At 39.6% G+C, this 72,089-nt stretch overlaps 2 protein-coding genes across 2 annotated transcripts; both read left to right on the top strand.

The window, feature by feature from the left end:
• The first annotated feature begins 32,737 nt into the window (after positions 1-32,737).
• LOC118487552 (hapless 2-like) lies at positions 32,738-33,882 on the top strand. Its single transcript, XM_035984494.1, has 4 exons — positions 32,738-32,840; positions 32,960-33,072; positions 33,136-33,210; positions 33,631-33,882. Exons 1-4 carry the CDS (start codon positions 32,738-32,740, stop codon positions 33,880-33,882), a joined length of 543 nt encoding a protein of 180 aa, XP_035840387.1.
• Positions 33,883-35,894: 2,012 nt separating this feature from the next.
• LOC110914438 lies at positions 35,895-52,083 on the top strand. Its single transcript, XM_022159230.1, has 3 exons — positions 35,895-37,010; positions 37,465-38,846; positions 50,796-52,083. Exons 1-3 carry the CDS (start codon positions 35,895-35,897, stop codon positions 52,081-52,083), a joined length of 3,786 nt encoding a protein of 1,261 aa, XP_022014922.1.
• Positions 52,084-72,089: the final 20,006 nt, after the last annotated feature.

Consider the following 72,089-nt stretch of genomic DNA (forward strand, 5'->3'; position numbering starts at 1 on the left):
TGATGAAAACTTCCTGTGGTTCCTGTGCACTGAATTCCATAATTATGTAGGCCTCCATAATTACGTAATTCCTTGCACAGTCCGCACAGTCCATTTCATAATCCGTAGGAAAAATTTCTTGAATAAATATGAAGCGATTTGACTAGACCACCAAAGGATCCTTTTAATTCGATCAACGAACGATCTTTTTAACTAGATCAACACATGATCTTCTTAACTAGACCGTCGTACGATCTCTTTAAATAGACCGCTTAAGGGATCATTTTTATATCATCACATGATATTTCTAATCAGATTTTCGAAATCAATCTGTTTAAGCAGACCTTTCAAGAGGTCCAATTTTAGAACAATACTTTATAACCCGAGTGACTTAACTACACTGTTGAAATCCATTGAGGGTTTAAGATAGTATCTTTGGATATCCCATTATGAATCTCTCGTATGAAGATATGAAAGATTCTATGAGGATTTGGATGGATCACATACAACCACAAAACATGTAAGAAAATACATAAGCACAAATTTAGTTAACTTGATTCTTTATTTTGTTATCCTTAGGTATGGATATTAAGGCACACTAGGAATCCAACCTATGGATTTCATTTGGCACTTTAACGATTTATGAAGATCTATCTATAAAGATAGAGGGATTCTCAATAAGTGTTTGACTTTGTTTCTTAAAAGAAACGAGAGTTTAAGGTTCTTGGGGAGATCACAAGTGATCATAATATGACAGAACCATACGAGTAGTTTGTTTTTGGGTTGACATCATAAAGTTGCATCAAGCATTCACACAAACGCATAAATTTTGCATAAATAAAAACAACAAATCTTTATTTATGTAGCAACGGATTTGTCTTGAAGTGTCAAAAGATAGCAACTAAGGAAATACAAAACACTAATTGTTCACTGCTGCCTCATTGTTCATGTTTGCCTCATTGATGTTGAACACTCGTCCACGCGCTGGAGGTATGTTAACAAGCCTTGGGCAATTGTTCCTGTAGTGGGTAAGGTCACCACAGTTATAACATGACCCTGGAGGGAACCGTGCTTGAACAGCAGCGGGGTTTGCAGCAGCTTGATTTGCATAACGACAAACATTGATCAAATGTCCCAACCGCCCACAGTGGGTACATTTGTGACACTGCTCTTGCTCTAGATGATGACGGTTGCATTTGTTGCACAACGGTGCAGTACCAACATAGTTTTGTCTTTTACGAGGTTGTGTTGGCTGGTTTGGTGCAACTTGTTTGTCTTGAGCAGTTACAGCGTAGCTTTGAGAGGCTTTGCGCTTTTCCTTCTTGGACACCTCAGCACTTTCTTCCTTTGGTTCCACATGAGCAGTCTTGTCAGATGGTCTTAAGTCGCCCTTCCGAAACAGCTTGCGCTTCCTGATTTGGGATTCAGTTAGAGTGGCAGCCAATTCAATGGCTTGTCTGACAGTAGTAGGGTTGCTGCCAGTAACGATGTCCTGAACTACGTCAGGAAGCCCATCAATGTATTTCTCAATCGCCTTATCCAGAGGCGTAACCATAGTAGGGCATAACAAGCTCAATTCCTCATAGCGATCAGTATAGGCTCGATGTTCCCCACTGTCTTGCTTTAAATCATCAAATTCCCTTTCTAGAGCCCTAAGCTCATGACGAGGACAGAACTCCTTCATCATAAGAGCCCTAAGCTCGGCCCAAGTCTGTGCTAATGCAACCTCTGCACCGCGGTCTCTCATAACCCCGTTCCACCATGTAAGAGCCCTCTTCTGAAACACACTCGAAGAAAACTCGACCTTGCGATTTTCAGGACACTGAACGTGACGGAAAGTATTCTCAATGCTCTCGAACCATTGAAGAAGACCAGTTGCTCCCTCAGAACCATTAAACTTGAGCGGTTTAGCCGAGTTAAAAATCTTGAAATTGCATGGGGCATTGTTGTTGTTGATGGCTTGAGTTATTTGAGCATAAAGAATTGGGAAGGCAGCAGCCATTTGTTGCGCGATGATTTCCGCCAGTTCGGCATTCGCCATCTGATTGTCGCGTCGAGGAGGCATTCTAAAAGAGGAAACATGAGAGGAAACGAGTGAGAGAATTAGACGAAAAGAATGAGATGAAGCAAATCTGATGAAAGCAAGGATAGTGGCCGTCTGTCTGTTACTACAAAGCAACAAACGACTTGGTGACTAATCAAAGCAAATAGGTCAAAAATAATGTATCGCGAAGACATGCTCGCCTATAAGTGGACACTCACCCCAAGAGTTCCCAGGTAAGAGTGATTGGTCCGATTATGTGGATTTGTACGAACACTCTAGCCTTAGACAGAAAACTCAGGGTACAGGCACCCACCCTTCCAGCTTGCATGTGTTCACAATATTTAGACCAACTTTTACGAGAGTTTTGAAAATTCAAAGGGGTTCAAAACCTTATAACAGAGGGTTCAAAACCTAGAAATCAATCATCCTAGAACAGATGATTAGTTTTCAAAGCGGTTTTGAAATTTATGTTCTTGTTGCGGTCGTCGCCTAAGGATAGGTGACGGTGTTGTTTTATGACTAAACGCAAGTAAACTCGCGTTAGGGTCCTAGGAAGGTTATAGACTAGGTCAAAGCATTACTAATAACCTAATTCCCTATAACCATGAGCTCTGATACCAACTTTTCTGTCACACCCCGACCACGTAGAACATACAAAACGTGGCGGAAACGTCGGGGAGTGTTGGGACAGAATCATTGTTTCATAACACATGGAAATTTAAATATTGTTTTATTGATTAAATGAACTCGTTGTTCTATTACAATCACATAAGTACAACTACGATCTTCCAAGTTTTAAAGTTGCTAAGGCACGAGTCCATCCTAAATGTAGCATGTATCAACAATCATCTCAAGACAGCACCTGAAACATGTGTAAAAATAGGTACGTCAGCATAAAAATGCCTGTGAGATACATAGGTTTTGTGAAAACGGAGTTCATGACTTGAGTTTGAGAAAATGTTTAGTCATGAACCTCGTATTTTTGCTTTGTCTTGTAAATCATTTGAAAAACGATAGGATCAGATGATATGTATAAATAAGAGAATAATGTATGGTTAACTGAATAACCATGTAAAATGAGTTTGTATAAGTTAAGTTTGTTTGAAAAACAATGTTTTAATAAAACGTTTATGGTATATATAAAATATACCTTGGTTTTAAGAAAGTTGAATAAGTAATATATTAAAATATATTTCAGTTCCAATATTGTTAACCCAAGTGTACTAAATAACGCCACGGTATGTAATGCAATGAAAACACTTATATATAAGAAGTACCAGCGGCGTATCTACCATGTTTTCATCACATTACACTCGTTTCGTTATCTAAACACTAACCAAAACCAAATCGTTTGATAGATAGTATATTAAATATACTTTAGTTGTTCAAAATAATAGTTTTCAATAGTATATTACAAGTATACCTTGGATTTATAGATAACACATTAAGCTATGTTTTAGTTTTGTAAGTAACATATCAGAATATGTTTTGGTTGTGATAAATAACATATTAAACTATGTTTTAGTTATGTAAGTAACATATCACAATATGCTTTGGATGATTACAAAATATATGTTGGTTCTGTACAATACCACACATGAGAGTATATCAAACTATACTTTTTGGGAGTATATCAAAATATACTTTAAAGGTGCGATTTAAGAATTCATTCAGACCTGGTGCATCAAACTACACCTTTGAGACTATAAGGATACCACAAAGGAAATCCCTATTTGGATGGAGAAACAAATTGGTTTCAGACATTCCATGACAACAGGAATGGGGTGTCTAGTCCTATAGCGCTATATCATACTACCAATCGGTCTGGTGAACAAAATAGGTACTATTCCAACAATTACTTTTGTAGTCCTTGAGAAATCAGTGTTTAAATCATAGATAGTCATTTAGTTTGTCAAAAGATAAATACTAACATGTATAATCAATTATACTTTGAAATCATGAAAATAACAGATAGGTACACATGCTTCACCCCAAAACAGTTTGGAAAACAGTAAAAGAGGGGTTCAATGTACTCACCTGAGATTGCTTTGGATTCCTTGTATAATAACCGGATAATGCTAAAGATCACGGAATATCAACGGCACCTAATAGGTAGCTTATGTTAATATACCGGACCAAATCGGAAGGATCAGACAGTACGCGGGTTCGTAAACCAAACGAGTATGGAGACTCGTGTAATATGGCTTAGCAAAGCCTACATACTAAAATGAAACCTAATCTAAGTGCTTACGGTCCATCACGACCCGTTTAGGTAGCTTATGCTACCCTAACGCGTCGTTCGCGTAGAACGCGTTCGGAACGCCTAACATTGCGACCACACGGTATAACCTCGGAAGGTTATAGCTATGGTCACCTAATGTGTTTGGTCGGGTCCTAATGACCGACCAAATGGGTCGGGTTCGAAAGTATAAGCGATGGTTTAAATCGCTTACCTTACGACCCTATATAAGCACTAAACTAAAAGTGACGAGCTAAGCATGTTAGAACATGCTTAACTAAGTTTAGAAACAGGTTTGGCATCAAAACAAACGGCTTTGATGCCCACGAGTAGTTTGGTTACAAAATACGCAAGAATGCGCATTTTGGCCGAAACTACGACTCGTCACTGAGCCTAGATAACGTGGTAATCAGTAGGTATGGTCACTATAGACCATAACCATCGTGATCACGCTCACGTTATGAAGTTCCATGAACTTCACATTGACCAAAAGCTGGTCAATGCAGAAAGTCAACAAAACGTTGACTTTCGGACTCGAAAAGCGAATAAAAGAGCGAAAGAAGACTTACGGAGGGTCCCCGAGTGCTAATCAAGACCAAATAGCTCAGGTATGAAACAATGGTTTCAACTTAGAGCTCTAAGATCTGATTTTGTGAATTTTACACTAAAGGGGGGGGGGTATTTATAGGAAAAGTGGAACCGTTAGGATCGTTTTATCGAATATCGTGCCTTGATCCCGTGCGTACATGTGTCCAAGTGGATAAGTTCAGTGAACTTGACCCTTGGCTCTTCGTTGGGTGAAAAGGCATCGCCCCTTGATCGAACGAAAGGCCAGATTCTGCATTAAATGCAAAATCTTCTGTCAGACATGTTCACGCGGCCCGCCTAAGGATTTGGCAAATCCTTACGCGCCCCGCCTAAGGTTCCCAGACCAGAATTTTCAATTCTGGTCCCTGCACTTCAGAAACACGTATTTTGGCCCATTTTTGGCACGTTTAAGCCCCGTTAACCTCATTTCAAGGCTCTAAGATGAAGTTAAAGTGTAGGGGACTTGAAATATGCTCAAAAATATTCCGGATGTCGGTTCATTTGGCCGTACGATCGCGATGTTCGCTTAATTACGACGGAATGCGCATAAGCGTGAAAGATGATCCAAATGACGCGACAAATGGATTTTTCTCATGCCAAACACTAAGGCATAATATAAGGATGCTTACATAAATTTTTGGATGTCCGGATGTATTCAGAACGTGACTTATGCGCGAAAGTGCAAACTTATGCACTTTTTGACACTTTTAGTCTCTGAATGATCCAAAAGTTTGTTTTAGCATACCAAACCCCTCAAAGCCTATTTCTAAGCTATGTAAAGGATATATATGGTATGTTTAACTTATGGACATGTTCCGGAATGTTCGTTACAGTTCAAATTGGCATACTTTCGCAGTTTGTCAAGTTTAGTCCCTGTAAGCGAATTAACTTGTTTTTGACATACCAAAGCCTTCAAAACTTATTTCTAAGTTATGTAAAGGTTATTTAAGGTATGTTAAGTGTATGATGGTCTCCCGGAGTATTTGTCGCATTAAACTGAGTACGTTTATGCACCAGTTTGCGTATAATTCTCCAGAAAGCGTTGTAGAGTATGAAATTGAACAAGAATTGATATGTGCAAAGCATACACATATTTATACAAATCCCAAGTATGAAATACAATATTTCCTTGTTTTCGCATTTGTTTGATGGTTGGAGTGACACAGGTGTCACACTTTACTTGTGTGTGTGCTTTATATGTGTTGGTTACATCGCTCAAAACGCTTAAAAGCTACTTGCACAACTCGATTTATCATGCTAAAACGCAACACGATGCCTGTCACACCCCCAAAAATACCCCAAGCGGGAACCCCCGCGGGGTGTGTGACGTACCAGGATCTAGCCACCAATCACATTGAACTCATACAAATTAAAAACTTTCATTCATTAAGATAAAGTGTTACATTACATAAAATATAACTCAACGTTTTCAGCGGAAGCATAAATCATTAGTTATGTGTTTCATAAACCAAGTGTATGAAAGTTGTTAGACATGTCTCGTGTTTCCATGTGTCTCGACCCATAACCACTCCAGATTCCCACACAACAAGTTCCACATCCACACATATCTATAACCTGCGAGCATGCAAACAAGTGTATCAGCATAACGCTGGCGAGTTCACGGTTTTTGTAAAAACGTTTGGTTGCCAAGTGATTAATCCAGTTTAATAACAATTCCGAAAACAATGTTGATAATAACTCGATACCGTACAAGACGGCTTCAGATTGTTTTGCCCGTCCCCAATGCCCCCTATCAAAGCATTGTTCATGATTAAGGTCATTAGTTCATGCCCGTCCTCTCAGGTACGGTGTAAGGTGGCCAAGCCTAATAGCGCTATCAACTAATACCCCGTTACCTCTCAGGTAACTATTCGGTAGAAGATGGGACTTAAGGTGATAGGAAATGAGTGTATCCAACATCCCAGTTTTTACCCAAAAGACTTATTCCTCTTAGGAATACCTACTTGATTGTCCCACCCACCAGGACGCATGCTCAAGAGAAGTGAACTCACCTTAGATTGCTCGGTATGTTATGTTACCCGTTCCCAGTAGGTCAACCATTCCCTACCGTGGTTACCAAAGACAGTCAGTTTCGTAAACACATAGATCACATACTCGTTGCACACATTACATTAGTAGCATACTAGCAATACACATAACATAATACTAGTCATAACAGTTAATCTTGCACCTATCAGTTCATAGTCATCACATAGCAAGTACTCGGTTCACATACAAGTTCACATCATACATGCACAGTTCACGTTTACATTTAGCAGATAGTTCATCATTCATATGAGTGTGCGATTAGTTCTGTTTGTGCGGTTCACAAGTTACCTCGGCCAAGACTTAGCGCACGGCCCAATACAATGTGTGACTCTAAAATAATCATGCGACCCATGAACGTAATCCAGCCCAGTAAAGTGTGCGGCTGGACTTCTATTGTGCGACTAGGTCTCTGGTGTGTGACCTGGTTTCAATTGTGCGACCCAATATACTGGGCGGCCCACTAATCTCACCCGGCCCACTGACATGTGCGATCCAACACTACCTTGTGCGATCCAGACCTCCTTGTGCGATCTGGACCTCCTTGTGTGATCCGGGTTAAATTGTGCGATCACCATGAAGGTGTGTGAGTGATGTCTAGTTAATGCCATAAATCATGGGTAATTCAGTTACAAGTTTCTATCCTTTACTCATTAATTTTCGCAAACACCATTCATCAACAGTTTCACTTTCCATTCGAATCAAACAATTATTTCCATTAACATATAACAATCATTTTCAAACCACGGATCAAATAATGTGATAGATCTCTAAACTTGAGTAGCCAGTTGACCGATTAACACTAAACCATGAACATTGAATTCGATCAAAATCATAATCATTTGATCGGGTCATTCAATCACACCCTAATACCCAATCATGAACATTAATTATTAGATCAACATTACTTGTTATTACCAACATGCACTAATAGTTTTTCTATATTTTCATATGAACATCAATAGATTTTATACTTGTTAAGATCCAACTAACAACCTTATGCACATACAATCTTGAATCGTCAATTAGCATTATGGGTTATTTCAGATTTACGTTATCAGTTTAATCATCACAAGTAAGCCATCAAATCCTATTCTATCATGCAATCCTAATTACCTAGCATCCTTCAAACGAATTCATGTTCATCATTGCAACACGACAACATGTTATATATAACTTAGAAGCAATCAAAAAGGAATCGGACCAAGAGTGGCTACACTAACCGAGAGACTTAGGGTTGTGAGGCCAATGTGCTAGCTTCGAGGGGAAAGAAGGGCTTCGAGCCAAAGTGTTGCCGTCGACGCCAAGGAGAGAAGGATAGAACACTAGGGTTGCAATTTCTTGGGGAATAACTGATGCCTATCAATATGCATACCCGTGAACTTAAGGGGCTAGGTTGGGCTTGGTTTGGGTTCGACTGGGGTTTGGGCCAAGAGCAAGTAAACATAGGAGGGGGTTCGTCCCTTTGTTCAAGTGTGCGACTATCATCATGTGTCACAAACACTTGACGTCTAACAACCTTCGATAATTAAAAATATACAATAACATGCTCAATGGTTCCCATAACAATCACCAGTTCACAACGTACAACAGAACATGAATAGAAATAATACGTGCATAGAGAGCCTGAGAATTCTGAGTTGTCACATCATCCTCAACTTGAAAGAAATTTCGTCCCGAAATTTGATAAACAGTATAAGCAGTCTCAAAGAAAAAGAAGTGGTAGCTCTGGATGACTGTGGATACTGTGGGTTTTCCTCGGGTGTCACATCATCCCCAACTTGAAAGGGAATTTCATCCCGAAATTCACCAGTTGCATCAGAATTCGATTTGGAAGATTTGAACAATGGAGGATACTTGAGCCTCATCTGATCCTCGCGTTCCGTTGTGAACTCCGATCCATGTCTTGAGTTCCAACGAACTCTCATGATTGGAATTTAACTGTGCTCATGAACGTTAGTTTCCCAGTCCATGATTTCCAATGGGTCCCTCGACAAACCATAACTTGTTGTCAATCTGAGGCTCTAGCAAAGGTACCACAAGTGTGTCATCGGACTGATACTTCTTAGATTTGAGACATAAATGACATCGTGAACGTTACATTACCCAATTCGTCAGATAACTCAGGTTTGTAGGCCATATTACCAATTCCTCCTAGAATTTTGAATGGTCCAACGCAACGTGAATTAAGCTTACCACGCTTCCCAAAGTGTACCTCACCCCTCTAGGGTGAAACTTTCAACACACACGATTACCTACTGCAAATTCTAAGGATTTCTTACGCTTACCAGCTTTTCTGATGGTTACGCGCCGCCGCCATACGATTTCCGATCTAAACAATCTTTTCAAAAGCTCCGAATACGATTCCTGAACTCGTGATTAGGCTGGCACCCACCTCAGCCTAACAAAGAGGTCGACATTGTCGCCCATACAATGCCTCGAACGGAGATGCCTGAACACTAGAATGGGTCACCATTGCAGTAAAACTCCGCCAAAGGTAAATGTCTTTCCAACCTTTATCAAAGTCAATCTCACGTGAGCCAAGAGATTTGTGCATTGCCTGTCACAGATCGGGTACAAACGCAGGTCAAAAACAGAGGTAATAGGAGTTGGCACTCTGTGCCTAAAAACCGCCTCTCTCTCAGGATTCACAGGATGCGAAGACTTGTCAATTTCCCTGATTTCAAGAAAGTGGGCTGGCTACGTGAGACAATCTACGATCAGCCAAGTGATATCATTTCCGTTTCGAGTTTTAGGTAGACCAGTGACAAAATCCATGGCAGTTTGTTCCCATTTCCATATGGGTCTTTTGTTTGCTGACACAAACCAAAAGGTTTCCGATATTCCACCTTGACTTTCACACAAGTCAAACATCATTCACGCACGTTGCTATGTGAGCCTTCATGCCCGGTTACCAGTACAAGATCCCTAGATCCTAATACATCCTAACAAAACCTAGACGAGTAAACTGTCGAGACTTGTGTGCTTCGCCAAACACAAGTTCCCTAAGGTCGTCGTAAAGTGGGACCCGTATTCGCTCCATAAAGTAGCGAACAACTACAAGTTGTTCTTCCATGCCCCGCATGGATTCAGCTTGAAAATTCCATTCCTACAGTGCTTCGGTTTGGGCAGAACGAATCTGATCGGTATGTTAGAGTTGATAGTGAGCTGCAAAGCTCGCGCACGTTTAGGTTTCGCCATCGTAATCGTTCAAGAATTCCATCCAATGTTGCCATTGCATGTTTAACTCCTTCTGATCAAGGATATGCTGAAGGCTCTTGCGATCGGTATAACTTGCGTATTTGGTATCGTCCAAGTAATACCTCCAAACTTAAATCCAAAGACCATGGCTTTCACCCCAAGTTGTGAGTTGGGAAATTCTTCTTGTAAATCTACAACTGCTGAGAAACGTAAGCTATCACTTCCTCATGTTGCACTCGCACGCAACCGAGACCCTGAATCGAGACAACATGGTATACTACCAGATCACCTGTACCATCGGGTAAGGACATTATTCAGTGCTTTGTAGAGTTTAGTTTTCAAGCTGAAAAGACGTTCTCCTGTCTTGCCCTCTACGAATACACAGCATCCTGTTGTGTTTAAGCGGTAAGAGCTGCGCAATCTTCGATAATCCTCTGTTGAATCTACGACGGTACTTAGCGAGACCAATAATTTGCCGCACCTCCAACGGACTCTTAGGTTCCTAATTTCTAATAGAATGGATCTTACTGGAATCCACGTGTATTCCCAATTTGTTGACCATATGACCAAGAAAGTGTACTTCTCAACTCTAGAAGTCATTCTTTAGAAGGACTTCGCGAGGAGTTGCTCCACCCCAGGAGCCCTAAGATGAGATACAAGTGCCGCTCATGGTGTTCCTTTCTCCTGGGAATAATGCAAAACGTCATCAATAAACACGTTGATGAATTCGCCGAAATGAGGTTTACACATATGTTTCATGTAATCCATAAGACTGCTGGTGTGTTGGATAACTTGAATGACATGAACAGAAAATCGTAATGGCCGCACTGCGTCCGAAATGGTGTTTTAGGAATATCCTCCTCTTGGAGTTCCACCTAATGATTGCCTGATCTTAAGTCTATTTCCTAGTAGAAGCTTGACCCTTGCAGCTGGTCAAGCAGATCGTCGATGCAGGGTAAAGGGTGACGGTTTCCAGCGGCCACCTTGCTGAACTCACTGTAGTCGATACACGCATGAAAGGACTCGTCCTTCTTTTTCAAAAATAGAGCTCGGGCTCCCCAAGATGAGAAGCTAGGTCAATTAGAACCCCTGCCCAACAGTTCCTGAAGTTGATTAAATAGTTCTTGCAACCCTCCTGGTGCGAGACGATGAGACGTACTAGAAACCAGGGTTGCTTTTGTCGTGATACGAATCGGTAGATCTTCGCTCTTCTTCTCCTCGGGCTGAGTACCTACCACCAGTGATAGGATAGCAGGATAGCTGAAACGCTTCTTGTAATACCTGAATATTTGAAAACCCTAAATTAATAAATATCTTTTAACTATGTCAGTTTTATTATGAGGAGTTACACATTTTATAATCGATTAGATGATTATGGTTTCTAATAAAACATTTATTGATTAATAATTATTAGTCAATAACATTGTGTTTTTTTTCTAGTTAATGATATATTTGATTAATGAAATATAAAGAAAATGAAGTAATATGGCAACCAAATATTCCCTTTTCAAGTTCTGCATCTTTTCCATTTGAAACCGTTGGCTCGTTCAAACCCTATTGTAACTTTAAAATATAAATCAACGAACCAGCCAAGTTTTACTCGTTTAAACGCCGCATTGAAAAAAAACCCCTACAACCAAACCCTAGCTTTTGAATCTGATCTTCTGTCCGAGCTTGCGCCACCACCGGAAGTTCGGCGCCAATCGCCAGTTTTAAACGACACCACCGTAGTACTCCATCGAGACCGCTCTCGTTCGCCAAAGCTTCTGTCCGCCGCCGCCAGATTTGTCGTCCGAGTTCCTTGACCTGATCCGTTTCAACCACAGGTACCAATTAATCGACTTTTGTTCCTTTTTTCCATGTTTCTCCACCATTAACGTATTCGTGCAACTACAGCCACTAACACACCCTCCTAGTTGGACCGCCGCCGTAAATCACACTCGTACCTTTAGCATTCCGTTTGAGTTCGTCTAAATATTCACAACCCAGCAGCGACGACCATTGCCGCTGTTTGCTTGGTTCCGTTCGATCGTTAGAAAGTTTGCATCGTTGGTCTCCGATTAGTTAAGGTAATAATTTGGATCACGCCAACTGTATCTATGTTCTATAAATTCGTTCTTTTTGTGACCTTGACTTGTTCCGGTGACTAAGACATCTTATTCGAAAGTTGAAATAAAATACGTGAGAACAAAAGAAAATAAGAATACTTGTACATCTTGCGTTTATTTTAAAGGTGGAATTTGATTGTTTTTTTTTTTCTGGTTACTAAAGTTTGTTGTACGTATGTGCATGTCGCGTTGAATGTATAGACATATGTGTTTCGAGTGTGTGTACTAGGTGTGATGTTTGTGCATATTTTGGTCAGTAAGCGTAAGGTGATGTACATGTGTGTATTATGTGTGCTTTTGTGTCAAGGTGTGTGTGAGATTTGTGTATGTGTGTGTTGTCTTGTGTGTAGTGAGAGTGTGCTTGCAGGTGTGTGTGTGTGTGTGTTGTGTGTGTGCGTTTGTGTATATGTATGTGATTAGTGTGTGTGATGTGTGATATGTGCATGTGTGTGAAAATATGTCGTGTGTGTGTGTGTGTGCTAACTTCTCTAGATTGGATTGTGTGCATGTGCTTGTTTATTATATTATTTATTTTTCTTTTTTTTTCATGTCTGCATAAATGTGTGTGAATGTGCATGGATTGTCAGAATGTGTGTGCGTGTGTATTGTGTGGTGCATGAAAGTGTGTGTGTGAAATGTATGTATGGGTATGAGTATGTGGTGGTTATAAATAAATTAATATTATATATATATATTTACTATAGACAAAATATGCTATATAAAAGGATACCATTAATTTAACTATTGTGAGTAGTATTAAGCAAAAAACGTCTTTAATAATTTATTACGAGTTTACTTAGTTTGCGGTCTCAGGAGGAAGTTAGCGAACGAACTCAAATATTTGATAAAATATAAACTGATCTCGTAAATGCGGGGTTTAGGTTTGCACAAATTTTGTAGACGACTTTATCTGTGGATTTTTACTTTGCTTGCTAACAAAGGTACGGATTCTTTGGTCTTCTCATCAGAGTATTTTTTATAATATCCGTCACTTTGTAGAACGGATTTTGTCTGTTTCAGTTAGTTGTTTTAGTTCACATTTATTATTTGACAAGTTCGTAGTGGCATGCAATAGTTTTAGCAATTGTAATCATCGTTGCATGTTCCCATGAGAATCAGTTTTAGTTGCCTATATATTAATACATGGCCTAAGTTTCTGTACTCTGTCACCCGAGCATGTCTGGCTTGCCGTTTGGGCGTCAACGGCATGGCACTTATCGTGACAGTGCGTTATAAAAGTTCACGGCGTCTTTAGTTTGTGCTTGTGTACCACCTGGCCCCTAGAGGCGTATAGATCGATCTTAGCTCTGAGTCTGAGTTTGTTGGCTGTGGATTGGAATAATGGGTGAACGCCACACTCACCATCTCATAGGTGCATGGACTAGCTAGCTATGTACCCGTCTGTTTAGGCTCGTGGGTGATTCCGTCTCACGTGACTTGGTTTGTTGTTATTTGTAGTCACGTAGTCTGATATTTGTTTCTGATCTGATATGTTTATAATATTGTCTGGTATGCTTTGTATGTCTGATTATGTTCTGCCTCAGATTATGTTCAGTATTTGTTCAAGTATCAGTTTTGGTTTTGTGTTCCGAAATTTCATATTTCTTTCTTTATGTCCTTTCTTTACTTGTACTATTTGATTTTTCCGTTACTGGGCAACCTTTGGCTCAGTCGTAGTTTTCTTTGTTGTGTTTTTCTTATTTGTTGACAGGTAATCCGGGGAATGTTGGGAACTAGTGATGAGGAGAGTAAAATGCGGTTCAAGAATAAATACTTTTATTTATTTAAGTATTTTGAATTAATTAATACTTAGGATTCTTGGTTTGTTTCCGAAACTTTGGATCCCATTTTTCCGTGTTAAACGGCTTGAGTTTGGTTTTTGATATCTGTAATAGTGACAAGTCAGCCCTATTCAGGTCGGGGTGTTACAGTTATGGTATCAGAGCCCAGGCTCCTTCCTGTAGAAAACTTTAACATTAATAACTAAACATGTGAGTTTATGGGTAGACGTCAGGTTAGGAATTCCCTCTTTTATTATCCATGTAATTTGAAATTTTCGCTTCTCACACGTGAACCTTCTTTTCAGATGCCTCCAAGAAGAAGTGTGAACAACTGTCGTAACGAGAATAACGACATCCGTATTTAGACACTCATTGCTAACGCTGTCAATACGGCTATCGTGGGTTTGGTTCCTAACTTGTTGCAACACCTTCAGCAAAATAACAACGGACCACAAGGGGGCAATAATAACAACGGACCACCAGCGGGTAACAACAACAACGACCCTCAAGGCGGAAATGCTAACCCTCATGTTGCCATTCATGAATGGCTTGATCGCTTCCAAAAGTTAAAGCCAAAATCGTTTAGTACTGCTGCTACTCCAGTTGAGGCGGAAAACTGGATTGCTCATGTGGAGAAGAATTTTGAAGTGTTGGGTGTGAATGACGAATTCAAAGTCAGGCTTGCTAGTTACAAATTGGAGGACGACGCTCATAGGTGGTGGAAGACTTTGGAGAATGCTCGAGGAGAAGATAATTATGCAGCCACACTCGCTTGGGATGAGTTTCGTGCACTGTTCTATCAGAAGTATTTCACTGATGCTGATCGCAGTGAATATCTAAGGGAGTATGCCTCTATCATGTAGGGCAACAATGAGCCCATCATGGAATTTAAGAACCATTTCTATCGTTTGGTTAATTTTCTGGGCCCGGCTGTAGGAACACCAGAGCAGCAAACCAACACTTTCAAGTGGGCTATATGTGACCGGGATAGGAAGTTCATCCTAAATCTTCGTTTTAACGACATTACTGAGATAGTTGATGTGGTTAAGAACTTGGATAATGATAAGAAGCATCGTCAGAAGGCGTTTGATGAAAACCGCAAGCGACCACGAGAAAATATTCAGGGGCAGTCTTCTACTCATGCTAGAAATGATCATTCTTTAGCACCACGAGATCGTAGACACCGTTCTGACAGGTTTTACAGCAATCAGTCAAGAAATGGGGGAAATCGAAATCAGAATCATAGGCCCGCACAGAATAATTAGGCGCCCATTAGAGCCCAGCCTATGAATCAGCAGAATCCCCAACAGAACCCACCTCTGAATCGTGACCCTCCATGTGCCACTTGCGGGAAACCACACAAGGGTCCATGTCGTCGAGCCGAAGGCCTCTGTTTCAGATGCGGAGTTGCAGGACACCAGATTAAAGAGTGCCCTCAACTTAAACCTGGAGCTAATACTGGGGGAAATGCCAGGCCTGCTGGGGGACGAGTTTTTGCACTTAAAGCTGATGACGCAGCTAATGCCCCGGGTACTGTTTCCGGTTATGTGCATATTGGTGAACGTGAATTGTATGCTCTTTTTGATACTGGCGCTACACATTCTGTGGTTTCTCTTTTATTTGCTAAATATTTGAAGTCTACGCCTACTGCCTTAGAGTATCCTCTAGTTATATCTACACCTTTGAGAGATGCTTCTGTTATCTCCTATGTTTATAGAAATTGCCCAATCCGAATTGAGTCCACCATTCGTGCAGCAGACTTGTATCCAATTCACATGAGTGATTTTATTGTTATTCTCGGTATGGACTGGCTATCGCAGCATAGCGTTTCGATTGAATGTCAGACTCGTCGTGTTCTGTTTGGAAATCCTCAGTGTGCTGAACTTATTTATCGGGGGACTCAACCTCGTAAGTCCATGAAGATTATCTCTGCAATTAAGGCTCAAAAGTTTTTATCGCATGGTTGTGTCAGATTTCTTGCTTCTGTAAAAAGTTACGTCTTCTGAAGAGCCAAATATCTCTGATTATCTGATTATCTGTGAGTTTCTTGATGTTTTTCCTAAGGAGCTGCCTGGACTCCCACCAGATCGTGAAGTGGAGTTTACTATTGATCTTATTCCTGGTGCTGAGTCGATTTCTAAGGCACCTTATCGCATGGCACCTCTTGAGCTCAAAGAGCTAAAAGAGCAGCTACAAGAATTATTAGAACTTGGTTTTATCAGACCTAGTGTCTCGCCTTGGGGCCCACCAGTCTTGTTCGTGAAAAAGAAGGATGGTTCTATGAGACTCTGTATTGACTATCGAGAGTTAAATAAAATCACGATTCGAAATCGTTATCCACTCCCCCGCATAGATGATTTGTTTGACCAGCTTCAGGGTGCCAAATGTTTTTCTAAGGTTGATCTGAGGTCTGGTTACCACCAATTGAAGATCAAGGATTCTGATGTGCCTGAGTCAGCTTTTCGTACTCGGTATAGTCATTATGAGTTTTTGGTTATGCCGTTTGGGTTAACCAATGCTCCCGCTATCTTCATAGACCTAATGAATCGAGTCTTTCATGAGTTTCTTGATAAATTCGTCATAGTCTTCATTGACGATATTCTGATTTATTCTAAGAGCAAGGAAGAGCAAGAGGACCATCTTCGTATTATACTTGAGATTTTGCGACAGAAGAAACTCTATGCAAAATTCTCGAAGTGCGAATTCTGGTTAGACCAGGTAGCTTTCCTTGGTCATTTAGTTTTTGCTAGTGGTATCTCTATGGATCCTGCTAAGGTGGGGGCAATCACTAAATGGCCTACACCTACCTGAGTCACTGAGGTTCGCCGTTTTCTGGGCCTCGCGGTTATTATCGCATATTCGTTGAAGGATTTTCGAGTATCGCTTTGCCTGTCACAAAACTTATGAGAAAAGGGGTTAAGTACTCTTGGAACGAGGACCGTGAGAAAAGTTTTCAAGAATTGAAGAAAAGGTTGGTGTCTGCCTCGATTCTCACACTCCCATCAGGTACAGGTGGATATCAAATTTACAGTGATGCCTCGAAGAAGGGTCTTGGATGTGTTTTGATGCAGCATAACAAGGTCATTGCTTATGCCTCACGTCAGTTAAAACCGTATGAGGTTAATTATCCGACTCATGATCTTGAGCTTGCCGCAGTTTTCTTTTCTCTAAAGATTTGGCGACATTATTTGTACGGAGAGACTTGTGATATTTTCACTGACCACAAGAGCTTGAAGTACATCTTTACGCAGAAGGAGTTGTATATGAGGCAGAGACGTTGGCTAGAGTTGCTAAAGGATTATGATGCCAACATTCAATATCACCCGGGTAAAGCCAACGTTGTGGCCGATGCTCTTAGCCGAAAGAGTTCTGGGTATATTTCTTCTCTTCAATTGCAGCCGCAGATTCTCGCAGATCTTGATAAGTTGGGTATTGGTGTTTATGTTGGTGACACCAATGGTTATCTAGCCAGATTTCAGATAGAGCCTGACTTGATCTCGCGGATCAAGAGTGCCCAACAAGATGATGGAGAACTTTGGGCTATTATTCAGAATTTGGAGGTTGGAAAGCAGTCAGAATTCAGAATTGATGAGAATGGAGTAGTCTGGTGTGGAAAACGGTTATGTGTGCCTAATGATTCCACTCTGCGAGAGTCATTGTTAGCCGAGGCACATAGTTCACCATTCTCTATTCACCCTGGATCTACAAAGATGTATCGGGATCTTCGTCAGCACTTTTGGTGGAGCGCCATGAAAGAGGATGTCGCTAGGTATGTTAGTAGATGTCTCACTTGCCAGCAGGTTAAGATCGAACATCGAAGAGCTGGTGGCTTGCTTCAACCACTAGACATTCCAGTGTGGAAGCGGGATGACATTTCCATGGATTTTGTAACTGGTTTGCCGAAGACGTTTAGAAAGAATGATACCATCTGGGTTGTAGTTGACCGGTTGTCTAAGTCTGCTCACTTTCTCCCTATTCAGCAAGGTTTCTCAGTCAGTAGGTTATCTGAGATCTTTACTCAAGAGATTATCAGACTTCATGGTACTCCAGTCTCTATTGTTTCTGATCGTGACCCACGTTACACTTCTCGTTTCTGGAAAGGTTTGCAAGCCGCGTGGGGCACCAGGTTGAGATTCAGCACCGCGTTTCATCCTCAGACCGACGGCCAGTCGGAGCGTACCATTCAGACACTCGAGGATATGCTTCGGGCATGTGTCTTAGAGTGGACTGGAAACTGGGATGAATATCTTTGTCTTGTTGAGTTTGCCTACAATAATAGTTGGCAAGCTAGCATTGGTATGGCACCATTTGAGCTTCTTTATGGTCGGAAGTGTAGAGCTCCTATTTGTTGGGAGGAAGTTGGCGAGAAAATTATTGAAGGACCCGAATTAGTGCAGATCACGAGTGAGAAAGTTGCTATCGCTAGGGAAAAGTTAAAGGAAGCTCAGAGTCGACAAAAGAGCTACGCAGACCGACATCGTCGACTATTTGAGTTTAATGTTGGTGTTCGGGTATTCTTGCGAGTTTCGCCTTGCAGGGGCGTTTGCGGTTTTGGAATCAAAAGGAAGCTTAGTCCTAGATTCATCGGTCCATTTGAACTTCTTGAAAGAATTGGAGAAGTTTCTTATCACTTGGCACTACCGCCCTAGTTGTCACACGTGCATGAAGTCTTTCATGTATCTCTTCTTAGGGGATACAACTATCATCCGTTACATGTCGTGAATTATCCACTTCATCAGATTCGTGAAGACTTGTCATTCGAAGAGGAACCCGATGCTATTCTTGACAGACAGGAGCGTTTATGCACAAGAAGACTATTCCTTTTGTTAAAGTTCTATGGAAGAACCATTCTGAACGTGAAGCTACTTGGGAAATGGACGACACCGTCAGCTCGCAATATCCGAATTTGTTCACGTCTTAGCCCTTCGTAGTTCCGGTTAGTTGGATTTATCTCATTCTATTTTGTGTTAAGTTGACTTTGTTTTGTTCGCATTCTAAGTTTGATCTGTTTCACTATCCATTTAATTGTCATCTAGAAGTCTATATGTTAGTATGTTTTGTATATGATTATAAGACCATTAAAGGTTGTTTAGTATCTCTGTTATATTTGTCAGTCGTGCGTTATACGAGCTTAGCAATTTCGAGGACGAAATTTTTTTTAGAGGGAAATAGTTGTAATACTTGAAGATTTGATAACCCTAAATTAATAAATATCTTTTAATTATGCCGGTTTTATGAGGAGTTACACATTTTATAATCGATTTAATATCATTGTGTTTTTTTTCTAGTTAATGATATATTTGATTAATGAAATATAAAGAAAATGAAGTAATATGGCAACTAAATATTCCCTTTTCAAGTTCTGCATCTTTTCCATCTGAAACCATAGGCTCGTTCAAACCCTATTGTAACTTTAAAATATAAATCAACAAACCAGCCAAGTTTTCCTCGTTTACACGCCGCATCGAAAAAAAACCCCTACAACCAAACCCTAGCTTTTGAATCTGATCTACTGTCCGAGCTTGCGCCACCCACCAGAAGTTCGCCACCAATCGCCAGTTTTAAACGACACCGCCGTAGTACTCCGTCGAGACCGCTCTCGTTCGCCAGAGCTTTTGTCCGCCGCCGTCAGATTTGCCGTCCGAGTTCCTTGACCCGTTCCGTTTCAACCACAGGTACCAATTAATCGACTTTTGTTCCTTTTTATTCCATGTTTCTCCACCATTAACGTATTCATGCAACTACAGCCACTACCACACCCTCCTAGTCGGACCGCCGCCGTAAATCACCGTCATACCTTTAGCATTCCGTTCGAGTTCGTCTGAATATTCACAACCCAGCAGCCACGACCATTGCTGCTGTTTGCTTGGTTTCGTTCGATCGTTAGAAAGTTTGTATCGTTGGTCTCCGATTAGTTGAGGTAATAATTCGGATCATGCCAACTGTATCTATGTTCTATAAATCCTTTCTTTTTGTGACCTCGACTTGTTCCAGTGACTAAGACATCTTATTCGAAAGTTGAAATAAAATACGTGAGAACAAAAGAAAATAAGAATATTTGTACATGTTGCGTTTATTTTAATGGTGGAATTTGATTTTTTTTCTGGTTACTAAAGTTTGTTGTACGTATGTGCATGTCGCGTTGAATGTGTAGACATGTGTGTTTCGAGTGTGTGTACTAGGTCTGATGTTTGTGCGTATTTTGATCAGTAAGCGTAAGGTGATGTACATGTGTGTATTATATGTGCTTTTGTGTCAAGGTGTATGTGAGATTTGTGTATGTGTATGTTATCTTGTGTGTAGTGAGAGTGTGCTTGCAGGTGTGTGTGTTGTGTGTGTGCGTTTGTGTATATGTATGTGATTAGTGTGTGTGATGTGTGATATGTGCATGTGATTGAAAATGTGTCGTGTGTGTGCTTAACTTCTCTAGATTAGATTGTGCGCATGTGTTTGTTTATTATATTATTTATTTTTCTTTTTTTTTCATGTGTGCATAAATGTGTGTGAATGTGCATGGATTGTCAGAATGTGTGTGCGTGTATATTGTGTGGTGCATGAAAGTGTGTGTGGGAAATGTATGTATGGGTATGAGTATGTGGTGGTTATAAATAAATTAATATATATATATATATATATATTTAATATAGACAAAATAAATTATGCTATATAAAAGGATACCATTAAGTTAACTATTGTGAGTAGTATTAAGCCTAAATCATCTTTAATAAATTATTACGAGTTTACTTAGTTTGCGGTCGCCGGAGGAAGTTAGTGAACGAACTCAAATATTTGATAAAATATAAACTGATCTCGTAAATGCGGGGTTTAGGTTTGCATAAATTTTGAGAATGACTTTATCTGTGGATTTTTACTTTGCTTGCTAACAAAGGTACAAATTCTTTGGTCTTATCATCAGAGTATTTCTTATCATATCCATCACTTTGCAGTACGGATTTTGTCTATTTCAGTTAGTTGTTTCAGTTCACATTTATTATTTGACAAGTTCGTAGTGGCATGCAATAGACTTTAGCAATTGTAATCATCGTTGCATGTTCCCATGAGAATCAGTTTAAGTTGCCTATATATTAATACATTGTCTAAGTTTCTGTACTCTGTCACCCGAGCATGTCTGGGTTGCCGTTTGGGCGTCAATGGCATGGCACTTATCGTGACAGTGCGTAATAAAAGTTCACGGCGTCTCTAGATTGTGCTTGTGTAGCACCTGGCCCCTAGAGGCGTATAGATCGATCTTAGCTCTGAATCTGAGTTTGTTGTCTGGAGATTGGAATAATGGGTGAACGCCACACTCACCATCTCATAGGTGCATGGACTAGCTAGCTATGTACTCGTCTGTTTAGGCTCGTGGGTGCTTCCGTCTCACGTGACTTGGTTTGTTGTTATTTGTAGTCACGTATTCTGATATCTGTTTCTGATCTGATATGTTTATAATATTGTCTGGTATGCTTTGTATGTCTGATTATGTTCTGCCACAGATTATGTTTAGTATTTGTTCAATTATCAGTTTTGGTTTTGTGTTCAGAAATTTCATATTTCTTTCTTTATGTCCTTTCTTGTACTATTTGATTTTTCCGTTACTGGGCAACCTTTGGCTCGGCCGTAGTTTTCTTTGTTGTGTTTTTCTTATTTGTTGACAGGTAATCCAGGAAATGTTGGGAACTAGTGATGAGGAGAGTAAAATGCGGTTCAAGAATAAATACTTTTATTTATTTAAGTATTTTGAATTAATTAATACTTAGGATTCTTGGTTTGTTTTCGAAACTATTGGTTGTCTTTTGGATCCTATTTTTCCGTGTAAAACGGCTTGAGTTTGGTTTTTGTTATCTGTAATAGTGACACGTCAACCCTATTCGGGTCAGGGTGTTACACTTCTAGACTTCCATAGTCGAAGTGATACTAACATTCAGTGAATTTCTACCAGGGAGAGATATACATGCGACTTTTGTCTTTACAAAGGTTTCTACTCGATGCTTGGATAACCAATCCATACTGACAACTACATTAAAGCTTCCAAAAGTAACGAGAAGAGAGTCAATGTCGAACACGTGACCTACAAGTTTGAGTTTGTACCCTAAGCGAACGTGTGAGACTTCAATTGGCTTACCATCGGCCACTTCTACGACGTGTCTGGCTTCAAGAGGTATCAGTGTTGAACAGAACAAAGATGAAGCGATTAGTTACCAAGAACGTACAGACCACCGTGTTGCTATTATACTTGGCGTCGCCCACGCCAATCCTAAATGCTTTTCCACGAGCACCCCCTTCCAGTGTTGTTGTTATCACTACGAGGATTCCCAACACTAACATTGTTCCCTTGGTTGTTGACGTCTTGATTTAGCAACGGCCAATCCTAGTCAAAGTCACCTTCATGTCCAAACTGAAGGTTATGATTGCGAGTACCTTGTTGTCACCGTGGCCATTGTCCCTAATGTTCTTGCTTTTTAAACAGATCTCTACGATCTTTCACCAAAAGAATCCACCTTCCTACATTTCTTGACACATCCTAGGGTACTGCCCATGGCGCTAGAAATTACGCATCCCATACTCCGGTCGATTGTCGGCGCTTAAGCCCCGATTGATTCGTAAAAGTTTGTTCCCAAAGGCTGCTGACTAGGGTTAGGGATTCGATTGGAGTCATTCTACTGGTGTTCGTGGTAAGGAATCAGGGTCTTCATAATATTAGGGTCGGTAATGCATCATGTTCATCTTCTTATCCATCGGTCTTTGCGAGTCGGTTGAATAACGCATGGTAAGTCGTTAGAGAAATACAGAGGTGATCATACTTCCGAATCTGAGACATCACTTCGTGGAACTCAAGTAAACGAAGAAAGTGAGGAAGGCACAGACCAAGCATTCAACGCTTCGATAACTAGCTCAAACATATTTCGCATTAACATCTAACGTTCTTATACAGTTCGCTAGACGTTCAGACGAGTGTGTTGGTAGCACTCGATAGCATCGAGTTTCGTAAGGATTTAGAAGGAAATGAAAAGATCACGCTCGAGTAGGAGGCATTCATCACTATGACTCCTATGGATCGTTGTGTTTCACACTAGGTCGGATAATGGAATAGAACCCCTTTTTCACTTGTTAAGTCTCACTGGGACTCACATGCACCCCACATTATTATTATGTGTGCACCCACAATAATATTGTGATTTGCATGCTCATCTCAGTTCCTCCTAACTCCTGTCAAATGGTTCCTTAAACTCAAAAGTCAAACGTAGGTTATCAAAATGACAAGATCACAGGAATCTAAGGACTACGGCATACTAACAACGCATCATACTGTAAGTAAGCAATTCATGTAATTATGCTATAGTGACGAGTGTGTGTCCATATGCTACATCGTAAACAAGTGTATGCTAGTCATGTAATGTATACAACAGATTAAAAGACGAACCTTGCAATCTAGAGCTGAGTGTCATGGTCGTATTCACGTGTTCAGAACTGTTCGGTTAGAGTCTGGTTTTATAAAAAGATTTTTAAAACCAAGTTCACTATAACCAGTGGCTCTGATACCAAACTGTCATACCCCCAAAAATACCCCAAGCAGGAACCTCCGCAGAGTGTGTGACGTACCAGGATCTAGCCACCAATCACATTGAACTCATACAAATTAAAAACTTTCATTCATTAAGATAAAGTGTTACATTACATAAAATATAACTCAATGTTTTCAGCGGAAGCATAAATCATTAGTTATGTGTTTCATAAACCAAGTGTATGAAAGTTATTAGACTTGTCTCGTGTTTCCATGTGTCTCGACCCATGACAGCAAGTTCCACATCCACACATATCTATAACCTGCGAGCATGCAAACAAGTGTATCAGCATAACGCTGGGGAGTTCAAGGTTATTGTAAAAACGTTTGGTTGCCAAGTGCTTAATCCAGTTTAATAACAAATCCGAAAACAATGTTGATAATAACTCGACACCGTACAAGATGGCTTCAGATTGTTTTGCTCGTCCCCAATGCCCCCTATCAAAGCATTGGTCATGATTAAGGTCATTAGTTCACGCCCGTCCTCTCAGGTACGGTTTGAGGTTGCCAAGCCTAATAGCGCTATCAACTAATACCCCGTTACCTCTCATGTAACTATTCGGTAGAAGATGGGACTTAAGGTGATAGGAAATGAGTGTATTATACAACATCCCAGTTTTTACCCAAAAGACTTATTCCTCTCAGGAATACCCATTTGATTGTCCCACCCACCGGGATGCATGCTCAAGAGAAGTGAACTCACCTTAGATTGGTCGGTATGTTATGTTACCCGTTCCCAGTAGGTCAACCAATCCCTACCGTGGTTACCAAAGACAGTCAGTTTCGTAAACACATAGATCACATACTCATTGCACACATTACATTAGTAGCATACCAGCAATACACATAGCATAATACTAGTCGTAACAGTTAATCTTGCACCTATTAGTTCATAGTCATCACATAGCAAGTACTCGGTTCACATACAAGTTCACATCATACATGCACAGTTCACGTTTACATTTAGCAGATAGTTCATCATTCATATGAGTGTGCGATTAGTTCTGTTTGTGCGGTTCACAAGTTACCTTGGCCCAGACTTAGTGCACGGCCCAATACAATATGTGACTCTAAAATAATCATGTGGCCCATGAACGTAATCCAGCCCAGTGAAGTGTGCGGCTGGACTTCTATTGTGCGACTAGGTCTCAGGTGTGCGATCCGGTTTCAATTGTGCGACCCAATATACTGGGCGGCCCACTAATCTCACCCGGCCCACTGACATGTGCGATCCAACACCACCTTGTGGGATCCAGACCTCCTTGTGCGATCCGGACCTCCTTGTGCGATCCGGGTTAAATTGTGCAATCACCATGAATGAAGGTGTGTGAGTGATGTCTAGTTAATGCCATAAATCATGGGTAATTCAGTTACAAGTTTCTATCCTTTACTCCCTGATTTCTCGCAAACACCATTCATCAACAGTTTCACTTTCCATTCGAATCAAACATTTATTTCCATTAACATACAACAATCATTTTCAAACCATTGATCAAATAATGTGATAGATCTCTAAACTTGAGTAACCAGTTGACCGATTGACACTTAACCATGAACATTGAATCCGATCAAAATCATAATCATTTGATCAGGTCATTTAGTCACGCCCTAATACCCAATCATGAACATTAATTATTAGATCGACATTACTTGTTATTACCAACATGCACTCATAGTTTTTCTATATTTTCATATGAACATCAACAGATTTTATACATGTTAAGATCCAACTAACATCCTTGTGCACATACAATCTTGAATCGTCAATTAGCATTATGGGTAGTTTCAGATTTACATTATCAGTTTAATCATCACAAGTAAGCCGAATCCTATTCTATCATGCAATCCTAATTACTTAGCATCCTTCAAACGAATTCATGTTCATCATTGCAACACAACAACATGTTATATATAACTTAGAAGCAATCAAAAAGGAATCGGACCAAGAGTGGTTACACTAACTGAGAGACTTAGGGTTGTGAGGCTAATGTGCTAGCTTCGAGGGGAAAGAAGGGCTTCGAGCCAAAGTGTTGCCGTCGACGCCATGGCGAGAAGGAGAGAACACTAGGGTTTCAATTTCTTGGGGAATAACTGATGCCTATCAATATGCATACCCGTGAACTTAAGGGGCTGGGTTGGGCTTGGTTTGCCTTCGAGTGGGGTTTGGGCCGAGAGCAAGTAAACATAGGAGTGGGTTCGGCACTTAGTTCAAGTGTGCAGCTATCATCATGTGTCACAAACACTTGACGTCTAACAACCTTCGATAACTTAAAATATACATTAACAAATATACAATAACATGTTCAATGGTTCCCATAACAATCACCAGTTCACTACGTACAACAAAACATGAATAGAAATAATACGTGCATAGAGAGACTGAGAATTCCGAGTTGTCACAATGCCATACTTACTATCTCGCTAAAATACTTAACATACTAGTGCTAACTAACGCAACACAACATATTAAATGAGCATCCTACACGCGAAACGAAGGTTTTCCCCACCAAACTGACACCTTAGAACGAAGCCAGGCAGCTTCGTACGAAGGCAACCGGTTCGAACAGAAGGGCCAGCTCTCCTCTATAAATGCCTAGCCCCTTCTCCATTTCATTCACTTGCTGCCATTCATAACGAAACGCTGCCAAATTGTTGTCCGATTGTTTTCAAGTAAGATTTATCAATTTTACATAATTACACAATGGTTTTCCACTACGATTTTCCACAAGATTCACTTCGATTTCATCCAAAATCTTTTGTTTTCAACTAAACTTCATCTTTTTCACCTTAACTTCTCTGTTTTTACGAAAACCTTCATCTTTTCCATCAAATCTTCTTATTTTATCACAGATCTATACTTAACCGGGTGTATTGGTCCTAGCTTCGGCTTCCCAAGTTAGAGATCTACAGATCTCGCACTCACCAAGTGCTAGATCTAGGTAAAAACTCTTTAAAAACCCTTCAAAACTTGATTTTCACACTAAAACGTAACTAAAATGACATGTATTTTGTTCACTGGATAGTGGGACGAAGCAGTGGTGAAACCGCCTTGAATAGGACTCGAAAATACATCCGATTCAGGTGAAAACACCGCTCCGAACACCAAGAACAGCCACGAATGCGAGCTGGACTGTTTTGTGCGAAGCCCGGCTTCGTATGAAGGCACTGCCTTCGTACGAAGGCACACATGGCTTAGTACGAAGGCACTTCCTTCGTACGAAGGCACTAACTTCGTACGAAGGCACTAACTTCGCGCATCACAGTCCGATTCTCATCTGTGACTAAGTTTAATTAGTAGCTTAAGGTTGGAGGGATGAACACGCGATTTTCCGAATACAGACGCAAAGCACACTCGATTTTGGAAAACGGAAGCAACACGGGTACGAAGACCACCACCTTTGTACGAAGCCTCTGTTTCCCACCGACACTTCGATTTACGACCGTTTCAGCACTTTGGAGGACTTACGCTTCTATTCCCGTACGCAGGCTGATCCGGCGCTCCCTTCAATCCATTTTCAGACCGTGTTTACTTGTTAGACTCGCACTGTGAGTATACTCGAACCCTTTTTCGCTTAACGCACTTTTGGGTGTTACATACATTCTCTATCAAAAACACAACACACGATGCTTAACACTTCTATAAACGCTAACCGCTCCCGCATGCTATACATGATTAGTTGAATGCTTGTTGCTATGCTTACACAGTGATTACTTACCCGATCGCCTTTAGCAACGATAGTACTATAGTTTGGACTCAGCACCTGTTTGTTCAGGGGTTACTAAGGATCACATACTTTACTTCACGTGTTCGCTTCGGTGAACGTGTATCGCGCTTAATCTACTCGCAGTCATGTGGTTAGGATGTATCATTGTTGATAGTTACTTGATTCACCCGTTACGTGTTACATGTTGGTTATGCGTAAACGCTTTTTATAATATATCTATGCAAACTTGTGTACTCACCTTTACATTATTGTATTGACTTTATTTTAACATATGTGACAGGTTGATGATTGTCATATGCTGCAAATGGATAGGAAGTCTAGAAACTTACCGAATAAAAATCTAGGTTGTCGGATCTATTTGTTTGAGAGATTTTGATATCTGTTATGACTATTTGTGGATTATTTGTTTGATGGTATGGGATATTAAACGTGTTAAAAATATTTTCACTAAGTAGTTGTTATGGATTCTCTTGAGCAATCTGGTTCGCCTAGTGCCGCGCCCCGATGATTCCGCCATAGGTTGGGGTGTGATATAGGTCGTCTCGACCAAAATAGCTTGGCGGATAGATTATCTGCGTAAAATTTTTACCAAGAAGCATAACAGCGACCCTACTGAACATCTGGAGGGTTACGTGTATGCCAGGAGACTTACTCCTAATGAGTTTAGATTGGTGCAGGAGCTGACAGATCAAGACATATAGCCCCATCATCGACACGACCCGTACGTACAATATACACCAAAAATACAGAAAAAATATGCCAAGTAGAGACATAATATGAGATAACATGACAAAATACACGATAACTGTGACAACTGTCAAAAACTACAGCTATTCGTACAATTAATTAATCTTGATTAGTGCTTAATGACTGTGCTGAGTTACAATTAATGACACTGCTTTTTGATTTCTGCATCGTACTTACATGTGCATCACATACCATACTGTCACATCATTACTACAAATAGACACTTAGTGACATAAACGATGCACAAAGCACAGTTAGCACAGTTAACGGCTAAGACAGGAATATGCTGATGGGGTTCAGTACCTAGATAGACAGTGTCTTGAGACCCAGTATGAGCCAGAAACCATGTTCTACACTAGCATAGTGTGTAGGGAAGTAAGGACCACAAAACTGCTACACTAGGTGATAGTTTAAGTGCCTGAAAGTGCCTAAAACCCACATAAAGTGCAGAATTCTGCATATTTCAGCAAAATTCAGCTTTTTAACAAGCTAGTAATGTGCAAAAATATGGTGAAATGGTCCTGTATGCTTTCCTAAGTGTGGGGAATTAAAAGTGTCACAAAAGAGTACTTAAGGAACACTAAACAGAATAACTTAACGCTTTAACGAACCGGTATCTAACCGAGCAACCGGACTTTACCCGGAACACCAAAATATTACTAGAAGCATTGTTTTATTATTTCTTGGCTAGTTATGGTTCCCGAACACCCTAACACACTATATAATGCATCATACACATAAACACTAGACTTTACACTTAACCTCCAACTAATTAACATAACTTATCATCTAAACTTACACAAGACCCCCCCCCTCTCTCATTTACGGTTCAAGGTGGCCCCCACCACCTTGATCTCTTAAATCTTAGTAAGATCATGTATGATCTCTAAATATCTAGTAAGAAGATATGTTATGTACTTATCCAACACATGAACCATTGGACAAAGGATTTGGGGATTATAAGTAGGATTAGAGCATCTTCATCTTCATCACCTCAACACTCTCCCGATCCTCTCGGCCGAGCATAGTGCCACCACCACCACCATTTCTCATCCATCATCCAACTATTCCAAGCTCATCTCAAGGTGTTAGAAGGTGTTTAAGGAAGCTCGGTGCTCTTGAATCTTGAAGGACCTCTCCCGATTGCTTTTATCCACCATCTTTGTCACCTTCTTCATCAAGTGTTCTTCCCTAGCCTTTGTGCTAGTTGTAAGACTCTCATAACCCTTGTTTACTTCTATTTTAGTTGGTTAAAAGATGTATTATGTTGTAAACCACAAGAACACTAAAAGACATGAACATGAATCATGAACATAAAGCTTATATATGATGAAATTTTGATGAAATACTGTTGTTTAAGTACATGTATGATACTTGTTGTTGTTTACTTGAGATTATGATGTTGATCATCATAAGGAGCTTGCTAGATTGTGATTAAACACATGATCTAGCAAGTTAGAGGATGATTATGTGTTAACACAACAAGATCACCCTCATACATAAGCATGAATTTGAATAAAAAGATGATTTCTTGAAAAATAATAAACAAAGTAAGCTAGTAATCTTATGAATCTAAGATTTATGTATGGTTTTCCAAAAGAACCAAGTTTAAAATGTGATTCTTAGAAGACCTTGGTTTTTACTTAAATATATACTATTTTTAGTGGTAAAACAAGTGTATAAACACTTATGAAACAAGAAGATCTCACAAAGAAACATTTTTTGTAAAATATGTTTACAAGTTGTAAACACCTAAATTCTTTGAGAATGAGATTTTTAAGGAAATGAACACACTTTAAAGGATAACTAGACCTACTAAATACACCACTAAGTTACTACAAGTTTCTATGAAAGATCAAGTTCATGTTATTATGTAAATTGAATAGTTTTTGCACTTGGTAAGTGTAAGTTGTTTAGGGATTAATTGTTGGTTGTTCGTGATGAATTTTGAAAAGAAAATGATATGCTTCAATAGCATGGAAACCTTTAGGGGAAACTATGGCAGAATTTTCTAAAAATATAAACACTTAAAGAAATATTTTCTAACAAATATTTACTAGTGTATTTTTAACTATGGTTTTCAATATAAAGTTTGCCATAATTTTTGTAACAAATATACAAATATTGGAGGTTGGTTTTATAAATAAAAATGGGTAAATATATATTTGGAATATATATATATATATTAAGACACTTGTGTTAATATTTGTATACTTTGTGAAATAGTTATATTATTTTAGGGTAAAATAATGTAACTTAACAAAGTGCCAAGAGAAATTCCAATCCAAAGTATTACCAAAAATCACAAGGAATAAATGTATAAGTTACACGCTTAATATTGTGAAATCGAACAAAAAACGTAACTTACAAATATTCCGGAAAATGCCGTTACAAATATATATTTTTGGCGAATATTATTTTGGATGCAAGATGTGAAAAGATGATTTTTGTAAATATTACAAAGTTGTATCACATTTTTGACAACGAGAAAATATATTATTTTTGGAAGTTAAAATATATTTTCCTAAAATAATTAGAAGATATATGGTTTTTGGGAAAAAATATATTTTCTTGAAATACATTACTTTTAGACAAATGGGTTTACATATATATATTTTCTAAAGTGAGACTTGAAAATATATTGTTCCGGAAATATATTATTTTGAATTACAAATACTAGAATACGAAGATACATGTATAAGATACCTCCATCCTTGGGAAGGAAATACGAAAATAAATACAAAAATATTGTTTAAACAATTATTCCAAAACTAAATATAATTTAAAGTTAAAATAATTTATTTTAACAAGTGATTATAACTTGGAATAATATTGGGAACATAAGAAATGTAACTAAAAAACGCAAATACAAAGGCAAGGCGCGGCCCGTTCGTCTAACAGACCTTAGTACATTGTAGGGAGTCGTGTTAGCTGAGGAGATTTGGGTTACGATTCTGAAGACGCAATACTGTGAGTTCATGTCCCCCTTTTTCTTTTAACTATTTTCAGTTTTATACTTCGGAGGTGAAATACATGTTACAATTATTACAAACGTTTTATACATGGTATGATTAGCTTAAGGAGGGTTTACTGCTAGATCATGTGAAAGGTGGGTATAACACTTAAGGCCATTAATCCTCATTGTAGGACCAAGGGACATGAGTGATAAATTTATTTGGGTGTAGCGAGCCCACACCCATGCGGACCAGGGTGGCCCATGTGGTGACTATGTCTTCTTCCCGGAGACAAGTTTGCTAGGTTTGAGTCTTCATGCACCATTTCACACATACCATTGGCTTTGCAACCCATTGGTGATTTGTTTTTCCTTATTGATACATACAATGGACATACATTCTTACAGACATACTTTAAAGGTTTACTCATACACACACACATGAACTCGCTCAACTTTTATTGATGTTTTTCAAATTACATGTATTTCAGGGAACTAAGTGGATCTGGTAGCTGTTGCATGTTTTCAAGCTGCGTTACAAATAAAAGATGTCATCCGAGCCGCTGGGGTTTAGGAGATGTATCTTACTCCTGGATAAGATACATGGTCCTAAGCTCGGGTTGGTTTAAGTCATGTTGTCGAGTCTTCGTGAACTCATTAAAACATATTATGGTTTGTAACTTAAATTTGGTGTCAACGTTTCAGACAATTATGTTAAGTTGTTTTCAAACTAAATTTTATGGATGAACATCTTATGGTTTTATCATATAGCATTGTTATGATTGAATCCTATGGTATTAAGAAAGTCACACCAATAACCACGCTTCCGCAAAAGTCAGGGTGTGACAATAACACTACGCTTACAAATAGTCTACACCCTAATACGACATTTACAGACACTAGCATCACAATACCGAACATCACCGACGCACCTTAATACGGACAATATACGCCATAATACGACAAATAATGATAGTATACATCACGACAAAATATGGAAAGTCATGATACGGTACGATGCGTTTACATATAACACTACACGTTAGAGTACAAGTGATTTCAAAACTTAATTACACGTAACCATAGAATACGACACTACACGTAAACGAACGTCGTTTACGTTCATCGGAATGACACAAATATAGCTTATTCTTCATAACATGACACGTAATGGAGAAATACATGAATATACGACACCTATGCACATCAAAACGACAAATCCCTAATTTTAATTTTTTTTTGTTTTTGGCTTGTACGCATCGTATAGGTCAAAACGATGCGTATGGCCCTATACGATGCGTATCGGTTCAAAACTTCATCTCTTTTCTCCATCAGTTTGATCGTATATGGTGCGTTTTTGGCCTATACAATACGTATAGGCCCAAAATAAAAAAAATAAACTATTTTTTTATGAAAACTTTTTAATTTTTGAAAACTTTATAAAATTTGAAAACTATTTAAAATTTGAAAACTTTATAGATTTTTGAAAACTTTTTAAATTTGAAAATTTAATGAAAAATGAGATTTTTAAAAATTTTGAAAACTTTATAAATTTTTGAAAACTTTTTAAATTTTGTAAATTTATTAAAATTTGAAATTTTTATAAATTTTGAATACTTTATAAATTTTGAAATCTTTAAAAATTTTGGTAAGCTTTTCAAATTTGAAAATTTTATAAAATTTACAATTTTTAGAAAAAAAACATTAATAATAGAAATGTTATATTTTTTAAACACTATTTCGAATATGTTATATTTTTTATAGATGGACGTGATTGCCGGTGGTCGAGTTCAGAGTGGTGGTGGTGGTGGTGGTAGAGACGCCAGGAAAGGCGGTGGGGGACGGGGTCGTGGACGTGGAGGGAGGGGTAGTATACATCATTTAACGACAAAATATGGAAAGTCATGATACGGTACGATGCGTTTACATATAACACTACACGTTAGAGTACCAGTGAATTCAAAACTTAATTACACGTAACCATAGAATACGACACTACACGTAAACGAACGTCGTTTACGTTCATCGGAATGACACGAATAGAGCTTATTCTTCATAACATAACACGTAATGGCGAAATACGTGAATATACGACACCTGTACGCATCGAAACGACAAATCCCTAATTTTTTTTTTGTTTTTGGCTTGTACGCATCGTATAGGTCAAAACGATGCGTATGGCTCTATACGATGCGTATCGGTTCAAAACTTCATCTCTTTTCTTCATAAGTTTGATGGTATACGGTGCGTTTTTGGCCTATACGATACGTATAGGCCCAAAATAAAAAAAAATAAACTATTTTTTATGAAAACTTTTTAATTTTTGAAAACTTTATAAAATTTGACAACTATTTAAAATTTGAAAACTTTATAGATTTTTGAAAACTTTTTAAATTTGAAAATTTAATGAAAAATGAGATTTTTATAAATTTTGAAAACCTTATAAATTTTTGAAAACTTTTTAAATTTTGAAAATTTATTAAAATTTGAAATTTTTATAAATTTAAATACTTTATAACTTTTGAAATCTTTAAAAATTTCGGTAAGCTTTTTAAATTTGAAAATTTTATAAAATTTACAATTTTTAGAAAAAAACATTAATAATAGAAATGTTATATTTTTTAAACACTATTTCGAATATGTTATATTTTTTATAGATGGACGTGATTGTCGGTGGTCGAGTTCGGGGTGGTGGTGGTGGTGGTAGAGACGCCAGAAAAGGCGGTGGGGGACGGGGTCATGGACGTGGAGGGAGGGGTCGTGGTCAGGGTGCAGGGTCCCCCGACATTAACCTGTTTCCGGAGCACCCATATTTAGCATTCGACGAGGGCTCGGAAGAGGATCAGCGATGCGAGAAGTTTCGCCACATGGTGATTGGCGGCCATCCTTGTGTCAACCGGAAAAGTTAATGGTAATTCTGTACAACTTAACAATTATTTAAACAATTAATTGCGTTCGTTTACGACTTAGTTTGTGCATGATTAAGTCATACAAGTCTAGCAACCTTAGGACATATGGAAACTTGACAATTGATATTGTTACTTTCGTCGCGTCGCAAGAAAACAATTAACTATGTCCTAATATGTTGGCGAAAATACTGAAAACACTGTTCGCGTCAACGAATTCGGAAAATTGACTGCGTGATCAACGAATGATATGGAAGGCATATCATCATTGGAACTTGAATAAAAACCCTAATTAGGGACATGAATTTAAATAAAAGCTTAACTTTCCGGAAAATGCCAAAACTATTAAATTGTCCGATCCGTAATAAACGGTAATAATTATAAATGTCCGCAACACTAAAATTCAGCTTTTACAATGACCATAAGGCTTGTTAATAGTGTTAAACACCTTAAATAAACCTGGGGATATCAATGGGATATCCAAAGCATACCTTCCGGTATTACGACACCTCTTTCACATTTTGTCCGGTTTCGAGCCGACGAACGAACTAGCGATATTTTTATTATCCTAATACAAAGTTAACTAGTCTAATGAACTAGTTAAGACTAATTAACACCCTAAACCATCATTAGTAGCCTAATGATGCAAGAATACTACTAATTACCTAAATATCTATATATATATATATATATAGGAGAAGGATCCGTTAAGAACCACTCTTTATTGCGAGAACCGCGAGAACCAGTGTGAACACAAACAGTAATACCTAAAAAATCTAAAAAACACTCAATTTTTTTTACTATTTTTTTTTTTGGAAAATCGCTATATTTCGTCAATAATAAAAAAAGTTTCAAAAAAAAAAGTTTCGAGTAACAGTTATCTATGCACATGTGCATATGTATCATTTATTTGACAAATTCTGTAATTCATTACAAATATTAGACAATTGCACTTTCATTTACACTACCACGTGTAATACACTACTTTTTACGTCAACAATATTAGAAATGCACATGTGCATCTATATGTACCAACATGAAATAAGGTGTTTTGGTACACTACTTTGAATACACTTTCTCTTTCATCTATCATTCCATCTATAATACACAAACATGCACATGTGCATTTTTGTCATTTCTTTGACAAATTCCCTAATTCACTACAAATATTAGACAATTGCACTTTCATTTACACTACCATATGTAATACACTGCTTTTTACATTACCAATAGTAGAAATGCACATGTGCATTTATATGTATCAACATGAAATAAGGTGTTTTGGTACACTATTTGAATACACTTTCCATTTCATCTATCATACCATCCATAATACACTACCATTACCTCCTACCATCCATAATACAATACCATTACATCCTACCATCCATAATACAATACTATTACCAATATTTTCACTTTATTACATGTATATAAACACCATTTTTACCATCCAAACAGCATATTACATCATAAATTGACAACTATAACCAAACCATCAACCACTAGATATAACTAACCAAAAAACATGTATATGGGCCTACTTCTCCATTCAAAATCACAAACTTTTTGTATCAAAACACGTTATATCATGGTTATACATAATGATGCACATGTAATTAAACCCTTTCTCTCTATCCTGTAGGCGATTTCTTGTGTTCCTCATGAAACCCTTATTGTTTTCTTGAAATCTTTTTGTATAACAGTCTGTGATTAGAGGTTTAATCTCTTAAACCTCTATAACGAACTCGTTAGCAATATAGATTGATCTGAAACTAGGGTTTTTCTTTTTTGTTTTCGTTTCTTATAATCGCCGCCCTAGCTATCTCTTGGAAACCCTGATCTATTAAAATCGGTTGTAATTGATTGCGGTTAACTGAGTTTAATTTAACTAGATCGATTCGCTGACTTAATCGGTTAAGGGTTGAAGATTGATTCTAGGGTTCTAGGATTAGGGTTTTGCATGTGAAGGTGGTGTCGGCTGGATCTTTTGTGGTTTTCTGTTTTTTGTTTGCATGGAGAGAAGCAATTGTGTTCCTAGTCTAGTCTCGAAGATAAGAAGCATTGATGTGCCGCTGAAAAGAGCTGATGGGAGCGTTTTACTTCCTGTACGTGGAGTTATCAGGAAGGATGATGGGCAGCAACATCAAGGAGAAGGTTCTAATACCTCGATATATGATAACCTGTTTGGAGATGAGGCTTATAAAAGTAGCGACATGGCAGCTAAAGTCAACCTGAATAAAGTTAGTGATCGATCTGATGACATGGGGGAATCTGAACCAGGTACTAATCCTTTGAAGAAATCATATGCCAGCGTTGCCGAAACAGGTACGAGTAATAAGAAAATTAATTTTTGGATTCTGAAGTCTGATACTAAAGTTGAAGGAGCTGATGTGGTTATCCCAGCCGCTTCAGTGAAAAAAGTCCAGAACAGATTTACGAACACAATATACGGGTATTTTCTAGGAAAGAGATTGCCCTTTCCTATTGTTGAGAATTATGTGAAGAATACATGTGCAAAGTATGGTATTGCTAAGACAATGATGAATGCCCACGGCTTTTTCTTCTTTAAGTTCAACTCGAAAGAGGGCATGGAAAAAGTGATGGAAAATGGGCCATGGTTGATCCGTAATCTCCCAATTATTCTGAATATATGGAAACCGTCTACCAAGCTGGTAAAAGAAGACATAAAATCAGTTCCGATCTGGACCAAATTGCATGATGTTCCAATAGCAGCGTTTTCAGAAGATGGCTTGAGTATGATAGCCACAAATGTAGGTACCCCTAGGATGTTGGATTCGTACACGGCGTCTATGTGTACTGAATCATGGGGAAGAAATAGTTATGCAAGAGCTTTAATTGAAGTAAATGCTGAAGAAGAACCGAAGGAAAGTGTTGTTGTTGCGATCCCATTGGAAGACGAGGAAGGTTTTTCTAAGAATTTGGTTAAGATTGAGTATGAGTGGCAGCCCCCGCGATGTAATGGATGTAAGGTGTTTGGGCACACGGATGCTAAATGTCCGAAGCAAGTCACTAAGCAAGTTAAGGATGACGGTAATAAACTGGAAGATGGCTATGAAGTGGTAAAAAGAAACATCAAGCGAAACAGGGATTCCCTACAAAGAAGCAAGGTATGAGGTTTGAATATAGACCGGTCCCAAAAAACTCAAAACAGGCTCCTCGTGTTATTAATGTTATAGATGAGTTAGAAAAGGTGACTAAACCTGTTCAAATGGTGAATACAAATGTTGTGAAAACGAGTAACAAGTTTGATCTTTTAAATGAAGACTTGGGCAATACGAACAATAAACACGGGCGTAACCAAAGGGATATGGAAAGTAAGGATGGAACGAAGGATCAGAATGATAGTGTAGATGATTTTTTTTTTTTATGACGAGGAAGTGCAAGAGGTTTATAATGAAACGATTCACTCCATAGTGGGAGAGCCGAAACAAGCTGAGGGGGCAAGCACTCCCGGGGAAAATGGTTCCCATGTTTAGCATAGCTTCGTGGAATATTAGGGGGTTGAACCGCCCTCTAAAGCAAAAGGAGGTTCGTGAAGTTATCAATCAAAATGGTATTTAGGTGTGTGCAATTATTGAATCTCATGTCGATATTAGTAATCTCTCTAGTGTTTGTAAAAAGGTTTGGAGATCTTGGGAATGGACATCGAATGGTAATGTTTGTCAAAAGGGAACTCGCATAATTCTGGGGTGGAATGCTAATGAGGTGGATGTTATGGTTCTGGCTCAATCGAGTCAAGTTATACATGTCCAAATTCAATTCAAGAGGGATAAGAAAACTCTCTTCTGCTCCTTCATATATGCTATATATGCTGATAACTATTATAAAACTAGGCGTGACCTATGGGAGAACCTTCGTTACCATACGGCCTTTGTTCACGATAAGCCTTGGGTTCTTCTAGGTGACTTTAACTCTTCTTTGAACTTAGAAGATAACTTGTTTGGTTCGTCTAAAGTTAATACGGGCATGCGAGACTTTAGAGATTGTATCGATGATGTGGAGGTGTTTGATGTCAATAGCACAGGCGTTCATTACACTTGGAAGCAAAAACCAAAAAATGGAACTGGTGTTATCAAGAAAATAGATAGGATAATGGCTAATGTTCATTTTACAGATATGTTCCCAGCAGCTTGTGCATACTTTCATCCTAACAGGATTTCGGACCATACGCCATGTATTCTAAAGATTCCATCCTTGTCGAAAGAAAAACCAAAACCTTTCAAATTTGCTAACTTCATTGCAAATAATAAAGAATTTGTGGAAGTGGTGACTAATAAGTGGAATGAGGAGGTGGTTGGGTGTCATATGTTCAGATTAACGTCAAAGTTGAAATCTTTACAGGTGCCGCTAAGGAAGTTGCTTCGTGACCAAGGTAACTTACATAAGAAGGTAGATAACTTACGTAAAGAGTTGGATAAAATTCAGATTCAGCTAGATAGTGATCCGAATAATGAAGAGTTAAGAGTCAAGGAGGCCGTGACATACAAAGACTTTATGGAGGCGTCGGTTGATGAAGAATGCTTTCTTAAACAAAAAGCAAAAGTTCAATGGCTCGGGGCTGGAGATTCGAATACAGCCTTTTTTCACAACTCAATCAAAAGCAAGAACCATCGTAGCAGAATTGAGATAGTTAAGGATGTTAATGGGACGCTTCATGAAGGTATAGATGCAGCAAAAGCGCTCCTAGATCACTATGAAAACTTTCTTGGTCGTAAAGATAATAATCTGGTGAATCCTTCCCCTGAGTTATTTGTCAATAAGCTGAACCCTGACAAAGCTCAGTTGATGGTGAGGGAGGTTTCGAATGAAGAAATCAAGAATGCTATGTTTGACATTGGGGACAATAAGGCTTCGGGTCCGGATGGATTCTCGTCTGTCTTCTTTAAAAAAGCATGGGATACTGTAGGGAGTGATGTTTGTCTTGTGTTGGTGCACTTGTGTCTGTACTTTGTCTGTATTTTGTAATGATATAAAACGATGTCTTTGTTAGTCTTGTTTACGTCTTTTGTTGGTTTGTATATGTGTTTGAATGTAAGTTTGACCAAGTCAACCATCCTCCTGGTTTGACTTGGCCAAACAGTCAACACTTAGGTTGTAACATATGTTGTGTCGAAGGATGTCATCGAAGGATTGTTTATATCCTTCGATGACCTCGAAGGATAACCTTCGATGACCTCGAAGGATAACCTTCGATGGATACACATGGACCTCGAAGGATATACCATCCTTCGAGGTATATGTTGATCCTTCGGTGGGTTTCTGGTCGATAGATGATCTTTCGACCAGACATGCTGATCCTTCGACACAATCAATCTGTTATGGGTATATATACCCATGTATGGTTCATTTCACAGTAAGACATTTGTAAGACATTTTAGACATCCGATAGAGTTGATTGTGAGTGAACCAAGTCTTGTAGAGAGCATTTTCAGTTTGGTCAAGGGCTGTAACTGTGTCCACTGAAATACAAGAGAAAACTTTGATATCTTGTGTGTCTACTCTTTCTCTTTGTTGCTTGTGCTCTAATATAAACTATCGGTTTGCATTCTAGCTTGGATTCCGCACTTGCTAGAGTGTTAAACATAACAAGGATAAGGTTTAACTTCGACCACCGGGGGACCTACAAGTGGTATCAGATCCGTGGCTCTTTTCCTTGTTAAAAACCGAGTTTATACAAGACTTTGGAGTGTTTGGACAAAACTCACTTGGTTTAGCACCCGTTTTTAGTGTTTTTCTTGGATTTCTTGACGTAAAAACGTGTTCTAAACTAACCGGTGTGTTAAAGGAAGGTTTGGGTAACTTAAAATCTTGTTTTAAAAGGTTTGGTAATTTCCGGCCAAAATTCCGGCTTACTCCGATGACCGGTTTCTGGATAAGAACCTTCTATTTTAGGCAATTTTTTTATTAGTCAAATCTGAGTTGGTGAAAAGGTAAGGTCTGAACATACCTTCTGCCGAAAGTTGTCTACCAACCAATCACCTTTTTCACCAACCTGTCACCTTTTGTCAACTGTGTCAGATCTGTTCGAAAGATATCCTTCGAAGTCGAAAGACTATCTTTCGATCAAAGGAGGTTCGACAGATATTCATCCTTCGAACATCCTTCGAAGTCTGTGAGTTATCTTTCGAGCCAAGGAATCTTTTCGAAGGATATATTGTTCGAGCTACTGTTACTATTCGAAAGATAAGGATCCTTCGTCTTGGAGAATCTTTCGAAATTATTGTTCGAAATTCAACAGTGATCTTTCGAACACTGTTGATCCTTCGAACAAGTATTATCTTTCGATCCTTATCTGTTTAAGTTTAACAGTTGTGTTTTTCAGGTCTTTCGATCCAGGATCTTTCGGCTGTTTGTTTCTCTTCAACATATTAACATAGTTTGTGAACATTGAATTTTCAAAAAGAAAAACTTGTTTTTCAAATTTTAAATCAATTTTCACTTAATATATTAATTTTTTTTAAAATGGGAACAAACGGTCAGTGGGATCCAATCGCGTGGACTACAACAACTTTGACTCCACAATCATTAGCTACGCAATCATCAGCCACGCAATCTGCGTCAGATTTCAACAAAACTGCATGGATGCAGGCTATTGCGCCACCTCAAGCTGCAATGATAACTGCAAATCAATGGGCATTGGTCACAAATCAAAGCAGCAACATTCAAGCAATGATGCAGAACGACAGTGAAACTGGTACAAGCACAAAACCGCCAAAGCTAAATCACATCAATGATTGGGGATGGTGGAAAGAAAGGCTGAGAACTTATGTTCAGGGGCAAGGTCAAGATCTATGGATGTGTTTCTTCACCCCATTTGAAAATGAGTTGGAAGTTGTAGGATCCAATCCAGAAACTTACAGCACTATGTCTGATGATGATAAGAAGAAATTTGAGTTAGAAAAGAAAGCATTCATGATTCTCACACAAGCTCTTCACAGAGACATTTACCACCAGTTTGTTTACTGCACGACTACTAAAATCTTGTGGGATATGCTCACGTTACGATGTGAAGGAAATGCTTAATCTAGAAAGATCAAGCAAGAATTACTGAAGAAAGAGTTTGAAGGATTCACGTGTATGGAGAATGAGACTTTGGCAGAGTTATCTACAAGGTTCCATCACTTGTTGAGCGAGATGTTTGCTTTTAGAGTCACTGCCACTCCACAAGAAATGGTGAAGAGATTTGCTGATAGCTTACCATCAAAGTGGAGCAGTTTTCTTGAAATTCTCAAAGAAAATGGTGTTCTAGACACAATCACCGTTTATGAGTTAATTCAAAGATTGGAGAACAAGGATGTAGAAGAAAAGCTTAAAGCAAAAAGAACACTAACTCCTCAAAATCCAGAGATGTACTATGGGATTGCAGGAGGTATCAGTGGAGAAAAACCAGCCTCTCAACACGCGAAGCTTCAAACAGCTTTCATCTCAAACACCGGACCTTCCACAACAAATCAGTTTGATCCTTCAGCATACACGATGATGTATTCAAGACCAGATTCTTCTTCTCAACAACAGACAGCTCAGCAATTCACACCACCGCCTTTCTTAGACCCAAGCAGAGCTCAGCAGTAACAACCGCAACAGCAAGGGTTTTATGGAAACTCTTCAAACTTTCAAGCCACTTCCAATCCGAACACAGTCAGATTAGACACTTCCAACTTTTCCAAAGTCACTGTTGAAATAGCCAAGGAGCATATGGAGATGTTGAATACCGTGGTTAGTGCTTATTGTGGATTAGTTGCAAGTCAGATTGGGAATATCAATCTAACCAATGAAGATTATCAGCAAGTGGATAAAGAAGAGTTTAAAATGATGGATATCAAATGGGCTCTTGCTAGTGCAATTCGAAGAGCAAAGGAGTTTATGGAAAGGACGGGGAGAACCAACTTGGAAAGCAACAACAACACCAAGTATGGTTTTGATAAGAATGCTGTCACTTGCTTTAATTGTGGTGAAAAGGGTCACTTCAAGCGGGAGTGTCAGAAGCCACCTAAGCAAGGAAATCAGAATCCCTTCAGGAATCAAGGACAGCCACAACAGCAATAGAACAACAATTCTGTCAGATCAATAGTTCCTGTTGGAGGAAATGCATCTGGATCCACAAACACTAATCCCCACAGAGGATTGGTTGTTCAAGCTGATGAAGTCTGTAACTGGAACCTTCAGCTTGGAGAAGGAGGAAATGGTGGAACAGCATGTTATGCTAAAGTGATTGAGAAAGTAGTGGAACCCGTGTCTGCTGGTGAATCTTCAGAAGATGAAGATAGTTCGGGTTATAGTGGGAGCATGGATGGGGAATCACTTGATGCTGGTGATTTATCAAGTGATGCTTTAGATTTGGAGGTTGATGAGCTTTTGGCTGAAGCTGAAGCATTATGCAAGAGGAGATCTATTCTCTGCCAGAAATCTGCTGGAACTTCTGAGAAGCTTGCTCAGTTTTTCTCTGAAGATGGATCTTTTTCTTTTCATACAGCCTTTATGGCTCACGTAAAAGGTCAAACTTCTCAGGTATGTGATACTAATTCTGACTCTATTTCTGTTCCTATTGAATGTGCAAAGTGTTTAAAATATGCAGAAAAGGAAAGTCAGTTTGAAATCACACACAAACACAATCAAGAATTGATTGTAGATCTTTCTAAAGCAACCGAAGCTAACTTGTTTTTAACCAGAAATGAAAAGGAATTTAAAGCAACAATTGCGTCATTAAGACATGATGTTTCAGAATTACAAAAGGCTGTTTTGCGAAAACAACATGCTAACAATAATCTTATTGACACAATTGAAAAGCAAATGGTGGAGTTAGCAACAGCTCGATGTGAATGTGAGACAATCAAGAAGAAATTGGAAAGCTACTCCAATTCCCGCTATGTATTGGATCACATTATTGATGTTCAAAGGAAAAAGGGGGATGCAAAATGTATTGGTTTCAAATCATGTCCTCCCCCAATGAATCACAATTACTCCAAATTGCCTGATGACGAGGATATGCCCCGTTTTGAACCTACTGTGCCACTCGGTCTAGATGACTTTGCAGCAGGCCTCGGGTTCACAACTGGTACATCATCCTCGGGTCAATCAGAATCTGAGAATGTGACAGATTCATCGTGTGTTAAGGAACAGAGTCCTCCCATTATTGAGGATGCTGATTCTTCGGACGATGAATCTGAAGAAATTGTGAAACAACAGTCTAACTCGGTTACAACAGATATTCCTATCGAGAATCACATTCTGTGTGATCCACCAGTGAAACCGAGTAAGACTGAAATGTCAAAAGCAATGGAATCCCTTGTAGTTAGCTCTGAAGGGAATAACTTGTTGTATACGCTCAAAGGAGATAGCAAAATCTACTCTAACAAAGATTTTCCAATTAAAAATGTAAATCAAGATTTAATTGAGCAAATTTTTGAAGGATGCACTGATAAGTTTTTGGGGAACAAAAGTGGCAAAGTTACAGTTACTCAATGTGATCCAATTCCGTGTGAACAAATTAGAAAACAATACGGAAACCAAAAACTACCAATTGAGCGAAAACAACAAGTCAACTCCGGAAAGGGTAAGGTACAGGGAAAGAAGGCTCAGAACAAGAATGTTCAAGCACCTAAAGTTCAGCAGTCTAAGACTGAACAATCAAAGGTTCAACAACCTAAAGTTGAACAGTCTAAGGCTACTCAACCTAAGGCTGCACAACCTAAAATTCAACAATCAAGGGTTGAGCAACCTAAGGTTCAACAACAAAAGGTGCAAAACAAAAGAGCTCCTGTTAAGAAACAAGAACCAAAAATGAACTTTGTTGGATCCACTGGTTCAGACAAACTTGAAACATTTCAGGATAAATCTAACGTTAATTTTGTAAAACAAGTTAGAATTTTAAAACGAAATGATCAAAATAATTACACCCAACACACCAATGGATGTGATTTAGGTCCTAGTACGTCTAGATCACAAAGTTCATTGTCTAGTTCTTCGTCTGGTCATCAACATGTTTCACCGAGGTTTGTAGAGCGGAGAACGTGTTTTGAATGTGGCACAGTTGGGCATATTGTAAGATATTGCCCATACCTGCAAAAGCTGAAGTCAAAAACGAGTGCTCCCCAAGAAATCAATTACCAAAAATGACCAGTTTCCCCGAAACAGGACCCACGTGTCTTGAAAGAAAGGGAAAAGAAGCTAAAGCAAAAGAATCAAAAGGTAATTGAAAAGGCCTTAAAATCAGAGGTCAAAGAAGAAAAACCTGTACAAGCAAAACCTGAAACTGTAAAACCAGTAAATACTAAAACAATAAATTCAAATACTGGTAAACGACAAACAGCTTGGAAGCAAAAGCAGGTAATTCAATCAGGGGGAGCACCACAAGTTCTTTTTCCTAATCATCAAGTGATTGAGATCACCTTCCTTGATGATCAAGGACGACCCAAGTCCACAAAGGCTTGGGTCCCCCTCTCAAACTGATAAGTTAGTTGCATGTGCAGGCGGCTCCAGGAGGAACTATTAATAGTCATTGGATTGTTGATAGTGGGGCTTCCTGGCACATGACGGGCGACTATCGTCTTCTTTTCGATGTGCGAAGTATAAGAGGAGGTTATGTCGCGTTTGCTGGAGACAAAGGAGGGTATATCACCGGCGAGGGAATGATCTCAAATGGAATTGTGAGTTTCGACAAAATCAATTATGTGCAACAGTTGGATCACAATCTCCTGAGTGTTTCTCAGATCTGCGACAAGAAGTTCACCGTGCATTTTGATGATGCCGGTTGTTATGTGCTGAAGCCAGGATTCAAGATTCCCGCAGAATGGATTCTCTTATCAGCACCAAGAGTTAATGATTTGTATGTCCTTGATATGAGCCAAGCAATAACTCAGTCCAAACAAGTTACTTGCTTTATTTCAAAAGCCACTGAAAAGGAGACGATCTCTTGGCACAGACGGATGGGTCATATTCACCTCAGAAAAATGAATCACCTTGTCAAAAACAATTTGGTGAGAGGTGTCAATGTGAAGAATTTTCAACTTCAACATGTCTGTGTGCCGTGTCAGAAAGGGAAGCAGATCAAGAAATCACACCCATTGAAAAAGGTTAACACTGTAAACATGCCACTCGAACGTCTGCATATGGACCTTTTCGGCCCAGTCAAACACAAGAGTGTGCACGGGGAGGTTTTCTGCTTGGTAGTCACTGATGACTATTCAAGATTTTCATGGGTTGACTTCATGGTTCACAAGAGCGAGACTCCAGAAATTCTAAAGAATTTGATCACCTTGTTGGAAAATCTTTATAATCTAAAGGTGAGGCGAATTCGAAGCGACAACGGAACCGAGTTCAAAAACAGGGTTATGGATGAATTTTGCACTGCAAAAGGAATCCTTCATGAATACAGCTCTCGGTACACGCCACAACAAAACGGAGTCGCTGAAAGAAAGAACAGAACCTTAATTGAGACTGCAAGAACCATGTTGGTTGAGTCTCAGCTTCCAGTTCGATTCTGGAATGAAGTTGTTGCCTCGGCTTCCTACACGTTAAACAGGGTTCTCACAGTGAAAAGACATGGCAAAACGTGCTTCGAACTCCTACACAAGAAGACTCCTGACTTGGAATATCTAGAACCTTTTGGTGCACCATGTACCATGATTGACCCTGACGGGAAGTTTGGTGCCAAAGCTATCGAAGGTTACTTCCTTGGGTATGCTACTCCTAATCTGCGAGTATGGAACCTGACTACCAAGAAGATTGAAGAATGGGGTGAAGTAAGAGTTCAAAGATATTCTAATCCTCCGAAGCCTTCTGGAGATCCATGGATGTTCGATTATGATGGTCTTTTCGACTCATTTAATCTGCCGACATTTGATGATGACAATGCAATTACTCAAATGTTGTCTGAAAGCGAGAATGCGACTGGCTCTCAGTTAGCTCGCCCAATCATTGTTGACTCACAAGCATCTTCTTCTGTCAACAATCTCGTTTCAAATGAGGTGTTTAATGATGCTGTTGACTACAATTTGTCATCGGAAGATGAGGAGTATGTTGATGCAAATGATGGTGAAGCACCGCGTCCGGTTCAAGGTACTTCAGAAGCAACGGATCCAGTGTCTGCGCCAATTGTCCAAGAAGACAATGCATCATCTTCTACAACTCAACAGCTTCAGAATGATATCGGGAATTTAAATATCAATAACTTGAGGTCAAATGTTGAAATTCCTCCAGTTTCTGAAACCCGAATTCATAACATTCATCCTCAGCAGAATATTATAGGTGATGTTCTCAGTGGTGTAAGGACAAGGAATCAAATCAGAAATAACGAAAATGCGGGCTTGTATGCTGAGATACGAGAATCGGGACAACAAAATGATTGGTCTTTCGCCTGCTATGTCAGCCAAGAAGAGCCTAGATCTTGGAAGGAGGCATTGAAAGATGTTTCCTGGGTGGAAGCCATGCAAGAAGAACTTCAGCAGTTCGAGAAGTTGGGCGTATGGAAATTGGTTGATAGGCCCGACAACTACAAGAAGATCGGAACTCGTTGGGTGTTTAAGTGCAAGAAGGACGACCGTGGGATTGTTGTCCGAAACAAAGCAAGGTTAGTTGTTCAAGGCTTCAGTCAGATCGAAGGTATTGACTACAATGAAGTGTATGCACCTGTTGCACGTCTGGAGGCTATTAGAATCTTTCTAGCCTACGCATCCTTCAAGAAATTCAAGGTGTACCAGATGGATGTTAAAAGTGCTTTTCTTCACGGAGTAGTCGAAGAGGAAGTATATGTCGAGCAACCACCGGGGTTTGAAGATCCATTACATCCTGACAGAGTTTTATTACTTAACAAGGCGTTATATGGTCTTCATCAAGCGCCTCGAGCCTGGTATGAGACACTGTCTACCTACCTGCGGAACAACGGGTTTAGACGGGGTTTGATCGATTGTACCCTCTTCATCAAAGAAAAAGGTGAAGATCTTCTGTTGGTACAAGTGTACGTCGATGACATTATCTTTGGTTCTACCGATGATAAGTTATGCAAGGAATTTGAAAAGGTGATGCAAGATCGATTCGAGATGAGTGCGATGGGTGAAATGACGTTCTTCTTGGGTTTGCAAGTTAATCAGTCCCAATCTGGAATTTTTATCCATCAAACCAAGTAAGTCGGAGACATCTTGAGCCGGTTCCAGATGTCCGATTCGAAGCCAATTTCTACTCCTCTTCCGCAGAATCACGGGATTACTCCGGATGAAAAAGGGGATGCTGTAGACTCTTCACTTTATCGTGCTATGATTGGATCTTTAATGTATCTCACCACATCAAGACCCGACATTATGTATCCAACGTGCCTTCTCGCCAGATACCAAGCAAATCCGAAGGTCTCTCACTATGCTGCTGTCAAAAGGATTTTTCGTTATCTGAAGGGTTGCCCTGACACCGGGTTATGGTACCCTAAGGATGATAACTTCGATCTCAAGGCTTACAGTGATTCTGATTTCGGTGGCTGCAAGAAAGATGGAAAATCAACTACAGCAGGATGTCAGTTCTTAGGCAATCGCCTAGTCACTTGGCAGTGCAAGAAACAGACATGTGTGGCTACGTCTACATGTGAAGCGGAATACATTGCTGCGTCTAGTTGCTGCTCCCAGGTTCTATGGATCCAACAACAGATGCGGGACTACGGTTTTGAATTCCTAACTACTCCTATTTATGTTGATAATGAAGCTGCTTTACAGATCACTAGAAATCCTGTACAGCACTCAAAAACGAAGCACATCGATATTAAATATCACTTCATACGTGATTGCTTTGAAAAGAGACTTATCGATGTGGTTCACATTCATACCGATCACCAACGTGCCGACCTTTTTACCAAAGCATTTGATAAATCAAGATTCGATTATTTACTTTTGGTAAACGGCATAAAGGTGAAGCAAGAGTAACCGACATCAGGAAATCGTTTTTGTAAATATTTTTCTAAAACCAATAATCCAAAAATATGTTTTTACTTTATTTTATTTTTGAATTTTAGGGGGAGAAAGTTTCAAGAAAAATACAAAAACACTGAAAAACCACAAAAAATACAAAAATATGTCTTTAATTTATTTACTTTCTGCATTTAAGGGGGAGAAAATTCAGAAAAACACAAAAACAATAGAAAAACAAAAATGAGTTTCTTGGTAATATAAGGGAAAATGATATTACATCAGAGGTCGGTTGAAACATGTTTCTAGAAATCAAAAGAAAAAGAAAATGATAAGTAGCTCTACTAATGATGTACCGGTAGACTCACGATCATTTTAAAGTATGCAGGAGATATAAACATAACGAACTGAAAACCGCGTGGGAACCGCTCATTGGCATATGGTCTTGGTACCGAAATTTCGTTTGATAGATTGCCGAGGTTCTGAGATATTCGGGGTTTATACTATTTATCATCTGGGTATCATGGTTGTTTCTATAAAAGACAAAGTCTAGTTCTTCCATGATACCATACATACGTGTACATATCTCATACTGCATTCGACCTCAATAAGTGATAAACAATCACATGTCCATACAAAATAAGTGATAAAATATCACATTTATCCGGGAGTCAAGTTCGTCTCTCTGCTGTACGGAAGTACTGACCTGTTCACGGACTTGCTCCTGTGCCCTCATGCATCGAAAATCAAGTTCCTCATCAATAAGTGATTCTATCACATAGGGCTTGTTTTCAACTCAAATAAGTGACTTGTTCACATGTTATATACGTTAAAAACGGATGATAAATGGTATACTCCCCAGTAAGATGAACTCTCGTGCATACCTTGATACGGGAATGTGTCGTGAGTGGATGAACACCGGTCGGTAAGTATAAATCATACCTTAAATGTATCTCATTGTATTATGATTATACTTGATCGTTGAGTTTAAGTGGATAACAATATCGGTAATTGTGGTAGAATACTTATTCACCTCTGTAAAAGAATTTTTAAAGGAAATGTGTTCTGACAAAAGACCGCAAGCTGATATGATTCTCTTCGCCAGAAACTCGCAAAAATATTGTTGTGTTTGTACATATTTATTTACTGCTTAATTTTTCTTGTCTTATTTTAAACAGTTTTGTCGTTTGGTGCATATCAGCACGACATTAGCGGTGATGTCGTTTGATAACATTCAAAGGATATTAAGATTGTTGTCTTTTATTTTATCAAAAATCCAAAAAGATTTTCAATTTAATATTATTTTTGATTAACTGATGTTGGTGCTCGATCCGATACCTGGCAAGCCGAGATACTTCATAAAACTAACCTTTGCAGAACTTCATAACGGACAATTTTTCAAAATGGTCAATTCCGAAAACCTCTAAATTTTTGAAGGGTTTAAATTGCAAATTCCCAAAATCCAAAGTGTTGGTGGAAATCTGATCCTTCGAGGAAGCAATGGCCCTCGAAAGATCAGATGGTCAATGAAAGTCAATCATCTCAGTCGAAAGATGAATTGGTCAACGAAGGATTTGACCAATTTGATCTTTCGAGCTGATCAGACCTTGTTGAAAGATGGATAAGGTTGAAAGATATCCTTCGAGGATTCCCACAAATATCTGGTATCCTTCGATCCAGATCTTTCAAATATCTGGTATCTTTCGATCCAAATATGGATCCTTCGACCCAAAGCTGATCCTTCGAAACACCTTTTCATCTTTCGAAAGGTCATTGATCCTTCGAGACGGTTCGACTTTCGAGGTCAGAGTATAAAATGAAGACAGATTTTCTGGGGAACTTTCGTTGCTGGGTTTATGATGCGGATACTGGAGAAGCCGTGATCTTATTCCGAGATAGTCAAGAGAACTTTCGAATAATAGATCCGATGTGGATTACTAACATGTCCAGGTCGGATATTATTATTCTTAAGGATCACGATATCAACTACCTGGTTAGAGATCGTGAACAAGCAATGAAGTTTCAGAAGATGGCCTTGTACTGCTTCAATCTTCTGGTTAATGCGGGAAGTGCATGGTCATCGCATCACTTGACAGTTAAAAGGACGTCCGAGACTTAAAGACACGAAGATCGAGACAAAGCTACAGCCAAGGGGGAGTTTGTTGGTGCACTTGTGTCTGTACTTCGTCTGTATTTTGTAATGATATAAAACGATGTCTTTGTTAGTCTTGTTTACGTCTTTTGTTGGTTTGTATATGTGTTTGAATGTAAGTTTGACCAAGTCAACCATCCTCCTGGTTTGACTTGGCCAAACAGTCAACACTTAGGTTGTAACATATGTTGTGTCGAAGGATGTCATCGAAGGATTGTTTATATCCTTCGATGACCTCGAAGGATAACCTTCGATGGATACAAATGGACCTCGAAGGATATACCATCCTTCGAGGTATATGTTGATCCTTCGGTGGGTTTCTGGTCGATAGATGATCTTTCGACCAGACATATTGATCCTTCGACACAATCAATCTGTTATGGGTATATATACCCATGTATGGTTCATTTCACAGTAAGACATTTGTAAGACATTTTAGACATCCGATAGAGTTGATTGTGAGTGAACCAAGTCTTGTAGAGAGCATTTTCAGTTTGGTCAAGGGCTGTAGCCGTGTCCACTGAAATACAAGAGAAAACTTTGATATCTTGTGTGTCTACTCTTTCTCTTTGTTGCTTGTGCTCTAATATAAACTATCGGTTTGCATTCTAGCTTGGATTCCGCACTTGCTAGAGTGTTAAACATAACAAGGATAAGGTTTAACTTCGACCTCCGGGGGACCTACATCTTGCGGTTCGGGAATTTTTCAGGAATGGCAAACTCTTAAAGGAGGTAAACCATACTATCATTGCATTAATCCCTAAAAAGTCCACTCCGGAGTATGTCACGGACTATAGACCAATATCTTGCTGCAATACTATATACAAGTGTTTGAGTAAAATTATTACTAATAGAATCAAACAAGGATTGCATGAGCTTGTTAGCATCAACCAATCGGCTTTTATCCCGGGTAGGCGAATTTCTGACAACATTATGCTTACACAAGAACTGATGCTTAATTATCATAGAAACACGGGGCCTCCTAGATGTGCTTTTAAAATCGATATTCAGAAGGCATATGACACGGTTGATTGGAGTTTTCTGAGACGTATCATCACAGGGTTCGGTTTTCATGATCGTATGGTAACATGGATTATGAAGTGTATCTCATCCACAACGTTCTCGTTGAGCCTTAATGGTAACCTGCATGGTTTCTTCAAAGGTGAGAGGGGGCTGCGACAAGGTGACCCGATGTCACCTTACTTGTTTACTCTCGTTATGGAAGTTCTCACTCTTCGGTTGGATCACATGGTAGCAACATCGCTGAATTTTCGGTCTCATAATAAGTGTGATAAACAACGCATTGTGAGCTTATGTTTTGCTGATGACTTGTTTATGTTTGCTAGAGGCGAAGTTAAATCGGTCAAGCTTGTCCTAGAAGCTCTTGAAAGCTTTAAAAACATGTCAGGTTTAGTTCCGAGTATCCCTAAAAGCACGGTATACTTTGCTAACGTGACCAATCAGGTAAAACAAAGAATTCTTGAGCTTGTGTCGTTTAAAGAAGGATGCCTTCCAGTTAAATACCTTGGCGTTCCCCTTATATCTTCCCGATTATTGTATAAAGACTGCCAAATTCTCGTTGAAAAAATGGAAAATAAAATCACGTATTGGGGAAACAAGTTTCTTTCTTTCGCGGGAAAACTTCAACTCATCAGATCGGTTCTATCGTCTATGCACGTCTATTGGGCATCCGTATTCATCCTGCCAAAGCGTATTATAAAGGAGCTCGAAAGGAAAATGAAAGACTTTCTATGGAGAAGCGGATCAGTAGGGAAAGGCAAGGCCAAGGTCGCGTGGAAAACTATATGTCGGCCTAGGGATGAAGGGGGTTTGGGGATCAAATGTGTTGATGACGTTAATAAGGCGTTGATGACTTTTCATGTGTGGAGCCTCTTAACTAATAGGGAGTCGCTTTGGGTTAAGTGGATTCACACATACAAGTTGAAACAAAGATGCTTTTGGGATGTTCCTGTTAAGCAAGGTAACTCGTGGGGGTGGAGGAAAATCTTAAAGCTTAGACCGCTTATTCGTGAGCATATGTGGTCAAAGATAGGGGATGGCATGGCGACTTATGCTTGGTATGATAAATGGTCTCATGCGGATCCAATTGGGAGCTTTATTACGCCGAGAATGATTCAATAAACGGGTTTTCACATTAATACAAAGCTAGCGGATGTGGTGAATGATGGTCAATGGGTATGGCCGGAGGCTTGGTTAGACACTTACCCGGCTCTGGCAAATGTACAGGTACCAAACTTAACGCCAAATAAAAAAGATACTATTGCCTGGATTGATGATAATGGTAAGGAAACAACCTACTCGTCCAAGAATGTTTGGGATACACTTCGATCGAGTGGCCCGAATGTAAATTGGCATAGAGCTGTTTGGTTTACTCAGTGTATTCCGCGTCACGCTTTCCTCATGTGGTTAGTGATTGGTAACAAGCTTAAGACTCAAGATAGGTTGAAGCATTGGGAAGTTGGTGGAGCCGTTAACCTTCGGCTGATGTGCTGCCCTTTGTGCCAGCATGGTATTGATTCTCATCCGCATTTATTCTTTGAATGCCCTTTCTCGACACAAGTTTGGATGATAGTTAAACCCATGGGTGCTATGCAACATCTATCGGATAAATGGGAGGATATTTTCCAGCATCTTGTTAATACATCGGGATCAAAATTGGCAAAGCATGTGATTGGCAGGATTTTGGTAGCGGCGACCGTTTATCAGGTTTGGCTAGAAAGAAATTCCAGGCTTTTTACGAATACACAACGGTCAGCTAGACAAGTTGCGGATGCTGTTAACTCCTCGGTTCGTTTGAAGATGGTAACATTGATGTTCAAGGATTCGAGACAAGTGGACAAAATTCTTAGAGAATGGAAGCTGCCTAAAGGGCTTGTCATCTGCGATCATATTGGCTAACGTGTTTAGTTTAGAGTTCATCTCAGGCTAGCTTCGTCTAGGTGCTAGTCTGTTTTGTTTGGTGTTGTGATTTGGTTCATGTTTTCTAGTGGACGTTTTTTTCTTGGATGTACATATTCCCGGCATGTCGGGCATATGAATTGGTAGGCGCTTATGTCTACCACTTGTATTTCGTTGGTTCTGTTGTGATATAAAATTTACCAGTGTGAAACCTTTACCCAAAAAATGATGCACATGTGCATTTTGAATATTGGTAATGTAAAAAGTAGTGTATTACGGATGGTATTGTAAATTCAAGTGCAATTGTCTATTACTGATAATGTATTACGGAATTTGTCGAAGTAATGATACATATGCACATGTGCATGGATAACTATTACTCAAAAAAAAGTTTTTTTTGTTAACGAAACATAGCGATTTTTTCATAAAAAATATTAAAAAAATATTTTGAGTGCTTTTTTGATTTTTTTTTTTATATTTTATTTTGTGTTCACATTGGTTCTCGCAATAAGGGTGGTTCTCAAATGAACCTTACCCTATATATATATATATATATATTGTTTGTAATTTTAAAGGGAATATGATATGTGTAATATTCTTCAACAAAGTAACTGATTAATATTTTTTTATTTGGGCTTATCTTTTTCGGGTTATTATGAAAATGTATTAAATGGTATATTATCTTGACGATTAAATAGATTTAATCCATAGAATAATGTCTTGCATTAAACATTTTATATGTTTTTTGAATTTGTTTATTGGAGCATTAAACATTCTTTTAAAAGTAAAGAACTTTTCCTAATATGATGGGGTTTATTTACGTGTAATAAAGGATTCTATGTTAGTAAAATATGATGGCAACTTGATGGAGATAATATTTGTTTGTTTATGTTTAAAATTAAAAGTAGAGTAACAATTATATATAAACATGACATACTAGTGATTTGTTCTATCATGTTAGTATATAAATTATATGCTTGCTTACAAGTTGCAATTGATGAAAAAGAAAATCGTATTATATAAAGTTTTATAACTTGTTTTATATTACGACATGTCATAACATTCTATGTTGTATAATTTGGCTTTATGGTATACATTATATTCTTTATGCTATCATAATATATGTGAATAACATTGAGAGAACAACTGAACCAAAGTTATGGTTTACTATCACCATGACAGTATCATAAAAGACTTCAAATATTCTTAGATAAAACACACGAAGTATCATAGTCACGCATCTCATTCACAAGTTATAAAAGGTCGTAAAATGTTAGACCGGTAATATTATATGACTTGGACATATAATTACTTCTCAATTCAATTGTTGTATGGGAGGAAAAGTTTATTTATAAGGGAAAATCGGATAAAACAAACTTTGTTTGTCAAACCTCAAATTTGTTGTTCAAATAGAAATATTATTGAAAGAGTATGAAAGGTTTAAAGTGACTTTATATCCGTATGTCTGAGAAAATAATGAAAATTATGAAGCATGTTTGGTTTTACTCCATTCCCAGAAGTGAATGTGACTATATATTGCTCAATATGATCATGGACCTAATTAGGAATTTAATAATGATCATATTAATAATGAGATCGACCATCAAAATGCAACGGTGATTATGTTAATAATAAGATTGACCACCATAAGTGAGAAATAATGGAGTAATAATATGAGAATGATATGTGGAAATAATGATGGTGATATAACTTGATAGTTTCTTATGATATAAATAATTCTCTTGTGTTATACCTCTTGTATTAGCATACGTGCAAGCAATACATATACGATCATAAACCATAAGTTTATAGATCATAATTATTTAATTAGTTGGCATGGCCGGTTAGACCACACCGAGTCAATGATGATGTGAAACTTAATGAAGAACCAAAAGATTCTTCCTGACAATTAAACATGTCATGTTGCTCTCAAGGGAAATTTGTTTATTGCTCATTGGTTCACTTTAATGTTTAATGAATGAATGTTCCCAACATTTGGGGGAGATAACAAGCAGTTGGAAAATGAAAACTGATATGAATTATCATGTCATCTTGATCCTCAGACTATAATATGAACTAGAAGTTCAAAGTATAATTCATTTACCAATATTAAAGAACAAATTACCAGACAAGTTTACTGACCTAAATAGAGTGACTAAGTAAGTCACATAATCAACTGCTTATGCTCTAGTTATATTATGTCCCAAGAGGACAACCACATATTTTGTAATGAGTCTATTGCACGCCTAAAGCGTGGTAGACTAGTTGATACCAATAATAAAATTCCTCGAAAGTTGGAGCAAGTAATTAAGATGGTCAAGTCGAGGTTATAGTAATAAGATCTCCTGAAGAGATAGTAGACATGATGGTTCAAGAAGAACCTCAGGTACCTGAAAATAAAGAGATCTCGATAAGTTATATCATGTCTATAAATGTATGGAATCGAAATAAAAATCGACGTCATTATACTTTTGTATATAATATAGCGCTTAAAATGATTAAATGACAAGGATAAGGATATAAGATCTGCCCATGAATGTAAACATAGAAATGATTGGCCAAAATGTAAAGACGCAAATAAGGCAGATTTGAATTCTCTGATGACATAGAAAGTTTCTAGACCAACAGTTCATACAATTGAAGTTGTAAAATATGTTGGATACAAATGGGTATCTTATGCGAATCATGTGAACATCAGATTAAGTGATATAAGGAAAAATTGGTGGCACAAAAATTTTGCAAAGATCTATGATTGATTATGAGGAAACGTATTCTCCAGTGGTGGATACATTGACTTTCCAATATTTTATTAGTCTAGTAATATAAAGAGAGAATTGATATGCGTCTTATGAATATTATGTATCACTTGATACTGAAAGTTTACATGAAAGTCCTGAAGGATTAAATTATGTAAGTCATGTAAAGTAAGTTCTCGAGAACAATGTGATCATTGTGTACATATTCATATTTGAATACATTATGATTATTTTACATGTTGGATATAGTTGGAACTCCTGATGGGTTTCTTAAAGCAATTAAGTTCTTAGAAGGTTAATTAAAACATCTTAACGATGTAATTCTTGTGCACCAATAAACATATAGATAACTGGTACTTTGTGATTTTGATATCTTAATAAATAGTGTACACGCATGGTACAATATGGATTTTGGAACTAAAAGCAAGTGTTCATGACATTTTTGCGTATGATATAGAAATCAATGAGAAGGCTTATGTAACAGAACTCCTAAAGAGTGTATGCACATACATTGTTTTTTTAAAGTGGAAAGAAGTATGTGAATGATTGTAAATGCCTCAAGCATTGATTTCAAACCTCAGGAATGTATTTATATAGTATAGACTAAAATAGTTGATTCAGATGTGGTATAATCGACTTACTGATGAGCTCATAAAGGAGAGAAATACATATGTTGTAATTAGTCAATCTGTTTTTTCATTAAAAGAACAATGTGAGGTTTATAAGTATTATAAAATATGTAGATGATATCATTAAATCTTCTAAGAAGATAAAAAATTAGCTCAATTATTAAAGCAAGGATTTGCAAATTAAAGATGGTAACTTTATGGCTTGATATGTAGAATAAGCATTTGTATAACTATCCATCAATCATAATACATCTAAAAGATGTTGGACATTTTCGTACGGGTAAAGCTTATGTTGTAAGTACATATAATGTTGTCCAGTTAGTATATATTGACAATGACTCTTATATCAAAGAAGCAAAGTTCATTGGTCCAATATACAATAATTAAATACGAATTGTATTTATATATCTTGCTAGTTATACACGACTGTATATATATCGTTGAATTCGTTGACAAGATATAACTCGTCTATAGTCTATAGTGAAGAGACAATGTAATGGGTAAAACATATATTTTATATACCCTTAAGGTACGAAAGATATGGGTTTATATTTTACTAATCCATCAAAACAAGTTTGGTTAGTTTTTTTATAAGTGCAGGGAATGTAACACAACATAATTGCAGATCTTATGATATTTGTTTACAAGAAGATGAACTAGAAGACTCATATAAAAACCATAAAACCTTGCTCAGCATAAAGGATTGTACTTCAAGGGATCAAGCGACATTTCATTTGATACAAAAGCTTTGAGCAACTTTCAAGGAAGATCGAGTCACGTCACTAAAAGGCTACATATCTAAATGACGGGGAGTATCATACAAGTTTCATATTTTTCCCTTGACTAAGTTTTGTCCCATTGGGGTTTTCTTAGTAACGTTTTTAATGAGGCAACATACATAATCCAGAAGTATTAGGAAAAGAAATTACGCGCTGCATTCTTTTTCCCTTAGCTGAGGTTTTGTCCCACTGGGTTTTCCTTTCAAGGTTTTTAACGAGGCAGCATCTCAAAGCGTATGAAGTTGATAACCAAGGGGGGAGTGTTATAAATATATTTTATTATGTGGTTATCAACTCTTTAAGTAGATTGGCTTCTTCTCCAAGACTTCCTCTACTATATATGTTCATTGTATTCATACACCTCAATCAATAATATTAATCTCTTTATCCTTGTTATTCTCTCATATTCTTTTGCTATTAGGCTAGTTTCACAACATCATATTATTAATTAGCAAGATCTTTGTGCTTCATGGTGTTGTATCTCTGAAGAAACACGGAACTAATTTTAGGGTTAATTAGTTTGGTTTATGTTTCTACCATAAGGGTTAATCTTCTTATGACTTTCTGAGCTCCTTAATGATCCGATAATCCTGAAAAACAGAACGCCGTTAGCTCGTTAAGAGGGAAACATATGGGGGTTTCCCTCTTAACCAGACTCCGGCGTGAGAATAAGTATCTGCCTTGAGGAAATAAGTGTGTGGTAAAGAGTGAGAGTGAAGAGAAGAGAATGGTTTAACCTGTGAATGAAGGGTCCTATTTATAGCCTGAGAGGTGTGAGAGGAGATGGGCTGATGGGCCTTGGGCCGGAAGGTGACAACTTAGAGTATATGCTCTTTGTCTCACTGGTGTCGACCGTTAGTGGCTTCTAGAATTTCTCCGGTGCTGGCGCACCATGATTGGAGCCACGTGTCACTGTTTTCGGCCTTGTTGTCCCTCTGCCATCAGTAGGTAAGTGGAGATCGTGGGACAGATGTCGCCACCCCCTGATTGGTGCCACATAGGCGTCCTTATATACTCTCTGTCTCCTACACGTCAGACGATCGTGGAGCACGATTGAGCACAACTTGGAGGACGCGGATTGGCCCTTTTCTTCTGCCACTTGTACCTTGTATACCTTCTGAAGTGGCCCTGCGCCATAGGCCTGCGCGACCCTTGCTGAACACGTAACTAGCCCGCGCAGGGTATGGATGGTTGAAGGCTCTTATTCAGAATGTTAAGTATAAAATTGATGCTTTTCTTGTTCAGACCTCGCGCGAGGTCAGTCCTTGTTGAAGTAACCCGTGCGAGCCTTGGATTGAACATCTTGCTGAGTAAGGAGTATGGTCTCGTGCGCGACCTGTAGGAAGGTTTGCGTGACTTTTTGGGACCATACCCCTTCAAGTCCCCCAGTCCAGTGCTGCACCATGCGCGAAGTAAGTGGTTGGATCTCTGGACTTAGAAAAAAGAAAGTGCCAGTTATGAAAATGCTTGCTTGGTTTTGGTAGACGGCGTGCGTGTAACTGGTTGTCAGTTATTACGGCGCGACTACCGGACTCGGCTGATGATGATTCACAGCTTTTAGGTGTAGGCGCGCAGGTTCATTGGATAATTATAAATATTGCGCGGCCTGGGTAACTTTTGCATGAAGCTTGTAGTAATTTTGGGCGGGAAAAAACCTCGAATTACGAATTCTGACAGGTTGGTGAAAATGTCGTTGAAGGCGCCGTTTGAGTTGATTGCTGACACGGTTATGATGACGTTGTTCCTGACGGTTCGGCTTTCCGTCAGGCGAGTGAGGCCCATGAGCGCGTGGTAACCGTCACTCCGAGAATCCCGCCATACGTGGCGTCTTCTGATTGGTCATGTGCGCGGTGAATCTGGCACGTTTACCCATCGCATTAAATGCGATGGGTATATATATCCGATGAGGAGTGAGAGAAGATCACATTCCTTCTTCTGTTGCTATCTTCCCTTTAATTATCTTCTGGTTTCCTTTGAATTTTCAAACCTTTGAAGAACACACTAGCAGATCTTCCAAGTTGCTGCAGAAGTTCGAAGATCTTCAAGCTTTTCAGAAAATATTTCAAATTCCTAGTGGAATATCCATGGCTGAAGAGAATCCTCAAGAAGAAAACCCAGGTGAAGAAGGTCCCCTTCGTGTCCTGAAGTGGGATCTGGGTTTATTTGAGCAGATTACGAGGGGATTCCGGTTTCCACCGGAATGGGATGCTCGATACCCCGGCCAAAATCAGACGGCCGCCGATGCACCGCTGGGGTATATTACCCTCTTTGAGGTCTTCTTCTTACAGGGCAACTTCTGGTTGCCGGCGACGAACTTCATGGCCCATATACTTTAGTATTATGGGTTTCATATTTCACAGATGAGCCCACCCGGCATGGTTAGGGTGAGGCATTTTGAGTTTTTATGTCGGGCCCATGATATAGAGCCCACAGTGGAGAAATTCCAGGTATTTTATCAGCTCATCAGAAACATGGGGTTCTACTCCTTTGGCAATCGGGGAGCTGCGAAGAAGATCCTTTTGAATCCACCCAAGAGTTTCCATGACCGGAAACAGAAGTTCTACTTCATTAGGGAGGAGGTGATGCCGATTGCAATGACCTTCCGTCCGCCAGATGTGATCGAGAAGGAGGAGCTAGCGATTCCCAAGAAGGAGGGTTGGTATGTCAAGCTCACTGCTACACCTAATCAAGTTTTTTGTGAAAACGTTTTGGTAGCGGCGCGGATGAGTGATCAGTGGCCGGCGGAGAGCAAAGAAGTTCCGATTTTGAAGTTTGAAGATAGAGGTTAGTTACTTCTTTGGTTACTTCTCTCTTTTTTTGTAATTTTTCTGCGCTTAACTTGATGATTTCGAGTGTAGAAGCGCATCTTTGGCAAGCTGCCTTCCCCACCTTTGGTGGGTCCATGGGCGTGTGCCCACTGGAAGCAGGGGAGCAATATTGGTATGAAGAGATTAAAGGTCACTTATGTATCCAGTTGCTGGAGCTTTTGCCAATCCACCTACTTCAACCGAAGGTGCGCATATACCTAACCGCGCGCTATGACTTCTGCTGGGAAAGAAATTGTGTATCTTTCTAGCGAGGAGGCTGTGGGGTCTTCAAATGGAGAGCTAAGTTCCTGGTCTAACATCTTTGCAGGTGTGTTGCGCAATCTCGGGATTGACACAGAGGAGAAGAAGAAAAAATCAAAGAAGAAGAAAATCATTACCATTGATGTTGAGGTGACCAGCAAGAAAGGTCGAAGTAGCCGTGTGACTGCCGGTGCTGCTGATAAAGGTACTCTACGCCTTCATCAGAGTGACTTGGAGGATTACGTTATTACTAGTGACTCACTTGAAGGTTTGTCGCATATAGGCGTGAAGAGAACCAGAGGCGCTGGTTCGAAGAGTTCAGGTAGCACGGGTTCCCGAAACCCAGATGCTGGCGCTACTCCCTCTTCCATCGCGGTTGATGACGACGAGGAAGAAGAAGAAGAGGAGGAAGAGCCTGCTAAGAAGTTGATAAGCAGGAAGAGAAGTCGAGGGGAGACTACAGCTGGCGCGTCTGTGGCGCAGAAGGCTGGCGAGGGTCTCGTAATCGGGAAGCAGAGCAATCTGCGCTCTCTTTATAAATTTTCTCCCGGTTAGTTTCTTGACTACCTTGTTTTCTTTGTTGCCACCTCTTTTTAACACTTGGTTTTTGCAGAGGCCAAAAAGAAGACCCCTGAAAAGAAGGGTGTTGTTTTTAAAGATCCCCAAGAGCCGGCGCTGAAAAAGACCAAGGTTACAATCAAGCCTTTCAAGACTGCTGGGGTAGAGTCCGAGTAGGAGAAAAAGAAGGCTGCTGAGAAGCCTGTTGACAAGGTTGCAGAGACGGAGAAGGAGAGAGAAAGAAGGAAGGCTTCTGAAAAGCCTATTGATGATCCTAAGGAGACCGGGGCCGCTGCTACAACTGCTCATGAGAAAGCGCAGGGTCCGGAGGTCGTCTATATCACGGGGCTTAACCAACCCTTTCATGAGAAAAGGAAGGAACCTGAGGTTGAGAAGCCGACCAAGCCTCCGTAAGTTGATGCCCCCGTTCAGACTGTTCAAGTAACTTCTACTATTGGGGATCGGGTTCTTCTATTCATAAGGGAAAAACTGCTGCTGCAGGTGGCACGAGCTCTGGTGGCGCCGGAGGGTCCATGCCGCAGTCTCCCATCGGTCCTAATGATACTGTGGGCGACATTTATTATAAAACTTACACAGAGGAGGCTCACGGCGATGCTCCCCACCAAGCTCCATAGGGTTTGAAGCAAAAGGACACCTTCTTGGAGTTCGCATCATGCCGCGACTGTTTCTTGAATTCCTTCCCTCCAGGGGAAGTTAACCATCAAAGGGCACAAACTCATGATAGCTTGTATCATGCGTATGTGGTTGGAGAAGCCAACACTCGCGCCGCCAACCGCCAGATCGTGCGTGAGTGGCGCACGATGGTTAAAGAGCGGGCTGAGTGGGAAAAATACCATGAGCGCCTGCTAAGGTAGGTTAAGGAGTATGAGAAAGCTAAAGTTTCCTTTGCTGAAGAGAAGGCCAAGTTTGATTCTGATAAGAAATCAGAGGAGTGGGGCCATGAAGGCCTTAGGGGTAAGCTTCGAGCTGCTGAAGATCTTCTGGCGAAGAAGCGCACGGAGTGTAAGAAGATATGTGAAAAAGATAATCAACGTACGTATGCCGCGCGCTCTAAAATCACAGATCTTGAGGCTCAAGTTACTGAATTGAAAGGGAAGGTTGTGGATGGTCAAGCCAATAGAGAATGTGTTGAGGTTTGACCAGTGTTAACCCTTCTCCTTTTTATGCTTTTTGCTTGTGAAATTACCTAAGTCTGTTTTTCCCATTGCAGGCTGAGTTTAAAGCGCAGGTATCTAGTAAGGACAAGGACCTGGTGGCTAAGGACGTTGAGATTGCAGAGTTGAAACGTCGTTTGCAAGAGCAAACCGACAAGAGTGAGTCCTTAGAAATTGATCTTGAGGCCGAACGAGTGAAAGCTGCTACTGCTGAGGAGGGTAAGCAGAAAGCTGAGGAAGCGCGAGACATAAGTACATCTGCCCTCAACGTAGCGCAGAATAATTACTCTGAGGCCCAAGGCATTGTTGACACGCTGGCCGCTGAGGCTGAATGGATGCGCGACAGAGGGGTAGTTCTGGTATGGCTCTCTTTTTAACTTAGGCATTATTTGTTAGAACTCGTGTCTTATTCATTGCCTTTGTTGTAGATGGCCAACTCTATCTTAAACGCTTCCGAGCTGGATCAAGCTGTTGCTGCTCTCATAGATGCCTCACGCGCGGTTGGTCACCGTGGAGGTTATCTAGAGTGTGCGCAGCATGTTGAGGATGCACTAGGACAAGAGTTTAATGTTAGTCATTGCTCAGTGACCGATCAGGCTGATGCTGCATTTGCCCGCGCTAAAAAGGCTTATGACCATCTATCACTGCCTGTGATGGATTTGGTTGCAAAGGCACTGGAGCATGATGACTGGTGCCAACGGTTAAAGCAGGTCCTCGACCCTCCAGAGACCGTGGAATTGTCTGATGAAGAACCAGCTAGAAATGATGGTGATGGTGATGGCGATGGCGATGGCGATGGTGATAGGCATGATGATGATGATGGTGGTGACGGTTATGAGTAGGTAGCATTGACAGGCTTTGTGCCTCGTAATTTTCCTTTTAAGTGTTAAATGTAACCCAATGCGCAGTCCCACTTATTTTGAATCGAACCGATGATGTTTTGTTATTTTATCATGTAATCATTGCGCTGTTGCGCTTTTTGAATATGACGTTTATGTTTGCCTTCCGCTTGTCGAGTTACAATTATTGCATTGTTGTTAGAAACTTTGGTTAAGTTAGCGCGAATGAATGTAAGTGTGGCTCTTGTGTGAGTGTAACAGCCCGGTCTCGCGCTATGCTCGCGGAGGACCTTGGAGGCATAACTCAAGTGCTCGTAATTTACTGAAGTGTTTTCATGCTAATCAAAAGTTTAACATGCATTTGTAACATAAAAGTCGAGATGATAAAAGAAAAACATAAGGCATAAGCTTTCATTAAGTGGGAAACAGGCGCTTAGGCCAACTTACATCATGGAAATGAAACAAAGGGCGTATAGCCGACATAGGAAATTACAAAAGGCGCATGGCCAACATAAGTAGATAAAGGCGCAAGGCCGAGAGTAGTCACATATAGCATTTGCGCAGTTGTTGCGCGTTCCACGTGCGTGGGATGATGTATCCATCCAGTGTGCGCAACATGTATGCCCCTTTTCCTAGCACTTCATGTACCAAGTATGGGCCTTCCCACTTGGGTGCTAGCTTCCCAGGGCGTTCTACGTTGGAGGCTTCATTGTCTCTGAAGACATATTCTCCTGGAGTGAAGGTACAAATGCGCACTCTTGCATTATAGTACCTCTCCAGCTGTGTCTTGTACTTGGCTTCTTTGATTCGCGCTATTTCGCGCCTTTCTTCGAGTAAGTCCAAGTCAAGACGGCGCTCTGCCTCGTTATCAATTGTGTTGACTGCTGTCAAGCGTGGCGAGGGCAGGCCAATTTCAGCTGGGATAACCGCCTCTTAGCCGTAGACCAGGCTAAAGGGGGTTTCGCCAGTGCTTATCTTCGGCATGGTTCGATGAGCCCACAGGATGCTCGGGAGCTCATCTACCCAGCCTCTTCTATTCGTGCCCAGACGGGCTTTTATCCCTTCGACGATACTCTTGTTGGCACTTTCTACTTGGTTGTTGCTTTGAGGATGCGCAACGGAAGAGAAAGTGTGCTCAATATTCATTTCCTTCATCCATTTTTGGAGATCTTCAGAAGCAAAAGTGGTGCCGTTGTCTGTTGCGATCTTGAGTGGGAGACCAAACCTGCAAATGATGTGCTCCCAAATGAACTTGCGCACCATCATTGCAGTAGTTGAGGCGAGTGCTTTGGCCTCCACCCACTTTGTGAAATAATCCATGGCACCAATTATGAACTTCACAGCTCCATGAGCTTCAGGGAAGGGTCCCACCATATCAATCCCCCACTGCTGGAAGGGCCAGGTAGTGGACACAGGGATGAGATCGTTTTTTGGGCGCAGGGTTTTTGGGGCGTGCCTTTGACAGCAGTCACATTTGCGCAATTCCTTTAGGGCGTCAATGTGCATCCCTGGCCAGTAATATCCAACGTTCATTATCTTCGCGATAACCATGCGCGGGCCCGCATGGATGCCGCAGATGCCTTTATGAATCTCCCTGATCAAGTAACATGCATCTTGAGGGTCCACACAGTGCAGAAGTGGCCCCAAAAAGGATCTTCGATACAAGATACCGCCATTCATCTCATAGCACAAGGCCTTGTTCTGAATCTACCTCGCCTCTGCTTTGTTTTCAGGGAGTATTCCTTCTTGCAAGTACTGGATGATAGGGGTCATCCAAGATGGTTGCCCTATCTCGATCACGTTCACTTGACGCAGCAAAACCGACGGGTTCTTGAGTACTTCAATTCTTACATCTTTGGCGAGATGTTGAAAAGAAGTTGAAGCGAGCTTGCTCAAGGCGTCTGCTGTTTTGTTCTCTGAGCGATTGATGTGAACTACCTTGTATGACTTGAATTGTTGAAGCAATTCTTTCGCCTGGTCCAAATACAAAGCCATAACTTCACCTTTTGCGTCATAGAATCCGTTAATTTGACTGGCGATTAGGAGTGAGTCGACATGCGCTTGCAAATTTTTAGCCCCCATCTTGATGGCGAGGCGCAGGCCTGCCAAGAATGCTTCATATTCCGCCTCATTGTTGGTATTCTTGAAATCCAACTTGATGGCGTATGTAAATTCATGTTTCTCAGGGCTAACAAGGCGCAATCCAGCTCCTGCGCCATCTTCGTTTGAGGCCCCATCAGTGTACAGTAACCACAGTCCGTCTGATGTATCCTTGATAGGAGTATCCACAACTTCACAATCTTTGATTTTATCCTCTAGGACTTCTGTGATGAAGTCCGCTAAAACTTGACCCTTGATGGCTGGGCGCGGCTTGTAGAGAATATTGTGCCCCCCCCCCCCCCCCCCCCCCGCGTTCGATTGCCCACTTCGCTAGGCGACCTGACGTCTCTGGCTTTTGTAATATGGTGCCGATGTGAAAGTTGGTGAGTACCGTTATCACATGCCCTATAAAATATATGCGCAGCCTCCTGGAGGCGTGTAGCAGTGCAAGCACTAACTTCTCCATTGTTGAATATCTCGTTTTTGGATCTGTAAGCACCTTACTGACATAGTAAATTGGAGTCTGAACTCCATCTCTCTCAACTAACAATACCAACCCAACTGCCTTGTCCGAAGAAGACAAGTACAGAATGAGTGGTTCTTTTTCAAACGGCGCAGTCAGGGTAGGGAGCTTAATCAAACACTCTTTCATTTGTTGGAAGGCAACTTCGGCTTCTGGCGTCCACTTGAATTCATGCTTCTTCACACAGTTGCGCAGAGTGCTGATAAAAGGATATGACTTTGTAGCGTGGTTTGATAGAAATCGATTAAGCGCGGCTAGACGGCCGGCTAATCTTTGCATCTCTTTGATCGTGCGCGGTGATGGCATCCGCTCTATGGCTTGAACTTTTTCTGGGTTAACTTTAAAGCTGCCATTTGTGACCACGAAGCCCAAGAATTTGCCCTCTTCCATACCAAAGGAACATTTGGCTGGATTTAACTTCATATTCACGCTTCACAAAGAGTTGAATGTCTTCTCTATATCCTTTAACATTTGGTCCTCCTCAGGACTTTTGATCACGAGATCATCGATGTAAACCTCGATATGTTTTCCAATATCTTCAGCAAAGATTTTATCCATCAGACGCTGGTATGTTGCGCCAGCGTTCTTGAGGCCGAACGACATCTTTGTGTAACAAAAGATTCCGAGGTCGGTCCGAAAAGCTGTCTTGTCTTCATCCTCCAGCTTCATCTGGACTTGGTGATATCCCTTGTAACAGTCCAGAAAACATTTCCACCTGTATGGCGCGAGAGAGTCTATCTTTTTGTCGATCTCCGGCAATGAATAACAGTCTTTGGGGCATGCCTTGTTGAGATCGGTGTAATCGACACACATTCGCCATCCTCCATTTGACTTCTCGACCATGACAGGGTTCGCGACCCAGCTCTGATAGCGCACCTCTCTCAAGATTCCTGCTTTTAACAACTCACACACTTGCTCATTCATCGCTTTAGTCTTATCCGCCCCTAAGCTGCGCCTTCTTTGCACTTTTGGTTCAACGGAGGGATAAGTGTTCAGACAATGTTCAGTAACATCGCGCGGGACACCGGTCATGTCTGCCGGAGTCCAGGCGAAAATGTCCATGTTACTGAACAAAAGTTGTTTGGGGTGCGTTCTGATGTTCGGTGAGATTGCGTGGCCTATCGTCACCGTTTGCTCTGGGTATTTGCGGTTTAAAACGCAATTTTCTGGTTCGGTCATTGAAACTTTCGCCGCTTTGGTTGGACGTGCATCCTCTGCTGACATTACCTCTTTCCTTGCATATATAATCGCCACACCCGTCTTAGTTGGGAACCCGATGGCTGAGTGGGGTGTTGAGGTTACAATGTTTAGTTCACCTTGGGTTTCTCTCCCGATCAGAACATCATGCCTTGATTTGACAGGCATCACCATAAGTTGACAGAATCCTGACAGAGGATAGTCGACCGGCTCGAGTCTCGCTTTATCTTCATCGTCAAACTGATTAAAGCACTACTCGTAGATGATATCAGTTGTATTTCCCGGATCGATGAATATGTATTCTGTTTCGTAATGACCGATAATACCGGTAATGACGACGGGGCGCGTGGCGCGTGGACCCCCGCATGCTACCGGGAAGATAACCTGTTGCTCTTGCCATGCAGGTTCGAATGGTCGCTTGCCTTTATCTCTTGCGCTATATCTTGGTCCGTTGACCATGTGCGTTTCCAAGCGTCTCACCTTTTTCTGGTTTCCATCATCGTTGCGCTGAATTCTGGCGTGTCTCTTTGTGCACGTTCTTTACCAGATGGCTTAGCTTCCCGCTTTTCAGTGCTTTTTTCAATTTCTTGCCTTAAGCTGATACAGTCATCTGTCAGATGACCTGTATCCTTGTGAAAGTCACAGTATAGGTTGGGGTCCTGCCCCTTCTTGTTCGTCATGGGCCTTGGAGCCTTGAAATCATGGTTCTCCGTCATGAGCACCTCTTTTGGTGTCTTGATGAGCGGAGTCCAGTGTTTTTCTCGATTCTCGTTCCTGACTGCCTTTCGATAACCGATTGTTGGTGCATATTTGTGACAACAGCTTAGATTTGGTCTTTGGATATCTTGTAATTAGTTAAACGATAAACGGTTAGCGGGTTTAGCTTTGTATTAGTGAGATAATTGAGTTTGGGCTAAACAAAACCCATTTGGGTCAAGGGGGAACGAATTGGGCTTTGCCCATGTTGCAAACCCTAGCCCAAATAGCAAACCTTGTGTTATATAAACAAGGTTAGGCTTTAGGGTTTAGGTTAATCAGCCAAAACAGTTTGCGTGAGGAATTTCGTGAGAGACAAGAGGCTTGGACGAAATTCTGGTTGTTAGGGTTTTAATTGATTGTAATACTTTGAGTTTGATAATCAATAGAAAACCCGGTTTGAAAGTGATTGCTGATTTCTGTTTCTACGATTTCTGCTTATTCTGATCAAGAGGATTCCGCACTCTTGATCGGATTGACAACTCTGTGAAGATCCATACACATCAAGGGGACCTACAATTGGTATCAGAGGATTAGGCTCTTGAAGGCTCGGTTCAGAATTGGCTGCTGCAGAAAACTAGGGTTTTGGATTGTGGTTGAAAAAAAAAGTTTTTTTTTTCGAAATTTTTGTGTTTGTTCTTGGGATTTTCGAAATTTTTAGGGTTAATTTGATCTGTTTGCGTATTTAATTTTGCTGTTTAAGTGTTTTTGGTTGCAGGTTTGGTTGACTTTTGAAGGATTTTGGCAAGAAAGTCTTGAAGATTCGAAGATTGTTCTTCGTGTTCTTCGTATTTTCTTCAAAAAATTCGGCTGATTTGGTGTTTATTTTTGCAGGAAACTGTTAGAAGAATCCGGAAAATCTTTAGAAATTTCGAACAGATTGAGTTTCCAAAAATTTTCTAGCAAATTTGCTGAAATCGGATAAATACTCTGACAGACCAGCGAAATTGTGATCTAGTAACTCGGTGATCGGCGAAATTAAATCTCGGTGACCGGCGAAATTAAATCTCGGTGACCGGTGAAATTAAATCCAAAGGCGACTTTGGTGACCGTTTTAATTGTCCTCAGCGACATTATTACGGTGATCAGCGAAGTTACTAGACATCGTGCTAGCGAAAGTATTACCAGCGAATTTAAGTGATAAGAGGAAATACCCAGCGAATTTAAGTGATCAGAGGAATTAGCCAACGAATCTAAGTGATCAGAGGAATTAATCAGCGAATTTGTTCCAACGAAATTAAAAAGTCAGCAAAATTATATCTATTCTACCAGCATAATTATAATTTCTCTATCAGCATAATTAACTTGGTTTGTCAGCATAATTAGCGTGACCTAGCATAATTAACTTGGTTTGCCAGCAAAATTAGCTAGAGGAATTAAAAGGTGGAGTATTTATTTTTATGGAGGAATTAGATACGCATAGAGGAATTAACGTTTTCGTGAATAGAATTTGATCCGTAGCTCATCTGCCGAAACCGTTTGCACCGTTGGACTCGGTTGATTTTTAGGACCAAAAAAAAATCCCAAATTCGGTTTTTGACATTATATATCATTGGATTCGTCTTTTCGAGACGATTCTAAGGGTGTAATTTTGTAACCACTGTTTTCGGAAATATTTTGTACGGTTTTATCAGTCTGCAACGTTTAAAATGTCGAACATGAAGAGTTTGAATGCTCCTAAGATGATGAAGGTGGAGAATTATCTTACATGGAAGGAAAACTTCAAATCCTTCATTAAATCTCAGGATGCACGCATGTGGATATGTATTAAAGATGGGTACATAAACCCAGTACATGATTTTGAGGGCAGACCACGAGTAACAGCCTATGTCAACATGAAAGCCGATGATAAAAAGACGTACGAGGCTGAAAAGAGAGCCTTGGCTGCAATAAAGACATCCTTACCTGATGGCATCAAGCATACCTTTAATAAGTACACTAATTCAAAGGATATGTGGGATGCATTACAAAAGCGATATCAGGGAAATGAGAGTGCCACTCAGGCATTCATGGCAGAGATAGTGCCAGTTGATGAGGCTGAAACTACTGTGAGTGATGTTGAATCTGAAGTGAAAAATGCTGAAGCAAAAGTGGATGCTGAAGTAGAGAAGGAGAGTGAAGCTGAAAAGGTTGTTGCTGATGAAACTACAGAAGTTCATGAGGAAGAGGTAAAATCTAATTCTGTGTGTTTAAGATGTCGTGAATTACAGGGTGAGGTTGACAGGTTGTTAACACAAAACCAAAGTCTGGTGAGCGAGATGTCTAGCATAAAATAGTCAAACTTTTTTGCTAAAAGAAATGAATCTCTATACTTGAAGAAGATAAAAGGTTATGAAAGTGAAATCGAAGCTTTAACATGCAAATTAAACGAAAAACTTCAAGTAATAGACTTAGCTCACGAAATGATGGTTGAGAAAACAAAAGAGATTTCTGAAAAATTCAAAGAGTTGTCAGATGCACAACTCAAAATTGTTGAACTTGAACAGAAATAAAGCCAATTCAGAGATTCGTCTTTTGTAATGAAACACATGATGGGTGGGTTAAAGAAGAGTAATGACAAGACCACCGTGGGCTTCCACGGCTTTAATGAAGTCCCACCTCCTCTTAGTCATTACTATTCTTTCCTGCCTGATGAAGATGAGCTAGCAGACTATATGTCAACCGCACCAAGTAGTTTCGCATCCACATCAAGTCAAGGTGAGGGGTCTGAGAGTGATGATGCTAAGAAGAACAATAACAGGGAACATTTGAAAAAGCAAAATTCACCTCCTAAGAGCAAAAATCAAACTTTTGTTAAAAAGATTAATTTTGTTCAAGGTAGTGATATGAAAAATGAAACCGATGTTATTGAAAAAGAATCAAATGTAGAGTTTGCAAAAAATAAGAACATAGAAAAATCTGAAATTAAGCAAACTGAACAAAATTCTTCCAAGGCATCATCACCATCTGATAAGGGATCTACCTCAGAGACTCCAGCTAAGAAGTCTTTGAAAAGGAGATCGTGCTTCAGGTGTCACATAAAGGGACATGTAGCTAGCTGCTGTCCTAACAAAAATAGTGAAGCATAAATGAGTGACAAACAGAGAGGGAAATTACCAGAGAAGAGTGGTGATAGTGAGGAGAAAGGTTCAAATTCTCCAAAGAAATCTGCTCCTAAGCAACCACAAAATGTTGCTGTTGGTGTAGATAAGGCTGGAACAGGAACTCCATAAATTCCACGTTTTCAAAGAAATCAACAAAGATTTCAGCCTAGATCTCCACCAGGCAGATATCAGAGACCTAGAAGCAGTTCACCAAGAATGAACAATTTTAATTCAAATAATTTCAGAAGTTAAGGTCAATATCAAAATCGATACCAGAATAATGGTGGTCGAACTTTTTATAACAATGGCTTTAGAAATTATAACAATAATGCTTCTTGGAATCAAAATTCAAGGTTTCAAAATCAAAATTTCCAAAGGTCAAATAGTCCAAATGTATATGGGAACCCTCAGGACCAGAGATCTTATGGAAATCAAAATCAAATTCCATCAACAGGTCTGAGATCCAAGACTCCAGTTAGGAGTAATGGATATTGGATGGATGTTCAAATAGTTGGTGAATTTGGACGACCCAAGACCATTAAGGCTTGGGTCCCCCAATCTAACTAATTTCTTAAGTTAGTGTGTGCAGGAGCTGCTAAGGAGGAGTATCAGCTTATGTTGATATTGGCTGCTTCAGGCACATGAAGGGGGTGTGAGATTGTTGATATATATTTTTTTAAATGATTTAAATTAAAGTTCAAAGTGCTGAGTCGACACAGAAGATAACATGGCAGATCTTTATACTAAAGCATTTGACAGGGCTCGCTTTGAACACTTAGTCGAACTCAACGGGATGAGGAATCCTGAATAACTGGTTTTTCATAAGAATTTTTGTAAATAGTTTACTGTTTTTCTTAAAAATCCAAAATAAAAAAAATTGAAAAATCAAAAACATAAAAAAAATATATAAAAAATCAAAAATTGAGTTATCACTGTGTGAAAAAGAAGAAATGATAGTACATTAGCAAGTTAGACTGTCACACTGAAATTGAACATATATTGCTTAAGTGTGATAGCAGCTTCATCATATGATGTACCAGTAGGCAAAAAGCATGAAATAATCAACTTACCAATGTGATATAAACTTAAATGAACTGAATATGAGTGGGGAACACATCAGTGGTGTATGGTTTAATGACCTTAATTCTTGCGTTGATAGATTGTAAAAATATGAAGTTTTGGGTCTTTATACTGTTATTTCATTTAGGGATATCTTGGTTGTTCTTATGTTCAGAACTAAAATTGTACATGACCCCAGGAAAGAAAGTCACTTGGAATTAGCTCATTTCTATTTGAATGTCTGTATATTGTCCCGATACACACAATTTTGATCTGATTCTGAAATCTTCTCTGAAAAAAGTCGTGTACCTCCTCTGCTGCATCCAGATATATACTGACCTGGAGGTGCTAGGCAACGACAGCTTCTGCTGCATCCAGATACATGCTGACCTAGTTGTACGTTGTCGCGCTATAGATCTAATACACCCGAAAGAGTTCCTCAAGTGCCCAAAAGAAACCCAAGAAACCTATATCAAACTGGGTAAAATCTCATTTGATCTGTATATTATACCATCTCTGCTAAAGATCTATTCTGTTCTCTTCTCAACCTATTCCCAGTTAAGATTTCAGAACTCTGGATTGGACTTGTGAAATCTGTGGTAGGGAAGATACTTGCATGATAGAGTGTGTTGTTTATATTTCCAGGATTTGATAAGTATTTATTTGGGTGTTCATTGTTAAGCAATCAAAACATGATAAAACAGCTT

Source organism: Helianthus annuus, chromosome 15 (assembly GCF_002127325.2).
Source record: "Helianthus annuus cultivar XRQ/B chromosome 15, HanXRQr2.0-SUNRISE, whole genome shotgun sequence".
NCBI classification, from domain to species: Eukaryota; Viridiplantae; Streptophyta; class Magnoliopsida; order Asterales; family Asteraceae; genus Helianthus; species Helianthus annuus.

Bases quoted from the DNA above. Each gene is read 5' to 3' on its own strand.
- LOC118487552 (XM_035984494.1), top strand. From the start codon at position 32,738: ATGGACGTGATTGCCGGTGGTCGAGTTCAGAGTGGTGGTGGTGGTGGT. The intron at 33,073-33,135 runs GTACGCATCGAA...CGCATCGTATAG, and splicing joins TACGTGAATATACGACACCT to GTCAAAACGATGCGTATGGC. The intron at 33,211-33,630 runs GTATACGGTGCG...TATTTTTTATAG, and splicing joins TTTTCTTCATAAGTTTGATG to ATGGACGTGATTGTCGGTGG.
- LOC110914438 (XM_022159230.1), top strand. From the start codon at position 35,895: ATGGAGAGAAGCAATTGTGTTCCTAGTCTAGTCTCGAAGATAAGAAGC. The intron at 37,011-37,464 runs GTATGAGGTTTG...AATGGTATTTAG, and splicing joins ATTCCCTACAAAGAAGCAAG to GTGTGTGCAATTATTGAATC. The intron at 38,847-50,795 runs GTACTTTGTCTG...TATTACTAATAG, and splicing joins GTGTTGGTGCACTTGTGTCT to AATCAAACAAGGATTGCATG.